This window comes from Oncorhynchus gorbuscha, linkage group LG11 (genome assembly GCF_021184085.1).
Source record: "Oncorhynchus gorbuscha isolate QuinsamMale2020 ecotype Even-year linkage group LG11, OgorEven_v1.0, whole genome shotgun sequence".
In the NCBI taxonomy this organism is placed as follows: domain Eukaryota; kingdom Metazoa; phylum Chordata; class Actinopteri; order Salmoniformes; family Salmonidae; genus Oncorhynchus; species Oncorhynchus gorbuscha.
Window position 1 is genome coordinate 50,850,739 of NC_060183.1, and position 72,089 is coordinate 50,922,827.

At 43.7% G+C, this 72,089-nt stretch overlaps 3 protein-coding genes across 3 annotated transcripts in view; 2 read left to right on the top strand and 1 right to left on the bottom strand.

The window, feature by feature from the left end:
- Window positions 1-8,534: 8,534 nt before the first annotated feature.
- Window positions 8,535-33,896, top strand: dpysl2b (dihydropyrimidinase like 2b). The gene is made up of 14 exons (XM_046370031.1): window positions 8,535-8,828; window positions 17,286-17,374; window positions 17,593-17,777; window positions 18,411-18,575; window positions 18,765-18,826; window positions 20,026-20,106; window positions 25,128-25,196; window positions 25,319-25,439; window positions 25,597-25,753; window positions 26,251-26,392; window positions 27,042-27,212; window positions 28,155-28,334; window positions 30,516-30,690; window positions 31,229-33,896. Exons 1-14 carry the CDS (start codon window positions 8,781-8,783, stop codon window positions 31,318-31,320), a joined length of 1,737 nt encoding a protein of 578 aa, XP_046225987.1. The 5' UTR covers window positions 8,535-8,780; the 3' UTR covers window positions 31,321-33,896.
- Window positions 33,897-40,614: 6,718 nt separating this feature from the next.
- On the bottom strand, window positions 40,615-53,115 carry LOC124047863 (alpha-1A adrenergic receptor-like). The gene is made up of 3 exons (XM_046368186.1): window positions 53,001-53,115; window positions 45,431-46,773; window positions 40,615-41,853 (listed from the first exon to the last, which is right to left on the bottom strand). Exons 2-3 carry the CDS (start codon window positions 46,341-46,343, stop codon window positions 41,309-41,311), a joined length of 1,458 nt encoding a protein of 485 aa, XP_046224142.1. The 5' UTR covers window positions 46,344-46,773; window positions 53,001-53,115; the 3' UTR covers window positions 40,615-41,308.
- A 17,903-nt stretch (window positions 53,116-71,018) lies between these two features.
- Window positions 71,019-72,089, top strand: part of LOC124048884 (transmembrane protein 230-like) — a 7,862-nt gene continuing 6,791 nt past the window's right edge. Inside the window, exon 1 of the mRNA XM_046370032.1 lies at window positions 71,019-71,190. Coding sequence (XP_046225988.1) covers window positions 71,155-71,190 — 36 coding nt within the window. The 5' untranslated portion in view covers window positions 71,019-71,154. The remainder of the gene's footprint in view (window positions 71,191-72,089) is intronic.

The window sequence follows — 72,089 nt, forward strand, 5'->3', positions numbered from 1 at the left end:
GGCATTCTACAAATAGAAGTTATCCTAGAATTCAGTTCCGCATGCTTTGTAATGATGCATGCATACACATCATTCGTCATTCAAAATATGCATGTACATCCTCCTCCATTTTTTTATTTAGATAATATCAGTAAAAACATGCATGAATGTATTTTAAGTGTGTTGTATGAAGTCTGGCCTGTTGAGATGGGGAGGGTTATGTTTTCACTGGAGAAGGACACACAGAGCCGGCCACCAACCTGTAACCCATGGTAACGCCACAAGCAGCAATGGGAGGAGCTGAGGAACTTGCCGCCTCTCGATTGGCTGGAAGCAGGTGTTCTGAGGTTCTGTATGGGGAAGGAGGAGATGGGATGGAAAAAGAGTGTGTGTGTGTGTGTGTGTGTGTGTGTGTGTGTGTGTGTGTGTGTGTGTGTGTGTGTGTGTGTGTGTGTGTGTGTGTGTGTGTGTGTGTGTGTGTGTGTGTGTGTGTGTGTGTGTGTGTGTGTGTGTGTGTGTGTGTTACCAAACGAAAGCAGCGATCATTGCTGTGCACTACCTATTAATCCAGACACAGAAAATACATTATCTAACCACTGGGGGATTGGATGCAAATGCATCAACTTCAGAGTTGTGTTTTCTGTGACAGTGTAAGTAGCAACAGTTCATAAAATGGATTTACAACTCTTTGAACCCCATCTGTTTCATAAGGCCAGGACCAGAAGGCAGACATGGGTCCCAGTGGCCATCTGTTTCATAAGGCCAGGACCAGAAGGCAGACATGGGTCCCAGTGGCCATCTGTTTCACAAGGCCAGGACCAGAAGGCAGACATGGGTCCCAGTGGCCATCTGTTTCATAAGGCCAGGACCAGAAGGCAGACATGGGTCCCAGTGGCCATCTGTTTCATAAGGCCAGGACCAGAAGGCAGACATGGGTCCCAGTGGCCATCTGTTTCATAAGGCCAGGACCAGAAGGCAGACATGGTTCCCAGTGGCCATCTGTTTCATAAGGCCAGGACCAGAAGGCAGACATGGATGGGTCCCAGTGGCCATCTGTTTCATAAGGCCAGGACCAGAAGGCAGACATGGGTCCCAGTGGCCATCTGTTTCATAAGGCCAGGACCAGAAGGCAGACATGGGTCCCAGTGGCCATCTGTTTCATAAGGCCAGGACCAGAAGGCAGACATGGGTCCCAGTGGCCATCTGTTTCATAAGGCCAGGACCAGAAGGCAGACATGGGTCCCAGTGGCCATCTGTTTCATAAGGCCAGGACCAGAAGGCAGACATGGGTCCCAGTGTCCATCTGTTTCGTAAGGCCAGGACCAGAAGGCAGACATGGGTCCCAGTGGCCATCTGTTTCGTAAGGCCAGGACCAGAAGGCAGACATGGGTCCCAGTGGCCATCTGTTTCATAAGGCCAGGACCAGAAGGCAGACATGGGTCCCAGTGGCCATCTGTTTCGTAAGGCCAGGACCAGAAGGCAGACATGGGTCCCAGTGGCCATCTGTTTCGTAATGCCAGGACCAGAAGGCAGACATGGGTCCCAGTGGCCATCTGTTTCATAAGGCCAGGACCAGAAGGCAGACATGGGTCCCAGTGGCCATCTGTTTCATAAGGCCAGGACCAGAAGGCAGACATGGGTCCCAGTGGCCATCTGTTTCATAAGGCCAGGACCAGAAGGCAGACATGGGTCCCAGTGGCCATCTGTTTCATAATGCCAGGACCAGAAGGCAGACATGGGTCCCAGTGGCCATCTGTTTCATAAGGCCAGGACCAGAAGGCAGACATGGGTCCCAGTGGCCATCTGTTTCATAAGGCCAGGACCAGAAGGCAGACATGGGTCCCAGTGGCCATCTGTTTCATAAGGCCAGGACCAGAAGGCAGACATGGGTCCCAGTGGCCATCTGTTTCATAAGGCCAGGACCAGAAGGCAGACATGGGTCCCAGTGGCCATCTGTTTCATAAGGCCAGGACCAGAAGGCAGACATGGGTCCCAGTGGCCATCTGTTTCATAAGGCCAGGACCAGAAGGCAGACATGGGTCCCAGTGGCCATCTGTTTCATAAGGCCAGGACCAGAAGGCAGACATGGGTCCCAGTGGCCATCTGTTTCGTAATGCCAGGACCAGTAGGCAGACATGGGTCCCAGTGGCCATCTGTTTCGTAATGCCAGGACCAGAAGGCAGACATGGGTCCCAGTGGCCATCTGTTTCATAAGGCCAGGACCAGAAGGCAGACATGGGTCCCAGTGTCCATCTGTTTCATAAGGCCAGGACCAGAAGGCAGACATGGGTCCCAGTGGCCATCTGTTTCGTAATGCCAGGACCAGAAGGCAGACATGGGTCCCAGTGGCCATCTGTTTCATAAGGCCAGGACCAGAAGGCAGACATGGGTCCCAGTGTCCATCTGTTTCATAAGGCCAGGACCAGAAGGCAGACATGGGTCCCAGTGGCCATCTGTTTCATAAGACCAGGACCAGAAGGCAGACATGGGTCCCAGTGGCCATCTGTTTCATAAGGCCAGGACCAGAAGGCAGACATGGGTCCCAGTGGCCATCTGTTTCATAAGGCCAGGACCAGAAGGCAGACATGGGTCCCAGTGGCCATCTGTTTCGTAATGCCAGGACCAGAAGGCAGACATGGGTCCCAGTGGCCATCTGTTTCGTAATGCCAGGACCAGAAGGCAGACATGGGTCCCAGTGGCCATCTGTTTCGTAATGCCAGGACCAGAAGGCAGACATGGGTCCCAGTGGCCATCTGTTTCGTAATGCCAGGACCAGTAGGCAGACATGGGTCCCAGTGGCCATCTGTTTCGTAATGCCAGGACCAGAAGGCAGACATGGGTCCCAGTGGCCATCTGTTTCATAAGGCCAGGACCAGAAGGCAGACATGGGTCCCAGTGTCCATCTGTTTCATAAGGCCAGGACCAGAAGGCAGACATGGGTCCCAGTGGCCATCTGTTTCATAAGACCAGGACCAGAAGGCAGACATGGGTCCCAGTGGCCATCTGTTTCATAAGGCCAGGACCAGAAGGCAGACATGGGTCCCAGTGGCCATCTGTTTCATAAGGCCAGGACCAGAAGGCAGACATGGGTCCCAGTGGCCATCTGTTTCATAAGGCCAGGACCAGAAGGCAGACATGGGTCCCAGTGGCCATCTGTTTTAATGCCAGGACCAGAAGGCAGACATGGGTCCCAGTGGCCAGTAATGCCAGGACCAGAAGGCAGACATGGGTCCCAGTGGCCATCTGTTTTAATGCCAGGACCAGAAGGCAGACATGGGTCCCAGTGGCCATCTGTTTCGTAATGCCAGGACCAGAAGGCAGCCATGGGTCCCAGTGGCCATCTGTTTCGTAATGCCAGGACCAGAAGGCAGACATGGGTCCCAGTGGCCATCTGTTTCGTAATGCCAGGACCAGAAGGCAGCCATGGGTCCCAGTGGCCATCTGTTTCATAAGGCCAGGACCAGAAGGCAGACATGGGTCCCAGTGGCCATCTGTTTCGTAATGCCAGGACCAGAAGGCAGACATGGGTCCCAGTGGCCATCTGTTTTTGGGCAACTTCGTTATAGACCTAAAAGTTCTAAATGTTATTATTCTTCCGAATCTAGTTGAGCAGTGTTTTTTTGACATGTGTGAGCAAGGGAGAAAGAATTCAGAACATGAGCAACTCCTGCCAGAGCTCTCAGCTCACCTGCCACTTGTGCGGCAGACTTGCCCAGTCACACAGAATGGGGTGGTGGAAAGCTCCCTGAAAGGAGCTGGAAGGAAAGCTCCCTTCATTGTTGAGCAGGTTGTGAGGTAGCAGTCTGTGAGATATGCTCTGACTGCCTTTTGACCCCATTCTGCAGACTTGTTCAGAATGAAAGTTTTCAGTTAGCCACAATTTAACCCAATACAATAGTTACATTTATTAAAGTTGTTTTCTCACCACTAACCTCTCAGGTACAACTCATAGTAGGACCAGTGTATGAGGCTTTTTGACTGACACCATAGTGGCCATACCCCTCTAAGTGGTCCTGTGTAGCTCAGTTGGTAGAGCATTGGTAGAGCATGGCGCTTGTAACGCCAGGGTAGTGGGTTCGATCCCCGGGACCACCCATACGTAGAATGTATGCACACATGACTGTAAGTCGCTTTGGATAAAAGCGTCTGCTAAATGGCATATATTATTATTATTATTAAGTAGTAGGCTACACTTCATCGATAGGGGCAACAGATGAGATTTGTTTGACAAAGCATTGTCGTATGCCAGTGAGTTCACTGTTCATTTTTGTGCATCACTTCAAGACATATGGTTTTACTCTGATGTCCTCCAGCCATATCTGAGCGCCAGTCACTGTGGAGGAGTTTGCTTGCAGCGTAAAGGTATACCTTCTCAGCATCTCTCAAACACATTGCCCATTGGGTTAGTGAGACATTAGGATATACTAGGTTGAGAATGTTATTGGATCATTGGTTCATGTTTTGCATTTAGGCTACATGGGTTATATTTTCTATCTACACGAGTGCAGGTAAGCAATTATCTGAGTGTAACAAGTTACACCTAGTCTCAAAATCGTATGGTGCCATGAAAAGGATAGAAGCTGGTGAATATTTTGTGCAGTCTGAATGTACTGCATCTCTGAGTCATTGCTTGAGATGAGCTAAGTAAATAATTGTACTTGAAGATTTTTCGTTTTTTTACAGATTAAATCATTTCTAATTTATGATGCATGTTTGTCTCCCATTCAACACTGCATACAGATACAGCATTTTCATTCAGCACTGATATCCTTCAAGGTGAGACCACCGCTATCAACCGGCAAGGCGGAGGCTGTCCAAGCTTGGAGATCGCAATTTGCAAGCCACGCTACAAGGGTTCAGAACTCAGCAACCGCACCGTGGAATCATGTCGACAACCGTCCCCGTCTTCTTCACGAACATGGGCTCAGGTGGCCCCAAGCCACGGCAGACATTCTGTGGCATGTTCTGTCCAGTTGAAGGCTCTGGCGACAGCAAGACGTTGGAATTCCAGTCACTGCCGGGGGGCAGTAGCAGGAGTGACGGACATCTCCCTGCCAAGGGTCAAGATACGGGGCAGAGGAAAAGCAGCCCTGCAAAACCTAAATGACAGGGTAAGAGAGCTGCAGATGTTTCTGCTTTGTCACCCTGGATGAAATTGTACATTTTTGTAATTTAGTAGATGCTCTTATATAGAGCAATTATACAGAGCAATTTACAGTAGTGAGTGCACACATTTTCATACAAATAAATCAACACAATCATGCAGAAATGAGTTCATTGGGATCTCTAGAAACTTGCCAATCAGTAATATAGTCAAGTCTCTTTCCAAACCATCCAGTTGCATAAAGTTAGTTGATTTTTTAACCATTGCCTACCAAGCCTAGAGGATCAGGTTCTATAGGCCAATGCATGTTATTGATGTATGGATCATTGACTTTAGAGAAAGCAAACCCAGAGCAGGGCTAGCACCTAGCTGATATCCTTCACATCACTCTTCAATGGACTGGACATTGTCAGGTCGAGTTTGCCTACATTTCCCATGAGGCTCTGTGAAGCAATGGGACGTTACTTCCTGTGCTGTGCTTGGTGGAGTATCCATCAGAGGGAGAAGTTCCTGTAGTGAGCTGGCCAATAGGACAATGTCAATGTTAGAGTGCATGGCTTTATGTAGTCTTTAGCAGGTTTTCCTGTGGTCAAACTGCATGAGCCCAGCTTTTTATCAATCAAATCCCCACCTCTGGTCATTATGCATGCACAGTTAGAGTGGCAGGAACCTCACAGGATGTGTGTGTGTTTCCCTCCCACATATGCCAGACCTATACACCTAGTGCAGAGGGACACTATACAGAACATCCATCTCAGTCAGCATCTTGGCCAATGCTCATATGACTTGCTCTATGCATAATGAAAACTGTGTACTGTCAGAAAAATACGCATTGTGTAATTTAGACTTTTATGGTTTATGCTCCTGTGTTTCTTCCTCACTAAAACAGAGTAGATCATGCTACTTCTCATTCTCTCTTCAGTGTCTTGGCCTCTTTTGACTCCCTGCTTAAATGCATGTTAAATGTGTGTTTTAAAAAAATATGAAAATAGGCCTGTTATCTAAGATCCTCTTCACTGCTTCATGTATATTGTAGTACCTCTGTGCTCTATCGCTTATTATCTTCATTAGAATCAATCATTCTTATTTTAAGGGTAAAAAATAAAGAACAGAGTAGCAGTAGGATATGATGAGTGTGAAAGTGTGTGCGTGTGTGTGTGTGTTATCTGTGTGGGTTTTGTGTGAGAGTGTCAGTGTCAGTGTCAGTGTAGTGTGAGTGTGTATATACAGTGCCCTCTGAAAGTATTCACACCCCTTGACTTTTTCCACATTTTGTTGTTACAGCCTGAATTTAAAATTGTTTAAATGTAGATGTATTTTGTCACTGGCCTACACACAATACCCCATAATGGCAAAGTGGAATTATGTTTTTAGACATTTTTACAAGTTAATTCAAATCTTAAATCTCTTAAGTGAATAATTATTTGACACCCTTTGTTATAGCAACCCCAAATAAGTTCAGGAGTAAAACTCTGCTTAGAAAGTCACATAATAAGTTGCATGGACTCACTCTGTGTGCAATAATAGTGTTTAGCAGACTTTGAATATCCAATTAAGCATGGTGAAGTTCTTCATTACCCTTTGGATGGTGTATCAATAAACTCAGTCGCTACAAAGATACAGGCGTCCTTCCTAACTCAGTTGCCAGAGAGGAAGGAAGCTGCTCAGTGATTTCGCCATGGGGACTTTGAAACTGTGACAGTGTTTAATAGCTGTGATAGGAGAAAGCTGAGGATGGATCAACAACATTGTAGTTGCTCCCCAATACTAACCTAATTGACAGAGTGAAGAGAATGAGGCCAATACAGAATAAAAATATTCCAAAACATGCATCCTGTTTGCAACAACGCACTAAAGTAATACTGCAAAGCAATGAACTTTTTGTCCTAAATACAAAGTGTTATTTTTGGGACAAATCCAATACCACTCTTCATATTTTCAAGCATAGTGGTGGCTGAATCATGTTATGGGTATGCTTGTAATCGTTTAGGACTGGGGAGTTTTTCAGTATAAAAAAACTGATTGGAGCTAAGCACAGGCAAAATCCTAGAGGAAAACCTGGTTCAGTCTGCTTTTCACCAGACACTGGGAGATGAATTCACCTTTCAGCAGGACAATAACTTAAAACACAGGCCAAACCCACACTGATATCGCTTATCAAGAAGACAGTGAATGTTCCTGAGTGGCCGAGTTACAGTCTTGAGTTAAATCTGCTTGAAAATCTATGGCAAGACTTGAAAATGACTTTCTAGCAATGATCAACAACCAATTTGACAGAGCTTGAAGAATCTAGAAACAAATAATGGGCAAATATTGAACAATCCAGTTGTGCAAAGCTTTTAAAGATTTACCCAGAAAGACACAGCTGTAATCCCTGCCAAAGTTGATTCTAACGTGAATTGACTCAGGGGTGGGAATAATTATGTAACTGAGATATTTCTGTATTTCATTTTCAATCAATATGCAAACATTTCTAAAAACATGTTTTCACTTTGTTTTTGTGTAAATAAGTCAGATTAAAAAAATAATTAACTGTGACACAGCAAAATGTAGAATAAGTCAAGGGGTATGAGTACTTTCTGAAGGTACTGTATAGTCTTGTGAGTGTGCATAAAGTCAATGCAAGATCGGGACAATGCAGATAGTCCATGTAACCATTTTATTAAATATTTAGAAGTATTATGGCTATTTAGCAGTATTATGGCTATTTAGCAGTATTATGGCTATTTAGCAGTATTATGGCTATTTTGCAGTCTAATGGCTTGGAGGTAGAATCTGTCTCGGAGCCTGTTGGACCAAGAGCCGATGCTCCAGTACCGTTTGCCGGATGGTAGCAGAGTGAACCGTCTATGGCTTGGGTGGCTGAAGTCTTTGGTAATTATTAGAGTGGATCCAGAGTGTCTGGGATGATCGTGTTCATATGTGTCATGAGCAGCCTTTAAAAGCACTTTATATTTACAGATGTGAGTGCTACAGGGTGATAGTCATTTAGACAAGTTACATTTGAGTTCTTGAGAACCCGGACAATGGTGATCAGCTTGAAACATGTTGAGATTGGTACAAATAGATATTGAAAATGTCTGTGTAGACACTTGCCAGCTGGTCTGCGCATGCTCTGAGAACATGCCTTGGTATTCTGTCTGGCCCTGCAGCCTTGCATTGACTGAGAGCAAGAGTCATCAGGAACAACAGGTGCTTTCATGTAGGACGGTTTTGTTTTCCTCAAAGCAAGGATTAGTCATTTAGCTCATTTGAAAGTTTTTCTGCATTGGGCATCTCACAGCTGGCTTTGCAGGGGTGTAGCTAAAGCTGTAGCCTACTGTATTCCCTAATTCAGGTTGAGAAATGCATAGCATAGTTCCTGATTTCTCAATGGATCCGAGCGGGGCTCTGCGCATGCACGTAGGGCTTCGTCAAGAGTGTCTGTCCCTCCCTCACTCGGTGTCTCCACACCGGCCTTGGCGCATCAGCGGAGAACAGGAGAGAGAGAGAGAGGACGTGATTTTGGAGCTGCGGTTCTTTCCCTAGATTCTGCGAGCGGTGGCCTCCCGCTTTAGGACGCACGACTCCTTTTGGAATTGTACGCTCTCTTTGCTGCTAACTTCCTTGCCTATTCCACACCGGCAAACCGCACTATTCTGAACGCCCATTCCATTGATAGCGGTCCATTAAGCGCAGCAAGAGCAGAAAAGAGAAGATGTCTGGGCAAGGCTATCAGGGCAAGAAGAACATTCCCCGCATTACAGTGAGTTAGGAAAACATGTATTCATTCCATTGAACATTGTGCATGTATTGCTACAACTATCCGTTCACCAAATCAGGCAAAGATGTGCATCGCTAAAATGAGGCTTGTGATCCGAATTAGTTGAAGCTCTCTCGGGTAGCTTTAGGCTACATCTCAAAGATGAACGACCTGTTTGCATAAACTGTGAAATGCATTCTGCACGAGCTCTTGGTGTAATTAACAGGGTCTTTAGGATTAACATGGAGAGGCCACATTTGAGACTATGTAAAGAAATGATCTTTCAAATGACAATGGGCTAACATGGACTATTACAGTTTTGCTTAACGGGTCAACACGCGTTATCGTTCAGAGCATAGGCTGTCTTTCAAGGACTTAATTTATCTCAATTGTCTTTATTTGACAAGATGAGAGCCTGAGGCTAGCTGTCCAACTTTGGATAGGCCAAATCACATTTGGCTCTTGTAAGACTCTCCTTGAAATCAATGTTGTCCTTGAATCATTTCCACATGTAACATTAATTCTGTCGCACGGTTGTGGTTTCGCGGACCCGCATTATAGGCGACATTTCCACGCCGATGTTCTTTGTCAGAGAACGGTATCTGGCCGGTTATCACCGTTCGCCAACGGGTGGAGCAAATGCATTAGCTTTCTTGCCTGTGCCCATCCGCTGCAATGTCAAGTTAGTTTTTTGGACAATTCCAACTCCGGTGAATTCGGTAAAATTGTCATTTATATATAGGCGGGTTTAGGACATATAACCCGATATTGTTTACGGTATTGTTATTGTTTACGATATTGTTTATTGTGTGACTCTGCGAGGCAGCAACCATGTCTCGCCCAAGATTTTAAATCATGGCGAGGAGAGAAAATCATAGAATAATGACAAGAGAAGAAGAATGAAAGGGGGCGGCAGAGGCTCCAGTTTCCTGCGGTGTCTCTCAGCCTCCACACTAATGAAGGGAAAGGGGCAAAAACGACTATAGACTCCCGCATATCTTTCCATATTTATATTGCTGAACTGCATCATTTATAGGTTTTAGTCTCCATTGGTCTATATGAACCCCTCCCCCCAACTATTAATCCAACATTCATGCTTCCCAACCACATTGCAATGAACCTATGCTTCAATACACAGTTGAAAAACACATTTTGGCATTTGTCTTAGACCATAGGCCTACTTCTCCATGTAATGGATGTCCTGAAGATCTATAACAGTCTAAGCGTTTATGGGAAAAGTGCCTCTCTCCTCTTTGCGTGTGCATGTGAGCTTTTTTGTGGACAAAGAAAGCAATTTGAAAGGGGCTTTGGCTGGCATCCCGGTTGGTTACTCCAGCAGGCTGTCAGGCTGGCTGGGTCTGACAAAACTGATGCAGGTTTGGCCTAAACCCTGTCACATCCCACAGCCTGCTCATATGGATACGGCAGCCGCCAGCCATGACCCGGTGAAGGGAGCAGGCTAGGGCTACCCCACCTAATCATCTATTCACATAGTCACACACACTATCATTCTGCGGTGCTCTGCCCCTTCTACTGAGCTGTCCTCATCCTTCTCTGAACTCCTGTTGCTAAACTCAGCCATTGTCCAATATGAGGATGACGGGAGAGACAGAGAAAGAATAGAGGTACGCCTAAAGTAGCCCATATTTCAGACTGCAAGAGATGAAAGAGCAAAATGGATAGATAGACAGACAGATAAACAGGGGTGACTGAGAGTGCAGTACCAAGGGTGACTGAGAGTGCAGTACCAAGGGTGACTGCGAGTGCAGTACCAAGGGTGACTGCGAGTGCAGTCCCAAGGGTGACTGCGAGTGCAGTCCCAAGGGTGACTGCGAGTGCAGTCCCAAGGGTGACTGCGAGTGCAGTCCCAAGGGTGACTGCGAGTGCAGTCCCAAGGGTGACTGCGAGTGCAGTCCCAAGGGTGATTGCGAGTGCAGTACCAAGGGTGACAGAATGCAGTACCAAGGGAGCAGCCGCAGTTGTGTGTACGTGTGCCACACCCCTGTGGCAGGGAGCAGTGAGCACACTGTGTTGTCTGCCTGTCATGTAGACAGCCTGTCACACACACATTTATGGAACCAAACAATCCCCTTTCCCGTACAGTCCAACAATCTTCTGCTTATCCAGGTCATATCCTTTGCTCTGTCTTCACCCAGTTCTGGAGTAGATTCCCTGAAGAGCGTAACAGTAAGTGTTAGATCAGAGGATCAGGAGCCATAGTAGCCCTAACAGCTGACTCAGATATAGAACATATACTCTGTGCCAGGGGAAAGAGAACATGAGGGCAGATGGAGAGAGATGAATGAAAGAGAAACTGAGAGAGTAAGAACAAAGTACAATCAATCTAACATACAAAAACAATTCACTGCATAACCAAACACACGATCACTATAGATGCACACAAAGAATGTGCTTGTATGCAACTTTACGTCTTTCATGTTAAGTCAATTGTGATTTTTTTTTGGTTGGGTGATTATGACAAACACCCCCCACAGAAACATGGGCACACACACACACACACACACACACACACACACACACACACACACACACACACACACACACACACACACACACACACACACACACACACACACACACACACACACACACACACACACACACACACACACACACACACACACACACACACACACACACACACACACACACACAGTTGTTGAGATTGGAAAGTCAAAAGGGCAGCAGGCAGGCTGCAGTACGAGGCTGTCGTCACCAGCTGGAGTGGTCAGCTGCAGACTAGGAAGCAGCACACCTCAGAGACGCCTCATCAAATATGAATGTCATCCTAAAATCACCACCTGGGGCTGCATTCAAAAGATGACTCATCCAACTCTCTCATGAATATGATTAGGTTAATTTACAGTCACACACTCACTCACTCAAAGTTACCATTGGATAGATTTTTTGATTTATTGTTATTTAAGGGGAGGACTCAAGGGTTCCTGTATAAAACTGATGGACTTAACTGCAGGACGGACATATCATGAATACTTTAATGAGAGAGGTCTTCCTGTTGTTCCCAGGCTCTGGGGTCAACAGTTCAGGAGTCAGTGGAATACCTGGGATAGGGCCACTGTGGATGCCATTTTAATCAGAAGCCTCTGGCCGTGTCCGAATGCCCCTAGCAGCATTCTAAATAGTATGCATTTTGGGTATGCGAAAATACAAGTTACAATATATAGAATGTGAAATTCAGTATGCCTTAAATGCCATGATTTCATACTCATTTTGGCTTTTAATTTAGTAGAGTTCGCTGCACATTATTGAGGAAGAGAATCGTCTTTCGAGACTCGCGTGTTTTTGTCTACCGCTGATAATCAGACAAGGGGACGCAATCTACCAAAATGAACAAATGGTGGGATTCAATGCAATTGCACATTATATGACACCTTCTCAGTATGGATGAGACTAGTATTGATATTTGTGTGTACTGCATTCATTTTTGACTAAACGGTATGTTCTAAATAGTATGTAGTTAGTACGATTAGTACACAGTATGCAATTGAAGTAAGCAGAAGGCAAGCCAGATTTCAGACACGGCCCCTGTATCTTCCTGTTAGATCAGTCTCTGTTACTAAAGACAGTCCAGCCTGGCCCTGCTCATCTCCAGCCCGCCATTCTCCCACAGTAATCCCATTATGCACTGTGGCCTGGGGAATTCCGTGTTCACACATTACACAAAGCACACTCTTAGTTCTAAGGGACACTGACTGCCTGCCAAGAACACTTTTTTCCCTTTACGCTGTGAGATATAATCCAGCATATCCCCATTCATAAACCCTCCAATGTGAGATCGTGTTTATTTATGTCCACTTCAGCAGCTGGGCACAGGAAGATAGGGGAAGGAATGGTGCCCCAGTGCAAACTGGGATTTCTCTCTGACAAGCAAGGTTTCCTTTTTCTGCTACACAGTACAGATGGGTGGCTCAACAAAATCCATGCTTCTAAATTGGAGCGTCTGTACAGTAGCAGTCATAGTCTGTGTGTCTTAAACCAGACAGCCACCCAGCAGCTCCTGTAGTCTTTGATCAGGGGGACTGTGGCTATTCCAGATCCAGGAGACATAGAGCTGACGGGGCCTGAGGGTGGTTTCCTGTTCACCCATCCACCCATTTGATGTCACGTCTTCAACTACACGTCAGTAGTCTTTAATTCGAGCCCTCTAAAACATGATACATTGGACTGATCTGCCACACAGCGTGGAGAGAGGATAGTTCAATGCAACATCAATCCATCAGTCTATCTCTGATTGACCTCTAACCTATCCAGGCTCTAGACTGGTGCTGGGCTTGGTTCAGTTTTGTTTTTGCAGTTTAGGGAATTTCTGAAAACGGCTTCTACACTTAAATCTCAATTGAATCATTTGTATTAGGTCTGTATTAGTTGGTCAGAGATGAATGGCCTGTTGTTGATATTAAACATTGACCAACACCCTAGGCATATTATTTGTCTTAAGAGTTCAAAACCCTGTTCAATTGAGTCGATATCCTGTTTGTGTGTGGATAGAACTGGTTCACTGTCATGTTTGGCTCAGGTCCAGAACAATCAAAAGATAGATGCTCTCCAGAAACATGATGCCCGTTGGACGATCACAGGCCAAGCAGATTGGGTACTGACTTTGACTTGCAAATGCTTCTTTAAAAACAAGAACCGCTAAGTAGGTTCAAATGAGAAGAAACATGAAATAGGCGTGCACGTTTATAAAACAAAACACAATAGATTGAGTTTAAAAGCTCTTGACTGTTGTTATCATTGGACCTTTACTAAGATTGACAGAGAATGACTTGTAATCCTGACACAGGACCACATTTTCCCGTAACCTTTCTTGCCGTTTTTGGTAATGTAAGAGTATCTAAAAATGTAATTCTAGTTTTTAGATCATGGCTGCCTCACACATAGTTGTATGAATGTTTATGAATAGATTTCGGTAAAGGACTCCAATTTATAGTGCATTTGGGATGCATTCATACCCCTGGACTTTTTCCACATTGTGTTACAGCCTTATTTTAAAATGGAATAAATTGACGAGGGGGAAAAGAACTATCTCCACACAATATACCCCATAATGACAAAACAAAAACAGGATTCTACACATTTTTGCTAATGTGTGTGTGTGTATATATGCACTATAAATGCACTATAAGTATTACATGTTACATTTACATAGGTATTCAGACTCTCCAAGCGAGCTGTCATGTGCCTTTTAATGAGAAGTGGCTTCCGTCTGGCCACTCTACCATATAGGCCTGATTGGTGGAGTGCTGCAGAGATGGTTGACCAAGGCCCTTCTCCCCCGATTGCTCAGTTTAGCCGGGCGGCCAGTTTTAGGACGAGTCTGGGTGTTTCCAAACGTTTTCCATTTAAGAATAATGGAGGCCACTTTGTTCTTGGGGACCTGCAAAGCTGCAGACATTTTTTGCTACCCTTCCCCAGGTCTATGCCTCGACACAACCATGTCTCGGAGCTCTACGAACATTTCCTTCGACCTCATGGCTTGCTTTTTGCTCTGACATGCACAGTCATCTGTGGGACCTTATATAGATGTGTGTACCTTTCCAAAACATGTCTAATCAATTGAATTTACCACAGATGGACTCCAGTCAAATTGTAGAAACATCTCAAGGATGATCAATGGAAACCGGATGCACCTGAACTCAGTTTCGAGTCTCATAGCAAAGGGTCTGAATACTCATGTAAATAAGTTATTTCATTTTTTTAAATGCAATTGCAAAAAAAACACATTTCAAAACCTGTTTTTGCTTTGGCGTTATGGGGTATTGTGTAGATTAATGAAGAAAAAATTATTTTCGATTAAGGCTGTAACGTAACAAAATGTGGAAAAGGGGAAGGGGTCTGAATACTTTCCGAATGCACTGTATATGTGAAATGGCATGACAAATAATGAAATAGTGATAGTCAACCACATGATTTTTGTTCAGTGAACAGTTGCTAAAACAGGATGGAATCATGTAGATGTGAGAATGGACTGGGTTCATCACTCCTGTCACACGAGTTATTCAAAATGTCCTGACATAGTCATCACTGATAATACATTTTGTTTGTTCGAAAAGAGGAGAGAAATGTGTGTGCGCGTGCCTTTCTGCGTGTGTCTTTGTTTTATAGAATGTTTGTCAGTTGACAGCGAACAAGTAACCACTTTTGTTGGGGGATAAATATACCAAAGCATGTCAATGTCATAGAGATGAGTTTTCTATTCTTTAGTCCAAATGCATTTCGGGCGGGGCATTGTGAACCCTGTTGGAAAGCATTTCTGCTTGAGGCCAGGGCTAGAGGCTGAAACTCAAACAGAGCAACCTTTGTTTGTGGAGGGGGCTAAATGCCTCGTGACCAGAATTGTGCCTCTCCACTTTTGGAGAGTAGGCCGTCGCCACTGGGGCAACACAGGGAGGTGCCAGGGGGCCCGGCTCTCCCCTCGCTCAGTCTCGCACAGAAACAAGTGGCCTGGTGACAGAGGAAGACTGATGCCCAGGAGGGGCGTGTCCTGTGGCGTGCTCTGCTGCTTGTCATTGATTCATCCGTGCATTCCTCACCCTCATTTTGAGCCATGCTGGTATCATCCTACCTAGTCAATTATCCATTCGAAGATGCATGTTCCATATTTTGTTCCTGGTCACGACATACTGTATTCAGCCATCTGTATTAAGCACACTGTACATCTGCGTTCCCTTTCTCCCTTCCTGTATTAGGATGTGCATGAAGCATTGATCACGCAGTCTCTCTTTAAGACTCATTCCAGGCTGCTGCTCAACTCCGATCCTCTGTGTCTTTGGTTCCGATTGAACTCCCGTTCCCTCTCTCCTATTGCTCTGCTTCTCTCTCTCTCTCTCTCCTTTATTCTTACAATCCCAAACACTTTCTGTCCCGTTCCCTCTCTCCTATTGCTCTGCTTCTCTCTCTCTCTCTCCTTTATTCTTACAATCCCAAACACTTTCTGTCCCGTTCCCTCTCTCCTATTGCTCTGCTTCTCTCTCTCTCTCTCCTTTATTCTTACAATCCCAAACACTTTCTGTCCCGTTCCCTCTCTCCTATTGCTCTGCTTCTCTCTCTCTCTCCTTTATTCTTACAATCCCAAACACTTTCTGTCCCGTTCCCTCTCTTCTATTGCTCTGCTTCTCGATCTCTCTCTCTCCTTTATTCTTACAATCCCAAACACTTTCTGTCCCGTTCCCTCTCTCCTATTGCTCTGCTTCTCGATCTCTCTCTCTCTCTCTCTCCTTTATTCTTACAATCCCAAACACTTTCTGTCCCGTTCCCTCTCTTCTATTGCTCTGCTTCTCGATCTCTCTCTCTCTCTCCTTTATTCTTACAATCCCAAATACTTTCTGTCCCGTTCCCTCTCTCCTATTGCTCTGCTTCTCGATCTCTCTCTCCTTTATTCTTACAATCCCAAACACTTTCTGTCCCGTTCCCTCTCTCCTATTGCTCTGCTTCTCGATCTCTCTCTCTCTCTCCTTTATTCTTACAATCTCAAACACTTTCTGTCCCGTTCCCTCTCTCCTATTGCTCTGCTTCTCGATTTCTCTCTCTCTCTCCTTTATTCTTACAATCCCAAACACTTTCTGTCCCGTTCCCTCTCTCCTATTGCTCTGCTTCTCGATTTCTCTCTCTCTCTCTCTCTCTCCTTTATTCTTACAATCCCAAACACTTTCTGTCCCGTTCCCTCTCTCCTATTGCTCTGCTTCTCGATTTCTCTCTCTCTCTCCTTTATTCTTACAATCCCAAACACTTTCTGTCCCGTTCTCTGTCTCACTCACATACTGTAATGGTTGAACAAGCTTCACCCAAGATCTGGTGCTGATCCAAACTATCCCTGTATGGAACTGCTTCTTCCTCTGTGGTGTGTTTTGTGTGTGTGTGTGTGTGTGTCTATGTGTGAAAGAGAGAGAGACTTACAACACAAGCCATCCATAGTCAAATAGATCATGCCAGCCCAACACAACCAGTTGAGGCAACCATAAACATTATGGGAGGATAACTTGTTCCTTATCATCACAGAACTCACTGGCTTGTCTTTAGTATTTTACGTGTCTGTATTTAGTCTATTAATAGCACAGTGTTAGCTGATGCTTCCTGTAAAGAAAGTGGCTGGTAATGCGGGTGGTGCCAAATACAATACTCACCATCACGAGCTCATTTTTATTAGGCCATATAAATACTCAGGACATTCTTTGTGCGTTACATTCTGGTGTCTGCTTTCCCACACTGACATAAAAGGCTTTTCCTAAAGGAACGCTTACTTCACTGTGTTGAACTCTGTGAGAATGAAGAGAACTGGACATGTGTATACTAACGAATGAATGATTGACAGTTGGCAACCCATCCCTCACAGGATGAATTGACACATAAGGAAACATTACCTTGATTCACAGTGAATTCTTCATCCAATAATATATATTTTTTTAAATGATCTTGTAGAGTGACCGTCTCCTGATCAAAGGGGCGATAATCGTTAACGATGACCAGTCCTTCTGTGCGGACATCTACATGGAGGATGGTCATATCAAGTGAGTTTCACAACGACGACTACATGCTCTTCTTCTCAGGTTAACTAACCTCTGCACCATCCTTACCGTTAGACCTTTATCACTGGTCGTTGTTTGCTTTTACAGACTAAATTGCAGTCGTAATGATAACTCTACAACAACTCTCTCTTTTTCTCTTTCTCACTCTCTCTCTCTTGCTTTCCCTTCTCTCTCTTTATCTCTCTTCCTCTGACTCCCAGACAAATTGGCGAGAACTTGATAGTGCCCGGTGGGGTGAAGACCATCGATGCCCACGGGCGCATGTTGATGCCAGGGGGCATTGATGTGCACACACGCTTCCAGATGCCCGACCGGGGCATGACCTCGGTGGACGACTTCTACCAGGGCACCCGCGCCGCTCTGGCAGGGGGCACTACCATGATCAGTATGTACACTACCACCGACCCACTTTCTGTCCTCCCCCTCTCAGGAGTAATGGGCAGGGCACAGTGCCAGCTCCATCTATGGCAGCACCAGGTCCTGAGTCCATAAAGTCTCATCTGCTACAGACTAGCGTGCCACCAAGTGCTGCTGAGTGCTGTGAAAAGTGGACTAGGGAGGACGTTCAAAACGTTTTTCTAGTAGTTTTCTAGTTGTTTATCCACTCTCCTCCTTATTGCTCAGTAATAGCATGGCCTGTCTGTAGCGTTCTACTGTCTGTCTGTAGCGTTCAGTAGAGTTCTACTGAATATCCTAGCTGCCTCAGTACAGGTCCATCTCCCTGCTCAGCAGTTACACAGACTCCTGAAGAGTAAGGTGGCTTTTCACATCGTGCAGAATGCTGACTCCTGCTGCTCTGGACTGCAAAGTCCACAGAGCCTCTCTGTAAATGGGTCACGTCACGAAACAGAGGCTTACTGGGTCACAGTGCAGTACAGTACAATCTGGTGGATGAAACATGATGCAAGATCCTGATCTAGGCTTTTAATCTGACCTGCTGCATATCATGGTTGAACGCGACCAGAACAATAAGAATGAACCAATTTAATAAACAATTGTATGTGTGTGTGTCCACTAGTTGACCACGTGGTTCCGGAACCCGGGGTCAGTTTGCTGTCTGCCTTTGAGCAGTGGCGTGAGTGGGCGGACAGCAAGTCGTGCTGTGACTACTCTCTACATGTGGACATCACTGAGTGGCACAAGGGAGTCCAGGAGGAGATGGAGGCCCTTGTCAAGGACCACGGTACAGACACATCCACATTAACATCTCATAATGTGATATAGTACATTTTGATTGGTTGTGTTCATGTTTTCTCTTTGTGTATGGTTGCTAGATTTCCTACATGTTCATATGTTACTGGTCTCTTCGCCTCTCTTTGTTTCTCATCCCAACTCTCTGTACCTTCCTTTGACACGTGCTCTCTCTCCTCAGGTGTCAACTCTTTCCTTGTCTATCTGGCCTATAAGGATGTTTTCCAGCTTGCTGACTCTCAGGTAGGACTTACCTTATCATATGGTAGCTTTTTTTGGCTCCCTGTTTCTCTTACAGGAAACACACATCGATCGCTACCGCCACAAAGGACATGAAAGGTTAAAATAACCTTTAAGAAAAAAGTATGAAAGGAATTCACCTCTTTTTGCGCCACATTAACTGTACCGTTGAAAGTTATGGGACAAAATCACACTGAATGCTCAATTACATGCACTGTAAGACTGTATATACTGTAGCTCTCCAGCCCTCCCCACCCAGCATATCCCATGGCCTGCTCTGGGCTGAGTTGAGTAGGGAGGGTGGGGGAGGTTGAGGCATTCATTGTGTGTGTCTCCAGTGGGAGTAAGGGACGATGAAAGAATGCACCAGTCCAAGTCTTTGTGTCTGACTCATGGTGAAACAGATTAATCTTGGACTGGAGGCTCCTTTGAAAACGGCCCGCGTTGGTCTTTGCACCTGTGTGAGGAATGCATTCAGGCTGCTTGGCCAGAGCATTTCATTCGATTTTGTGCCGGTCTCCCAAGGCAACCTATGGTAGCTCTTTAAGGAATACCTAGGATAGGATAAAGTAATCCTTCTCACCGCCCCCCCTTAAAATATTTAGATGCACTATTGTAAAGTGGTTGTTCCACTGGATGTCATAAGGTGAATGCACCAATAAGTGGACAAGGGAGTCCCAGGAGGAGATGGAGGCCCTTGTCACCAGTCCAATCTCTTTGTAAGTCGCTCTGGATAAGAGCGTCTGCTAAATGACTTAAATGTTAAATGTAATTATATTTCTGGCTTTTGGGAGATTACTCATACAAGACTCACACATCGCTCATACATCAGTAACAGGTTCTCCTCTACCACTGTTGTATTTGAGACCTTCAGAGTAAGTTTGCATGGTGTGAAATTGGCATTATTGTTCACTTTGAGCAGTGGCGTGAGTTGCTCAGTTGGTAGAGCATGGCGCTTGTAACGCCAGGGTAGTGGGTTCGATCCCCGGGACTACCCATACGTAGAATGTATGCACACATGACTGTAAGTCGCTTTGGATAAAAGCGTCTGCTAAATGGCATATATATAAATGGCATATATATATATATATATATATATATACTTTGATCAGCTATCAGAGTATCCTCATTTAACTTTACCCTGTCTGTTCTATGACCCACCTGTGGTTGTCTCAGGCTGCTGACATGGTTATGTCCTGTAGGTCTATGAGGTGTTCAGTGTGATCCGGGACCTGGGGGCCATCGCTCAGGTCCATGCTGAGAATGGAGACATTGTGGCTGAGGTAAGACCTGAGGCTAATGGGGTAAGGCGGTTTTCTCTCTCTAAAATGGCGCCGGAAGAAATGGCAGCAGTTTTACGGGCGCCCAACCAATTGTGCTGTTATGTTGTTGTTTTTTTGCGTTATTTGTAACTTATTTTGTACATAATGTTTCTGCAACCGTATCTGGATATTACGACAGCGATCACTCACCTCCGGTTAGTATTTCTTCCTCGACAAGCAGGACGCACAAGACATTCTCCGAACTCCCGACAAGGCCAACATCTCAGTTATTGTCAAGAGGAAGAGACGCAGGTATGGAGGACAGAGTGAGGTGCCCCCAGAGTGGGGTGATTCGCAAAAGGCGAGTTGGAAAGCTGCTGTTACCATCGATATTACTCGCGAACGTGCAATCATTGGACAATAAATTAGACGAGGTACGATCACGAATATCCTAACAACGGGACATCAAAAACTGTAATATCTTGTGTTTCACGGAATCGTGCCTGAATGATGACATGGATATTCAGCTAGCGGGATTTACACAGCACCGGCAAGATGGAACAGCACACTCCGGTAAGGCGAGGGGGGGGGGGGGGGGGGGTCTGTGCATATTCGTAAACAACAGCCAGTGCATGAAATCTAAGGAAGTCTCTAGATTTTGCTCGCCTGAAGTAGAGTATCTTGTGATAAAATTCAGACCACACTATCTGTGTGGCTGTTTATTTACTACCACAGGCAGATGCTGGCACTAAGACCGCACTCAGTCAACTGTATAAGGAAATAAGCAAACAGGAAACCGCTCATCCAGAGGCGGCGCTCCTAGTAGCCGGAGACATAAATCAGTTCTACCTAATTTCTATCAACATGTTTAATGTGCAACCAGAGGGGGGAAAAAAAGTGGTCAGATGAAGCAGATGCTAAACTACAGGACTGTTCTGCTATCACAGACTGGAACATGTTCTGGGATTCTTCCGATGACATTGAGGAATACACCACATCAGTCACTGGCTTTATCAATAAGTGCATCAAGGACCTTGTCCCCACAGTGACTGTACGTGCATACTACATACCCCAACCAGAAGCCATGGATTACAGGCAACATTCCCACTGAGCTAAAGGGTAGAGCTGCACCTTTCAAAGTGCGGGACTCTTAAGAAATCCTGCTATACCCTTCGACGAACCATCAAACAGGCAAAGCGTCAATACAATGCTAAGATTAAATCATACTACACCGGCTCTGACGCTTGTCTTATGTGGCAGGGCTTGCAAACTATTACAGACTACAAATGGAAGCACAGCTGTAAGCTGCCCAGTGACCCAAGCCTACCAGACGAGCTATGCTTGCTTCGAGGCAAGCAACACTGAGGCATGCATGCATCAGCAGTTCCGGACGACTGTGTGATCATGCTCTCCGTAGCTGACGTGAGTAAGACCTCTAAACAGGTCAAAATTCACAAAGCTGCTGGGCCAGACGGATTACCAGGACGTGTGCTCCAGGCATGTGCTGACCAATTTTCAACATGTCCCTGCCCAAGAACACGAAGGCAACCTGCCTAAATGACTACAGACCTGTAGCACTCACATCCGTAGCCATGAAGTGCTTTGAAAGGCTTGTAATCGCTCACATCAACACCATTATCCTAGACCCACTCTAATTTGCATACCGCCCCAACAGATCCACAGATGATGCAATCTCTATTGCACTCTGCTCTTTCCCACCTGGACAAAAGGAACTTCTATGTGAGAATAATATTAATTTACTACAGCTCAGGGTTCAACATCATAGTACCCTCAAAGCTCATCACTAAGCTAAGGATCCTGGGACTAAACACCTGCAACTGGATCCTGGACTTCCTGACGGGCCGCCCTCAGGTGGTGAGGGTAGGTAGAAAGACATCTGCCACGCTGATCTTCAACACTGGAGCCCCTCAGGGGTGTGTGCTCAGTCCCCTCCTGTACTCCCTGTTCACCCATGACTGCATGGCCAGGCACGACTCCAACACCATCATTAAGTGTGCAGACGACACAACAGTGGTAGGCCTGATCACCAACAACGACAAGACAGCCTATAGGGAGGAGGTCAGAGACCTGGCCGGGTGGTGCCAGAAGAACAACCTACCCCTCAACGTGACTAAGTCTAAGGAGATGATTGTGGACTACAGGAAAAGGTGGACCTCAGCATGCCCCCATTCTCATCAACAGGGCTGTAGTGGAGCAGGTTGAGAGCTTCACGTACCTTGGTATCCACATCACCAACAAACTAGAATGGTCCAAACACACCAAGACAGTCGTGAAAGAGGGCACGACAAAGCCTAATCCCCCTCAGGAAACCTAAAAGATTTGGCATGGGTCCTCTGATCCACAAAAGGTTCTACAGCTGCAACATCGAGAGCGTCCTGACTGGTTGTATCATTGCAATTGCTTGGCCTCCGACTGCAAGCCACTACAGAGGTTAGTGTGTACACCCCAGTACATCACTGGGGTTAAGATGTCTGCTAGCCAGGACCTCTATACCAGGTGGTGTCAGAGGAAGGCCCTAAAAATGGTCAAAGACCCCAGCTACCCCAGTCATAGACTGTTCTCTCTACTACCGCATGGCAAGCGGTACTGGAGTGCGAAGTCTAGGACAAAAAGGCTCAACAGTTTTTACCCCCAAGCCATAAGACTCCTGAACAGGCAATCGAATGGCTACCTCGACTATTTGCATTGTGTGCCTCCCCCAACCCCTCTTTTACGCTGCTGCTACTCTCTGTTTATCATATATGCATAGTCACTTTAACTATACATTCATGTACATACTACCTCAATTGGGCCGACCAACCAGTGCTCCCGCACATTGGCTAACTGGGCTATCTGCACTGTGTCCCACCACCCACCAACCCCTCTTTTACGCTACTGCTACTCTGTTTATCATATATGCATAGTCACTTTAACCATATCACATTGTTCATACTACCTCAATCAGCCCGAATAACCGGTGCCTGTATGTAGCCTCGCTACTGTTATTTTTCACTGTCTTTTTACTGTTGTTTTTATTTCTTTACCTGTTGTTCACCAAATAATTTTTTCTGCTGTTGGTTAGAGCCTGTAAGTAAGCATCTCACTGTAAGGTCTACTACACCTGTTGTATTCGGCGCACGTGACAAATAAACTTTGATTTGATATTGTCACACCGACCTTCTCAATATTGCTGACGTAGTACACAAGGGGGCGCCAAACAAACACAGACTGCTAACAAAATTAGCACAAGTAATAACGAATTTCCAAGGGGGTTGCTAGCTAAATATGCTAACGAGCGAAAACGAAAATAAGCGATTTGCAAAGACAGTCAATCCAGCTCGTGTGCATGTGTGTGTTTGTGTGTGTGTAATTTTTGGTGAGTTTGGACATTTACAAGTGAATGTGAACGAGAGATTGTGCAAATTGTGGCAGCCCAGGAGGCAATAAATAAGACACACAATAAATAAGACAGCGAGAGTCAGTTTTGCGGTGCTTAAACAAAAGTTGTTCTTTAATAAAGGTTGGGGGGAACGGGGAGGGGAGAAATACATCTGAAAGTCTTCTCATGTAACAGGTGGGTCACTGTGTTCAGTGTGGCTGTTCCTTGGACCGTCTGTGTTCATTTTATTTTTATTTTTTTCACCTTTATTTAACCAGGTAGGCCAGTTGAGAACAAGTTCTCATTTACAACTGCGACCTGGCCAAGATAAAGCAAAGCAGTTTGACACATACAACAATACACATGGAATAAACAAACATACACTCAATAATACAGTAGAAAAATCTATATACAGCATGTGCAAATGAGGTAGGATATGGGAGGTAAGGCATTAAATAGGCCATGGTGGTAAATGAATTACAATATAGCAATTAAACACTGGAATGGTAGGATGTGCAGAAGATGAATGTGCAAGTGGAGATACTGGGGTGCAAAGGAGCAAGATAAATAAATAAATACAGTATGGGGATGGGCTATTTACAGATGAGCTATGTATAGGTGCAGTGATCTGTGAGCTGCTCTGACAGCTGGTGCTTAAAGTGTCCATATGAACAAAAAAGAGAGTGAGAGTGATGAGTCTGGGGTTTCAATACTTGCGCTGGGAGTCGTTGTGTCTGGGAATGGATCTTCTTGCTTTGGGTCCAAAGAAAAGGAAGAGAGAAAGTTGAGTCAAACATTACCTAGTATCTTCTTTGTCGTCTGATCGAGGTGCTTATCATACTCACTGCTGTTTTTCTGGGGTCTAGGAGTACCCTCTGCCTGTCTACCCAAGCACCCGAGTGACTGCACCTCTACTTATACCCATTTGGGGTAATGAGGGAACGGTGGGACCAATTCCAGGTCCAATTGGTTGCAGCACCTGGACTGGGTGGTATGGGTGTTGAATCAACAGCCCCAGTCGGTGCCTGTAGAGCTGTCCATGGTGCTGACTCACCTTAGCCTCTGTAGCTCTCTGGAGCTGACTAAGGTCCTGCTCTTTCCTTGTAGCTCCCTGCTGGCCCCCGGGTTGCCACAAAAGGAACAAAGTTTGGACGCATGCTTGTCTAAACGTACCTTGTTTTTTTCATTGTAAGCTTAATTACTTGTGTGGCTGCCAGCCAAATAGCTTTGCACTTGTGTTGTCATCTGATGAAAATAAAGCTATTTTCTGCTGAATGTGTTGTATTTTTTTGTGTGAAGGAAACTATAGTTGCACGTCCCTGATCACTCTATTTCACTCTATCGCACGTCCCTGATCACTCTATAAAAAACGCTGTTGACTTTCAAAATAAAACGCAACCCCTGTCAATACACAGCCGGACAACACAGCTGGGCTCACCTGCACCCACTTTATCCCGTTGTGCTATTTACAAACAAACAGGTGACTGGCTTTCAACAGTATTGACAGTATGGAAAAACCATCCCTTGGCTATTCCCAAATACCCCGGTATATACAGTATACCGCCAAAGCCCAGCTAACAATACACCATTTACTGGACTATCAAAACCCAATCTAATATCAAACACTGGCCATTTTTAAAGCGTACCTTTTCTGTCCATTCAGGAGCAGCGTCGTATCCTGGAGCAGGGCATCACTGGACCTGAGGGACACGTCTTGAGCCGTCCTGAAGAGGTATAATGCATCAGCATTTCACCTCAGAGTTCTTACCTCTCTGTTTTTATCTTCCCTTTCTATTTTCAAAACGCGTCCTTGCATGGTCACCTTGAACTCTGAACCCTGGGTGTGTCTTTCAGGTGGAGGCAGAGGCTGTTAATCGTTCTGTGACAGTAGCCAATCAGACCAACTGTCCCCTCTACGTCACTAAGGTGATGAGCAAGAGTGCTGCTGATGTCATCGCTCAGGCCAGGAAGAAGGGTGAGAGACTGTTGGTAGGCTGTTGCTAGGGTACAAACATATAGAAGGATGAAGGGAAGATGCACATGTGTGAGCCAAAAAGAAGGCAGAGGCACCATAATAGGTCAATAACATAATTCATTTTGTAATCACATGATGTTTCTGATTGGCCTTGCAGGCACGGTGGTGTACGGGGAGCCAATCACTGCCAGCCTGGGCACAGACGGCTCACACTATTGGAGCAAGAACTGGGCCAAGGCCGCCGCCTTCATCACGTCCCCGCCCCTCAGCCCAGACCCGACCACGCCCGACTATCTCAGCTCCCTGCTCTCCTGGTGAGAGCACTATCTCAGCTCCCTGCTCTCCTGGTGAGAGCACTATCTCAGCTCCCTGCTCTCCTTGTGAGAGCACTATCTCAGCTCCCTGCTCTCCTGGTGAGAGCACTAACTCAGCTCCCTGCTCTCCTGGGGAGAGCACTATCTGAGCTCCCTGCTCTCCTGGTGAGAGCACTATCTCAGCTCCCTGCTCTCCTGGCGAGAGCACGAACTCAGCTCCCTGCTCTCCTGGTGAGAGCACTATCTCAGCTCCCTGCTCTCCTGGTGAGAGCACTATCTCAGCTCCCTGCTCTCCTGGTGAGAGCACTAACTCAGCTCCCTGCTCTCCTGGTGAGAGCACTATAACTCAGCACCATTACACTGGATTGGGCCATATGGACAAATATCCATATTCATACGGTGTAAACTGTTATGGTGACAAGGTCAAGTAGGACAATCATCCCACTCAGAGTCCAGGTGGCACAGTCTAATCTCTTGTCCTGTGCCTTCCTCCCCAGTGGAGACCTTCAGGTGACTGGCAGTGCCCACTGCACCTTCAACACTGCCCAGCGCGCCGTGGGCAAAGACGACTTCACCCTCATCCCCGAAGGTACCAACGGCACTGAGGAGAGAATGTCCCTCATCTGGGACAAGTGTGTGGTGAGAGACTACATATTTTTTATATATATATATATATATATATATATATATATATATATATATATATATATATATATATATATTTTATATATATATATATAACTATATATATAAATATAACTATATATATAAATATAACTATATATATATATAACTATAACTATATATATATATATATAACTATAACTATATATATAACTATAACTATATATATAACTATAACTATAACTATATATATATATAACTATAACTATATATATATATATATAACTATAACTATATATATATATATATAACTATAACTATATATATATATAACTATAACTATATATATATATATAAAACTATATATATATATAAAACTATATATATATAACTATATATATATATATATATAACTATATATATATATATATATAACTATATATATATATATAACTATATATATATATAACATACAGTATACTCATATACAGTACATAATATGTACAGTAGAACGTACAGTGTACATCATGTGTAGAATGTGTATGCATTGTGTGAATTTGCACATTCACACAACAATTGCGTACACACTCATCTATGTCCATATAAATGTGATTTTCTCCCAAAGTTAACTGCCCCTTTCTCTGTGTTCCCCTGGCTCATCCAGGTGACAGGCAAAATGGATGAGAACCAGTTTGTGGCAGTCACCAGCACCAACGCTGCTAAGATCTTCAACCTTTACCCCCGTAAGGGCCGCATCGCTGTGGGCTCTGACGCCGACCTGGTCCTCTGGGACCCAGACGTCACCAAGATCATCTCAGCCAAGAGCCACAACTCGGTCAGTCAGTCACACACTCACTACGCACAAATATTATATCTTCAGATAAGCACAGTCTACTGTATATCCAGCCATATGGTTTTACACCACAGATTCATCTTCGGGAAACTGCCCAAAATTAAATAGTTAAACTTTGAACATTCAAGTGAACTTGTGGTTGAATTGCAATGGTTCTATGAAATTACCATATTGGTATTTTTATGGTCATCTGACTCCTGACCACATATGATTGGTTGGATTCCCCAGCTCTAGGGCGTGGGCCTTATGGTAACTCAGAGGAGTGATGTCACCCCCAAACTCTGCCAGAGTACGGGAACATGTCATTTCTGATTGTTAGCAGCCAAATCACAGTGTGCGTGCGTGTGTATGTCCGTGTGTGTGCTTATGCAATCTAATTGCTCTACCTCTCTGTGTTCTATGGTTTCTTTCTTTCCATTTGGTCATGAAATTGACTAATGTACATGGGGAAAATTGGTAATTCAGAGAGACATAGTGTGTGTGTAATGGGTGGTCCAGCCTCTTGATGATCTCATGCTTTTTCTAAGCCCTGTGGAGCCCACTAAATGGCCATGACCTCAGTCCTAGTCAGCCAGTAGTTTTTACGAGGGTGGTCACACTCCACACTGCTCTCCACTGCCCACACCAGCCTGGTAACTCTGCTCCTCGCTGCCTGGCCAAATCAATGGTCTGTGGTGATCAATGATGCTATCTCAGGAGGGGTTTTCAATTGCCATTTATCTATCCCTTTCAAAACCCATAGGGGACACTTAATGATTTGAACATTGGCCCACTATAAAACAGCAGCGCACTGGCAAAGGATGGAGGAGGAGGGAGGTCCTCCACACGAGTACTAAAACCAATCAACTCACACAAATCATAAGAAAAATGATCTATTGTACTACATTTTGTCTCTCCTCCTCTCTCCCCCTGTCACTCTTCCAGAATGTGGAGTACAACATCTTTGAGGGTGTGGAGGTGCGTGGCGCCCCCATGGTAGTGATCAGCCAGGGTAAGATCGTCCTGGAGGAGGGGAACCTCCACACCACCGAGGGGTGCGGCCGCTTCGTGGGCCGGAAGCCCTTCTCGGACTACGTCTACAAGAGGATAAAGGCCCGCAGCAGGGTAAGGCACTGTTTTGGAACTGCGTCATCGTGGTGTGCTGTCTTTTGCATTGATGTGTTTTATTTCCAAGGGAGTGGGTTTCCTTTTCAAATACCCTGTATCATGTTAAGTTACTGACTCATGATAAGATGAGGGTATTTGCTGACAAGTTGCTGTCAGTAGCAGGGTAAAAGTACTGTCACTGCAACGGATTTCCATCAAATGGATTTTTTGGTTGTACAGTAGTTATTATATATTTTTTAAGGTATATACAGTGGGGCAAAAAGTATTTAGTCAGCCACCAATTGTGCAAGTTCTCCCACTTAAAAAGATGAGAGAGGCCTGTAATTTTCATCATAGGTACACTTCAACTATGACAGACAAAATGAGAAAAAAATACAGAAAATCACATTGTAGGATTTTTAATCAATTTATTTGCAAATTATGGTGGAAAATAAGTATTTGGTCAATAACAAAAGTTTGTCTCAATACTTTGTTATATACCCTTTGTTGGCAATGACAGAGGTTAAATGTTTTCTGTAAGTCTTAACAAGGTTTTCACACACTGTTGCTGGTATTTTGGCCCATTCGTCCATGCAGATCTCCTCTAGAGCAGTGATGTTTTGGGGCTGTTGCTGGGCAACACAGACTTTCAACTCCCTCCAAAGCTTTTCTATGGGGTTGTGATCTGGAGACTGGCTAGGCCACTCCAGGACCTTGAAATGCTTCTTACGAAGCCACTACTTCGTTGCCCGGGCGGTGTGTTTGGGATCATTGTCATGCTGAAAGACCCAGCCACGTTTCATCCTTAATGTCCTTGCTGATGGAAGGTAGTTTTCACTCAATCTCACGATACATGGCCCCATTCATTCTTTCCTTTACACGGATTAGTCGTCCTGGTCCCTTTGCAGAAAAACAGCCCAAAAGCATGATGTTTCCACCCCCATGCTTCACAGAAGGTATGGTGTTCTTTGGATGCAACTCAGCATTCTTTGTCCTCCAAACACGACGAGTTGAGTTTTTACCAAAAAGTTATATTTTGGTTTCATCTGACCATATGACATTCTCCCAATCTTCTTCTGGATCATACAAATATTCTCTAGCAAACTTCAGACGGGCCTGGACATGTACTGGCTTAAGCAGGGGGACACGTCTGGCACTGCAGGATTTGAGTCCCAGGCGGCGTAGTGTGTTACTGATGGTAGGCTTTGTTACTTTGGTCCCAGCTCTCTGCAGGTCATTCACTAGGTCCCCCCGTGTGGTTCTGGGATTTTTGCTCACCGTTCTTGTGATCATTTTGACCCCACGGGGTGAGATCTTGCGTGGAGCCCCAGATCGAGGGAGATTATCAGTGGTCTTGTATGTCTTCCATTTCCTAATAATTGCTCCCACAGTTGATTTCTTCAAACCAAGCTGCTTACCTATTGCAGATTCAGTCTTCCCAGCCTGGTGCAGGTCTACAATTTTGTTTCTGGTGTCCTTTGACAGCTCTTTGGTCTTGGCCATAGTGGAGTTTGGAGTGTGACTGTTTGAGGTTGTGGACAGGTGTCTTTTATACTGATAACAAGTTCAAACAGGTGCCATTAATACAGGTAACGAGTGGAGGACAGAGGAGCCTCTTAAAGAAGAAGTTACAGGTCTGTGAGAGCCAGAAATCTTGCTTGTTTGTAGGTGACCAAATACTTATTTTCCACCAAATACTTTCTGCCCCACTGTATATATATTGTTTAATCAAATTGAAAAGGACTGGAGCTGGTCAAACTCGCAGTTTAATGTACAAAATGATCATCTTTCCCAAAAAGCTTTTTACATGAAAGGGGAACTTAATTTACATGACAGGGGAGGTTAATTTACATGAAAGGGGAGGTTAATTTACATGAAAGGGGAGATAAATTTACATGAAAGGGGAGGTTAATTTACATGACAGGGGAGGTTAATTTACATGACATGGGAGGTTAATTTACATGAAAGGGGAGGTTAATACACATGACAGGGGAGGTTAATTTACATGAAAGGGGAGGTTAATTTACATGAAAGGGGAAGTTCATTTAGATGAAAGGGTAAGTTAATTTCACCCTGCAGACAATCGATCTGAGATAGACTTAAGTTTTATTCATGGAGTTTTGGGGGGGGTTTAACCCATGCAGTAGGTTCGGGTTGTTTGATCTTGACTCTTGATTCTGCCTCCTCCCTGTTCTCCAGCTGGCTGAGCTAAGGGGTGTTCCCTGGGGGCTGTATGACGGGCCTGTCTGTGAAGTGTCAGTCACACCCAAAACTATGACTCCTGCCTCCTCTGCCAAGAACTCTCCAGCCAAGCAGGCATTAGGCGGCGCCCAGCCTGTCCGCAACCTGCACCAGTCAGGGTTCAGCCTATCTGGTGAGGAGCACTGGGGTGGATCCATGAATCCATTCACTAGAGATATCTATCTGACATTATACCTATCTTTTTTTTAACCCCCATTTTCTCCCCAATTTCGTGGTATACAATTGTTAGTAGTTACTGTCTTGTCTCATCGCTTTAACCCCCGTAAGATCTCGGGAGAGACGAAGGTCGAGAGCCATGCGTCCCCCGAAACCCAACCCAACCAAGCCACACTGCTTCTTAACACAGCGCGCAGCCAGCCGCACCAATGTGTCGGAGGAAACACCGTACACCTAGCCCGCCACAGGAGTCGCTAGTGCGCAATGAGGCAAGGATATCCCTGCCGGCCAAACCCTCCCTAACCCGGCCAGTTGTGCACCGCCCCATGGGCCTCTCAGTCGCAGCCGGGCTCCGGCTCTGGGCTCGAACCCACTGCGCCACCCGGGAGGCCTATACATATTATAGTTTTGATGATAAACTATGATATGTTCATAACAATGAACATGTCATAATACAGTGATATTGACTTCCTCCTCCTCTTCTGTACTTGTAGGTGCTCAAGTTGATGACAACCTTCCTCGGCGTAACACCCAGCGCATTGTGGAGCCACCTGGTGGCAGGGCCAACATCACCAGCCTGGGTTAACCCCTGCCATTGGCCACCAGGGGAAACGAGGGCTTGAGGAGAGGGGCATCGGGGACTAGGGGCCATTCCACCAGGAGCCAAACCAATTCTCCCCTCCTCAATCTCTTTCCCCCGTCTCACGCTCCGTACATCTCTCCCCCACTCTCTCTCCCCCGACACCCCACTATAAAGGAGACGCCTATAAAAAAAAGATTTGCCTCATTGGAAGAAAAAAAAGAGACGAAAACAACAGCCCATATTTGAGCACTTTTGACTGTATTATTTAGTGTTCTCTACTGTACTTTCTTCCTGCCATGTATCATTCAGTTTATTTTTTGATGTTCATGTCATAGTAGAGGGGTCAAGTGAGACTAGACTGAGCAGTTTTAACACGGCCAAAAGGTCAAGACAGTGCATGTCGCATTTGCATGGAGGAAGTCCTATCTGTTTCCGTTCGTCTTTTTTCATTTTCAATGTAGGTTAAATGAAGTACGGAGACACATGGGTAACATGTTCTACATCAGATTAGTTGCGCTAACATTATGTAGTGAACAAACATGGAAGAGATAAGTCGCTTATGCTTTCCTCAATATTGATATTTTCACTGGTGTGTGTTTGTTCTCTACTGTTTATACAGCCTGCCCTCCACTGTGCTCGTCCTTTCCCACACGGTTCCCAAGATCAGTACAGCACTGTCTACCATCAACACAATTCATTGACTTGTCCATTGTTATTGTTTAAAGCTGGCAGTATGCCATCCTCGTCCTCCGGGTTACGGGATGAGGCATGAGATTAGTAGTAAGCCGAACTACTGTTGAAAACCTTAAAGGAGCTTCTGACTGGTGCTCATCTCATGTCATCCCACCAGTAGCTTTGTTTAAAGGAATAAATGGACTGAAAAAACATGGTCCATATTTGGAAGCTGCTGGTGAGCCAGGAAAGTCCAGTAGATTAGAGGAGAAGGGGTTTTGGCAGGCTGTGAATAGAGCGCTGTATGTGTGTCTCCCAGGGAGAGGCCATCATGGAACTTAACGGCCCATGAGAGGAGATGTGACTCAAATGTAGGATGTTGGGAGGAGTGTAACCGGGTCGGCAGCTAAGGAAGGGAGATTTGTCAGAATACTAGGGAATGCCCAATTTTTCATAGCCTCGTTCAACTCACCCTCTTTGCAAGATGGTGCCACACTCGTACTCAGCTACGCTATAGTACAGTATGTGCCCATATACCTCGCCTGAAGGGGATTGTGGTCTATCACTGTAATGGGATCTTTGAGATTCATACACCATTTAATTGACAGTGTTGCAGGCAGCATCCCTCCCTCCTGTTCTAGAATGTCCCAGTACCAACCAGTGCATTCAGAAGACGGAATGTCTTTCTGCTCCCGGCCTCCTCTTTTTAATTCATGCACTCCCCTTTTCCTTTTTAACTCTTTATGTGCCTGAACCCACAGAAGTTGGACTGATAGTTCCATTTTGTATTATTCTTATGATGGTAAGATAAAAATGTAAAATAGCTGATGTTAACCGATACAAAGGTGCCAGATTTTGTGATTTCGTATTCCACTGATAGTGCTCCTTTAAAAACAACCATGCTTACTTAATATGTTCTAATGTTTTAGTTTTTAACTGTTCCTATATTTGGTGTCATTCTGTAAGTAAGTGGCCTGAGGCCGAACACTATTCATCTGAGCTTGAAAGTAGACATGGAGTAATGTATATCTAACTAGTGTGCAGTGTTAATGTGTAAGGGATGGGACACACACTGGTCCCAGTGCACCACTCCTTGGGTCTCAGACCTGGAGTGCTGGTAATGGCCCTTCGTTTTGCACGGTCTGGTTTTCATTAAGGCAAAGCAGTCTGGCAGCTGTTTTTCTACCTTCACTCGCATGTCAGCGAGATCCTGGCCTAAAAGTCGCTGTTCTGCAGTGTTTCGCCTTTTTCTCTCCATGACTCAACACAGAGCAAAACACTCACACTGTGACAGACGCACTCACTCACACTGTGACAGACGCACTCACTCACACTGTGACAGACGCACTCACTCACACTGTGACAGACTCACTCACTCACACTGTGACAGACTCACTCACTCACACTGTGACAGACTCACTCACACTGTTAGACACACGCACTCGCACCCATGCACTCACAGAACAAGGGGTGTCTGTATGTCCTTCCAGCACTGTGCTGTGTCTTGGACCCTTGGTTTTCCTGGCTGTGTTAAGGTCTCATAGGAAGCCCTTAGAAGGTAGAGTCTCTTTCAGGGTAGTAATGGTATCTGTGTATAAGGAATCCATAGCAGGGAAATTAAAGTTTGACACTTCAGTGTGACCACCTACAGGGAATGAGATTAGACGGGGATGGGAGGGAGGTCGGCTTGTTTAGTGTTCAATCACTCAGGCGAAAGAGTCATTCCAGTCAGGGTTTGGATGATCTAATGTAGCCAGATGACTATATATCAGAATTGTGTATATGCATACAGTACCAGTCAAAAGTTTGGAGACACCTACTCATTCAAGGGTTTTCCTTTATTTGTACTATTTTCTACATTGTAGATTAATAGTGAAGACCTCCCAACTATAAATAACACATATGGAATCATGTAGTAACCAAAAAGTGTTTAAACGAATCAAAATATATTTTATATTTGAGATTCTTCAAAGTAGCCACCCTTTGCCTTCTTGAAAGTTTTGCACACACTTGGCATTCTCTCAACCAGCTTCACCTGGAATGCTTTTCCAACAGCCTTGAAGGAGTTCCCACATATGCTGAGCACTTGTTGGCTGATTTTCCCTTACTCTGCAGTTCAACTCATCCCAAACCATCTCAATTGGGTTGAGGTCGGGTGATTGTAGAGGCCAGGTCATCTGATGCAGCACTCCATCTCCTTATTGGTCAAATAGTCCTTACACAGCCTGGAGGTGGGTTGGGTCATTGTCCTGTTGAAAAACAAATGATAGTCCCACTATGTGCAAACCAGATGGGATGGCATATCACCGCAGAATGCTGTGGTACCAATGCTGGTTAAGTGTGCCTTGAATTCCAAATAAATCACAGTGTCACCAGCAAAGCACCATCACACCACCTCTTCCATACTTCACAGTGGGAACCACATATGCGGAGATCATCCGTTCACCTACTCTGCGTCTCACAAAGACATGGCAGTTGGAACCAAAAATGCAAATTTATACTCATCAGACCAAAGGACAGATATCCACCAGTCTAATGTTCATTGCTCGTGTTTCTTGGCCCAAGCAAGTCTCTCCTTATTATTGTTGTGCTTTAGCAGTGGTTTCTTTTCAGCAATTTGAAAATGAAGGCCTGATTCACACAGTATCCTCTGAACAGTTGATATTGAGATGTGTCTGTTACTTGAACTCTGTGAAGCATTTATTTGGGCTGCAATTTATGAGGCTGGTAACTCTAATGAACTTATCCTCTGCAGCAGAGGTAACACTGGGTCTTCATTTCATGTGGCCCCCATGAGTCAGTTTCATCATATCACTTGATGGTTTTTGCGACTGCACTCGAAGAAAAGTTCTTGAAATTTTCCAGATTTATTGACATTCATGTCTTAAAGTAATGATGGACTGTCGTTTCTCTTTGCTTATTTGAGCTGTTCTTGCCATAATATGAACTTGGTCTTTTACCAAATAGGGCTATCTTCTGTATACCCACCCCTACCTTGTCACAACACAACTGATTGGCTCAAAAGCATTAAGATGGAAATAAATTCCACAAATTAACTTTTAACAAGGCACGCCTGTTAATTGAAATGCATTCCAGGTGACTACTTCGTGAGGCTGGTTGAGAGAATGCCAAGAATGTGCAAAGCTGTCATCAAGGCAAATGGTGGCTACTTTGAAGAATCTCAAATATATCATATTTAGATTTGTTTAACACTTTTTTTGGTTACTACATGATTCCATATGTGTTATTTCATCATTTTGATGCCTTCACTAATATTCTACAGTGTAGGAAATTGTAAAAATGAAGAAAAACCCTTGAATGAGTAGGTGTGTCCAAACTGTACTGTCTGGCACATAAGATTAAGGCTGGGACAAGTCTCCGCCCTCACATGTGAAGAGTAGGCTACATGGCTGAGCAAAAACTCTCTTTATTTTCTCTTTGCCTCTTCACTTTTATATCATTCTCATTGAGATATTATGGTCATCATTATTCAGATTTTGGTTATTGTTGTGATTATTTTTGTCATTGTTATTTTACTTGTACTTCTCATCCCATGGAAAATCCTGGCCAATGTATTGGTATTTTTTCAGCGTGAGTCTCTTGCTTGCTTGGTGTTGGACTGCATTTCTCTCAAACGGAGGGGGACGCAGGGTTAACATGATTCATACCTCTATTCCCATAGACTGGAGGGTGGAGCAAGGGGCCTGCCAAAGCACAAATAAGATCTGTCAGCCAGGAGCGCATGAGTCCTCCTGAGACTCAAAGTATGTCTGCTCTTTTCTACCCCGATATTTCTCTCTCTCTCTCTCTCTTTCTCTCTCTCTCTCTCTCTCTCTCTCTCTCTCTCTCTCTCTCTCTCTCTCTCTCTCTCTCTCTCTCTCTCTCTCTCTCTCTCTCTGTGTCTTTCTCGCTCTCTCTCTCTTCCATTGTTGCCCTCTGTTGCCTTGACTACGAGGCCCTTGAGTCACCCTAGGCCCCGATTTTTGTTTGTCATGGCAACGCTTGTAAGATCGGAATTTCCCCATAGCAACCCCTCCGGACCTGGTGCTACTAGAAGAGAATGGTGTCTGTGGCAGACTAGCTAGCTGTATGGAAGCCATACACTCTGTAGAACTCTTTCCACACACACGTTTTCTTCCCAACCATGCTTTTCTAAAAATGAACTGCTGCTGCAGAATCACACTGTTTCAGTGTGTCACCGTCTGTATATAAGCTTTTGGTTAGTTGGGTGGGATCCACATACCTCTGCTGACCCAGGATTCGTTGACCCTTGAATTGCGTCTTTAAGAGGGCACAACAAGCTTCACTTCACAGCATTTACGCAGAGTTCCTCTACAAGGCCACATATATCACCCAGTCACCCAACGCTGTGGTGGAGCACCCATGCCTAAAGCATTGACTCAGATATTATTGTGTCCCCACAATATACTGTATACACACAAGCCCCGTATACACACAAGCCCCGTGTTATACCTGGTTCTAACTTTTGTCCTGATCATGTACACATTCAGATTGTGCTCACATTTTTTGACAGGTGTCTGGATATCTTACAAGTGTAGACAGATCTAGACAGAGAAACCATTTAAATAATTATTCTGCCCTCTAAAATCATTGACAGTTGGCAGCATTGACTGATTACATCAAGTAATCATGATTACATAAAGTAAGGGACCAGGAAATCTTGTCACAATGCAGACACAGTAGACAGATAACAAACACATTGTAATACCATGTGTAGACACATGTCTGGAAATGTGGGCACAATCAGAATGTAGACGAGATCAGGACAAAGCACCCATGTTAGCTCCAGGTATAAACAGGGCTATAGACACACACATGCAAGCATTCACACAGACACACACATTCCTTCTTCTTGCTCTGTCAGTTTGGATGTTTTTATATGCCACACTAATATGTGATGTAAGCGAAACACAGATTGAGAGTTTTAGGTTGGAGGTTGATAATGCTGTTCAAATCCCACCCCACACCCCTGTCCTCCCCCTCCACCTAACCCCCTCCGATAGTGAAAGTGAAACTGTGTGATGGTGTTTGTCTTGATGGCTGTGGGGTTTTGAGGATGCTTTGCTCTCTATGGAAAGTGTCAAATCCCATGGATGGTGATGTAAAAACAATAACCAAAAAAAAATAAAGATCAAAAACAAAACTCAGCCTCTGGCTTTTTTGGTGGTTGTTGTGTGCTCACCTTAGGGGGTAGAATGGGTTCCCTCTCTCCACTCCTCACCCTTGGTAATAGCGCATCACATGGCCACTGATCATGTTTGAGTTTATTGAGTTTATTTTATTTTTACAGGGACAGTGCACATTAATCAACATTTCAAGTGACAGAAACATTTTTAAAAAAATGTTATTTAACTAGGCAAGGCAGTTAAGAACAAATTCTTATTTACAATGATGGCCTAGGAACAGTGGGTTAAATGCCAGGGATCTGATCTAGCAACCTTTCGGTTACTTGCCCAAAGCTCTAACCACTAGGCTACCTGCCGCCCTGACATTTGATTTGTGTGTAGTGTTTATGTCTAGCCCTATAGTGCCCTGTGTATTAAGGTTACTGCGCCCCCCAATATTAACAACAATATTAAAACCTTTGTGTAGGAAAGGCCATATGAATATGAATAGTAAAGCTAAACCTCCAAATCGGTCAAACAATTCCAAACAACTATACTGTGAATTACAGAGCATACAGAAACATTACTGAATGTTCAATACTCTCCAATGGGCCTCTTGCAAAGATACAGACGTCAATGTTGCCTCGACTTATTCAGCTAATGTAGGACGGCATTGTAAGTAATAATTTGTTCTTAAACTGACTTGTCAAGTTAAATAAAGATTCAATAAAATAAATAAATGTAATGTCGGCCAGGTTTTCCCAAAGTCAGACCTGCCCCCGTGCACGTTTTAGTTTTTGCTGTAGCACTACTCAGCTGATTCAAATAATCTAATCTTGATGATGAGTTGACTTGAATCAGCTGTGTAGTGCTAGGGCAAAAACAAAAACGGCCCCGGACCGACTTTGGGAAATTGCTGTAGGCTCACCAAATCCCCACCGGACAAATGGTCTGCTCAGTCCTATGAGCGCAAGTACACTCTCATGACACAAGATGTCAGTATGTCCCCTTGTCTGTTCAAAGAAGTAAAATACCTATCCAGGCGTTGTCATCTTATTGTGTTGTTTTGTTTGGTATCATTTCATCTATTTTTATTGGATAATTGTGTCCTTTTTGAGTTTACCTTTTCCATATCACTTTAGAATCTGTTATCTGAATTAAAATCTCTCCTTCATTAACCAACCCTGGAACTGTGTGACTAACAACTGGACTGTGTGACTAACAACTGGACTGTGTGACTAACAACCAGACTGTGTGACAAACAACCGGACTGTGTGACTAACAACCAGACTGTGTGACTAACAACTGGACTGTGTGACTAACAACCAGACTGTGTGACTAACAACTGGACTGTGTGACTAACAACTGGACTGTGTGACAAACAACCAGACTGTGTGACAAACAACCAGACTGTGTGACAAACAACCGGACTGTGTGACTAACAACCAGACTGTGTGACAAACAACCAGACTGTGTGACTAACAACCAGACTGTGTGACAAACAAACGGACTGTGTGACTAACAACCAGACTGTGTGACAAACAACAGGAATGTGTGAGAAACAACCAGACTGTGTGAGAAACAACCAGACTGTGTGACTAACAACCACACTGTGTGACTAACAACCGGACTGTGTGACTAACAACCGGACTGTGTGACAAACAACCGGACTGTGTGACAAACAACCGGACTGTGTGACAAAAAAACGGACTGTGTGACTAACAACCAGACTGTGTGACTAACAACCAGACTGTGTGACTAACAACCAGACTGTGTGACAAACAACCGGACTGTGTGACAAACAACCGGACTGTGTGACAAACAACCGGACTGTGTGACAAACAACCGGACTGTGTGACTAACAACCGGACTGTGTGACTAACAACCGGACTGTGTGACAAACAACCGGACTGTGTGACAAACAACCGGACTGTGTGACTAACAACCGGACTGTGTGACTAACAACCGGACTGTGTGACTAACAACCGGACTGTGTGACTAACAACCGGACTGTGTGACTAACAACCAGACTGTGTGACTAACAACCGGACTGTGTGACTAACAACCGGACTGTGTGACTAACAACCGGACTGTGTGACTAACAACCGGACTGTGTGACTAACAACCAGACTGTGTGACTAACAACCAGACTGTGTGTGACTATTAACGAATGCTATGACCATTACAATCAATAAATATCTCAAGTTGTTTATTATTGGACCGATTGGATTAATGGGAATAAGTTGGAACCTCCCTGTATTTTGGTTTCTAACAAGTGGCTATATGGATATTTGAAGTCATAACATACAAAATAAACTGAGTGTACAAAACATTACAGACACTTGCTCTTTCCATGACAAACTGACAAGGTGAATCCAGGTGAAAGCTATGATCCCTTATTGATGTCACTTGTTAAGTCCACTTCCATCAGTGTAGGTGAAAGGGAGGAGACAGGTTAAAAATATATTCTTTAGCCTTGAGACAATTGAGACATGGATTGTGTATATGTGGCATTCAGAGGGTGAATTGGCAAGATTAAATAATAACATCCTGCAATGCATAGCAGGTATTTGGCTCATTCTCTGGGTCTCGTGTGTTGGAGTATCTAGCTGTGCATGTTCTTCTGCTATTTGAGTAGGTAAAGAAAGAGACCACTGTCACAAGACACAAACATACACACCAGCAGCACAGTAGCTACTTTACATAGTAAGAGCCAAGCACGCATTACATTTTTCAGTACAAAGCACCGTGAAAACTGCACATGATGGTAAGCTTGTCATAAATATTGTCAAAAAAAGGTAACAGTATGGATGGTAAATTGAACCTATGTATGGACATCATCCTCAAATAATCATCTTCGGTGACCTGAAAGCAAATTTTCATTCAGTCTCTGTCAAGTTTAGGTAGGTTACTTTCTAAATGGAATCTGTTACAGTTACTAGTTACCTGTCCAAAATTGTAATCAGTAACGTAACTTTGCGATTACCCAAACTCGTAATCTGATTACTTTCAGGTACTTTTGGATTACTTTCCCCTTAAGAGACATCAGAACAAGACCAAAAGGATCCATCAAACACATTTAGTGGTCTCTAACTTGTGGTCAGACTCAGTTGGAATGATCTTAAACTTGTTCCTTTTTATCAATGCTGAATTGAATGTCAGAGGAAGGCCCTAAAAATGGCCAAATACTCCAGCCACACTAGTCATAGACTGTTCCCTCTGCTACCGCACGGCAAGCAGGACTGGAGTGCCAAGTCTCGGTCCAAAAGGCTTCTTAACAGCTTCTACCGTCAAGCTGCTGAACAGCTAATCAAATGGCTACCCGGACTATTTGCATTGACCCCGCTACTCGCTGTTTATAGTCTATGCATAGTCACTTTACCCCTACCTACACGTACATATTACCTGAATTACTTCGACTAACCTGTACCCCCGCACATTGACTTGGTACTGGTAGCCCCTGTATATAGCCTCGTTATTGTTACTCTTGTATTTTTTAAAACTTTTGTTTATTTAGTCAATATTTTCTTAATTATTATTTTTCTTAAAACGGCATTGTTGGTTAATTAAGGGCTTGTAAGTAAGCATTTCACTGTTAGGTCTACACCTGTTGTATTTGGCGTATGTGACAAATTCAATTGGATTTGATTATTTTGATTTGAGAAAACAGAAAGGTGTCATAATGTATTTTTTCGCAAACAGCCTTTCTGAATTTAAAAGTAATCCAAGAAGTAATCTAGTTTTTCTAAAGTATCTGTAATCAGATTACAATATTTTAGTTGGTAACATAATTGATTGCAGTTACAGTTTTTTATAATCAGATTGCGTGTAATTGATTACATGTAATCAGCTACTCCCCAACCCTGGTCTCTTTACTGACTCAGTACTCTTTATTCAGTTTCTGTACTGACACTGTGTATCCTTTTGATTCATACTGTACATCAATCTACAGTGAAGCACATACAGTACAGTACATCTCTACCTCCAGGTGCGTTACAGTATCTTCTTCAGTGGGTGTACTCTCTCCCATTTCCCAAAACATGAAGACACATTAGTTTTATGGCAATAGCTGTACTGACTGATTCCAGCAGTTCTCGAGAGAGAGATGTCTTAACTTCATGCCAATAAGTGCCACATCTTTTCCCAGAACTTGGGGGAAATTTTAATTACCCAGAATCCTTTAGTGTTCCCAGTCAGACAGCCTCCCCTCTTGCTCCCAGGCAGTGGCAGTGGACTTTCGTTTGACATGTAGCACCAGGGGCTGAGGGGCTCAGGCAAGCAGCACCCTGTTGGGACGTGTTCTCCCCCGCTGCAAAACACCACACCTTCAGCAGGCTTTTACTGTGGACCCGGGTACTTTGGGTATGGCCTGGCACCCCCACCGAGGACGAGGAGCCAGAGAAGGTCCTCCAGCAGCCTGAGGAGGAGGCGTGAGAGGCTGGGGAGGCGGCTCGGCGTGGCTGGGTAGGGGGGGTGGAGGAGGAGGAGGCGTGAGGCTGGGATCTAAAAAGAGACGATGGACCAGGACTGGGACTATAGGAAGGAGCAAACCCCAGAGACTTGGAGCTCCTGCCACCCTGTCTGAGGCAGCGTCCATGCAGAACGTTGAGGAAGGCCCTCTGGAACTCCTGGCTGAAGCAGGGATAGATAATGGGGTTGATACAGCTGTTGAGGTAGCCCAGCCAGAAGGTGATCTTAAAGATGGTGTCAGATGGCCTGTACGATGGGAATATGGAGCCTGTGGAGAGAACACAGACAGAAATCACACACAAACGGATCTGTCAATATAGCAAGTACAGTAGTTCACAACGTCTATATGAATCAGGAATCATTTGCATTTCCTATTGACCCTTATCTGTATTGAATACAGCAAGAGGATGAGCAGAGGCAGCTCAGACATTCTGGTGTTCACTGTGTACTTACTTCAAGGTTATCTGATAAGATGTATGTAAGGCCAACATACACTACCAGTCAAAAGTTTTAGAATACTTACTCATTCAAGGGTTTTTCTTTATTTGACTATTTTCTACATTGTAGAATAATAGTGAAGACATCAAAACTATGAAATAACACATACGCAATCATGTAGTAACCCAAAAAGTGTGAAACAAATCAAAATATATTTTATATTTGTGATTCTTCAAATAGCCACCCTTTGCATTGATGACAGCTTTGCACATTCTTGGCATTATCTCAAACAGCTTCACCTGGAATGCTTTTCAGCAATTTGACAACGAAGGCCTGATTCACGCAGTCTCCTCTGAATAGTTGATGTTGAGATGTGTCTGTTACTTGAACTCTGTGAAGCATTTATTTGGGCTGGAATTTATGAGGCTGGTAACTCTAATGAACTTATCCTCTGCAGCAGATGTAACTCTGGGACTTCCATTCCTGTGGTGGTCCTCATGAGAGCCAGTTTCATCATATCGCCTGATGGTATTTGTGACTGCATTTGAAGAAACTTTCAAAGTTCTTGAAATGTTCCGTATTGACTGACCTTCATGTCTCAAAGTAATGATGGATCGTCGTTTCTCCATGCTTATTTGAGCTGTTCTTGCCATAATATGGACTTGGTCTTTTACCAAATAGGGCTTTCTTCTGTATACCCCCCTACCTTGTCACAACACAACTGACTGGCTCAAACACATTAAGGAAAGAAATTCCACAAATTAACTTTTAAGAAGGCAGACCTGTTAATTGAAATGCATTCCAGGTGACTACCTCATGATGCTGGTTAAGACAATGCCAAGAGCTGAAGAGCTTTGTCTGAAGAGCTTTGTCTCTAAAGGTCTAAAACATTCAACTCTTTCATTCCTTTAGTCTGAGAATCTCAGGGGCATTAGCTTTGACATAGAATATTGTGCTCGCAGGTCTGAAGTTCTGTTTCTATTGAAATGCATGACTCCAGTAATGCTTTGCTGCCTTGGAAAGATGAAGGGTGATTGTGGGGCGCCGGCTTACTGCACACAACATCATGCCCTTTATGGTTGTTGTTTATAATGGCTTTGGAATAAAAGATTGAATAATGTTTTTGTTCATTTCATTTCTTCCCTGAAGTATAACCCTATTCGGTTTAGCACTGGTATTTCATTTGCTCTGCTTCTCCATGGCAGTAATTGAATTCCTGATGTACAACTAAAGAAAACAGACAAGTATACGGAGCATTCAAGAGGGGAGACCAGGGTCGTAGACTCTGTTGTTATGTATACAATGAAACACAAATAAATCAAAAAGCTATTCCAACATCGGACTCATTGAATTTCCATCAAGTAATTGTGTATAAATGAATTCTAAAGTAGGATTAGAAGTGCACAGAATCTGAATAGATTCAGCTACACTTCCCAAGACCAAAGAAGGTGTATTTGGGACAAGACCATCAGCAGGCCTTTTGATAATCTGTTCATTTACAGTAAATTAGTTCAACCCTAATCTCCATATAATCTTGAATTACAGATCTGTCGGATACTCAATCAAGGATATTAAAGTCCGCGTAGCCATTATACGGCATTTCATTAATCACATTCTCACAGGCTTGAGGGTGTATTAACGATGTTGATGACAGCTGTGAGGCAACGTTGGATTTGACTGTACATCTATCATCACATGATCATATGTACTGAGTGGACAAAAACATGTTGTTTTTTTACCCTCAGAACAGCCTCAATTCGTCAGGGCATGGACTCTACAAGGTGTCGAAAGCGTTCCACAGGGATGCATGTTGACTCCAATGCTTCTCACAGTTGTGTCAAGTTGGCTGGGTGTCCTTTGGGTGGCGGACCATTCTGTGGAAACTGTTGAGCGTGAAAAATCCAGCAGCATTATACAGTTCTTGACACAAACTGTTGCACCTGGCACCTACTACCATACCCTGTTCAAAGGCACTTAAATATTTTGTCTTGCCCATTCACCCTCTGAATGGCACACAATCCACGTCTCAATTGTCTTGAGGCTTAAAAATCCTTCTTTAACCTGTCTCCTGCCCTTCATCTACACTGATTGGAGTGGATTTAACAAGTAACATCAATAAGGGATCATTGCTTTCACCTGGATTCACCTGGTCAGTCTACGTCATGGGAAAGAGCAGGTGTTCTTAATGCTTTGTACACTCAGTGTATAGCTCTTATCTTTCAAATCACTGAACAATTGTTATACATGGCTCATCCCATGGCTAAGCTAACACCAGTGATTTTGGAACTGAATTTCTATAATAGAGGGTTGCATTTGTTTACGGCTCCTAACATTGTTTTTGGTGCACTGTGGCAGGAAATATGCAGAAAATAGGACCTGTGGCTTATTCCCTCTTTCAGTCTCAAAAACATTCATTTCCATTCAATTTCGTGCTTTTCCATTGAGAGGTTAAGATTTACATTTCACAGTTCAATAGAGTTGAGTGGTGGGGTTTATTTTTAAGAGATTTGGAAGGGAAGCTTCCCTGACTAGAAAATGACACATTGTGAGTCAGGCATTGGCAATCACACTCTATCCAGTAAGGGGGGCTTTATAGGCTGCTATGGGAAATCAGTTCTGGGGATTATTTTCTTGAGAAAAATGCAAATTCATTCAGTGATGTTATTCTAGTGATGGGGGGGGGGATCTATACAGTAGAGTATCGCAAGATTATTTTTGCCGATATTATAATATATTCTATGACTCCAAGTATCTACAAAAAAAAGAGGTAGGTAGTTAACATTAGCTAGCGCTAGTCGGCTGTACAGATGTATGATCATAATTTGATCTCCCTGTTGCAGAAGAACTTTCCTGCAATGCAGGACACGTATTTGAAGTTAAAATGGCTTATGAAGTTTGCGATTTTCATTTTGACATTTCAGACTTGATTTTCCCTTATGTATCAATTTCAAATCTCAGGCATTTCTTCTCTGGCTTCATTCATCTTCTTTTTAAATGGTGAGCCAACGTGTTTTTGGCGCTTTTATTTCCATGACTGATCAAAACTTGTTTTCTCATGACTCTCTCTTGTCCCGCTGCAGCAGACATGGTGAGCAATATGTTTGGAATATCAAATTGCATAAAATCGTAGTATCGGATCGCAATACATATAGAATTGTGAGAATCGTATCGGCACCTTAGTATTGTGATAATATTGTATCGTGAGGTCCCTGGCAATTCCCAGCTCTATGTTACTCCCTATGATACTGCTATTCAACATTTGATTAGACTTGTGTTTTTCATATTAAACGTCTCTGTATATGCTTTCATTTTCATATCGCATTCACTTTTTCATTTCCATGCAATTCAAAACAAAGGCAGGTAGCAGCACATAGGGAGAGCAAGGAAAGGAATTGTTGGATACCCACCAATGGGCATAACCAGGAAGAAGGGCAGCCAGCAGAGAACGAAGCAGCCAACCACAATGCCCAGAGTCTTGGCTGCCCTCTTCTCTCGGGAGAATTTCAGCAGGTGCATGAGGGCGAAGGTGGTGCGTCTCCGCCTCATGATGCATTTCTCCTCCTCTTGCCCCTCTGGCTTAGCAGGGGCATTTCCCCGATGAATCCTCAGTGTCACTCCCTCTCCCTCCGTATGCATCCCCCCCTCCCTCAGGTCTCGAGTCTTCCGCTTGGCCACCACATACACCTTGCAATACATGGCCAGGATGACAGCTAGTGGCACATAGAACGACCCCAGGGCAGAGAAAATAGCATAACCCGGTTCCTCTGTGATCCGGCACTCAGTCTCGTCCTCTGGGTCGGGCTCCTTCCAGCCGAAGAGTGGACCTACGGATATGGCTGCCGAGAGGCCCCAGAGAGCTGCCACTGCGACCAGGCCGCGCCGCCCAGTGGCCATGGCAGGGTAGTGCAGCGGGTAGCTGACTGCTAGGTAACGGTCAACAGAGATGACGCACAGGCTGAGGATAGAGGCAGTGCAGCAGAGAACATCCAGGGCGGCCCAGGCACTGCAGAAAGACCGGCCAAACACCCAGCGTCCTAGGACCTCTGAGGTGGCAGAGAACGGCAGCACGGTGGAGCTCAGGAGCAGGTCTGCCGCCGCAAGGTTGGCGATGAAGTAGTGTGTGACGGAGCGTAGGTGGTGGTGGCACACCACAGACAGGATAACCAGGATGTTACCGAGAACCCCGAAGATGACAAACACCCCCATCACCAGGCCCAGGGTCACCGCCTTAGTGATATCCACCTCAGCGAAGGAGGAGGAACTGCAGTTGGGACAGTTTTCTGACACAGGGAACGTGATGTTCTCATCTGAGGGAACCATTTTGGGTTTATTTACGGTTCATTCACTAGTTGAATGTCTTTGGGATTGACTGTCATGTTTGGTTAAATGCAAACTTCCGCACCGGCATTGAGAGTCCACCATTTTGCATTTCCCCTTCTTGTGACTCAAGACTGGAGAAGTTTGTACCTTTTCAATCACAGATCTTTCATGCTAGGAGGCATGAGCCCTTGCCAATGCCTGCACAAATCACATGTCTTTGGCAGTAACATTAAAAACACTGACAGGTCAGGATAGTGAATCTTCAGCACTGTCACTGCTTGTTGCACCATCTGTCTTTGGAGTTTGGCTGCAGGGCCTTCTGGGTCATAAAGTCAAGATCCGATATGTTTACGGTGTCTCTTTCACGATGGGACTGAAATGGCATGATAGAAACTTGCTGGAGGGATGTTTTCATTGAACAGAAGTCCCACTAAAAACACAGTAGAAAGAGAGCAGTTAATAAACAAGCCATCCCCCAGGCTCCATCCCTGTTTTACAGAATGGCAAAAGCTAAATGTAGTCACTGTTGCAAATAAGACTGAATAAGCCTGAGACTGAGTAAGCATTCGTCATAGTACAACCATATGCCAGGCATCCATTACATTAAAGGATATTCAACATTTTGATAATAATCCTAGATAAAACCACAACACAGCAATATATATATATATATATATATAAGATGATGGGCTTGCTGTAAATATGCATTAGACTACCAAATATATTCTTCCTCAAGAGTGAGGTTCTCTGTAAAGATTTCCTCACTTCACACATCATTACAATGCCGCCAGAGTAAACAAGAGGTCCCGCTTCAAGAAACATAGCATTTTCTATTTACTTTTCATCCTAACAACATTACTGAAATTGATCTGTCGATTCGCCTCCTGATACATAAAACCATTGACTTCAAACACCAGCTCCACTGACACAGAATCATTGGTAGTCAAGACATAAGTTATGAGGGAAACCAACAAAGCATAGAGGTTATGAAAATAAATAGATATATAAAACAAAAGCACATTTTCATAAATCAGGCAACAACATGTGCTGCTCTCTCTAACGGGCTGTGTCTGAGTACTGAGACAGGCTAATTTTCACACACAGCTCCCTATAGTTACTCAGCAGCTAGATGACAGGCCAGGGATTGAACTGTACAGAGGGCAGTGCATTAAAGTTCTGAAGGGCAACGGACTGATAATTCCACTCAATACCACTCTGGGTGTACGTGTTGGAGATTTCGCATGTCATTGGATGAGATAAATGTTGGTGTAGCAGGAAAGGGGATAGTGATAGAGCCATCGCAATGCAATGCCGGTCAAATGGTCCAGCAGGATCAAAGACAAGCAAAGAGATGGGTTGTTATGCCAGGTTCAGTAATATGGAATGAGTATTGTCATTTTTCTTTGAGCTGTTGGACTTAATAAGTGTCCGGTTCTGACAGTTCGGGGAGTTGGTACAGTATGCCTGCCTGCTCCTTAGTTTGGCACCCGATTTGGGGGGTCGGCAATAGAAGCCTGAGAGGTGGGCCAAAAAGAGGTAGTTTTGATGCCCAGAAGGTTTGATATGAGATTTTTTTTAAAGAACTGAATGGGGATCTAAAGCTGGCTGTGCCTTAGATGGATGATTACATGACCATACATATGGGAGACCTAACCTACCTCTAGGTGTGTGTATGACTCAGAATGACTCAACACGAGGATGACTGTCATGGTCATGAAGCAGTCTGTAGAGCAATACATAATATTGGTGTATCCACAATGTACCCTTACATATACACTACAGTATATTTAAAGGACTGGAGTTAAAACAGCTAAAGGACAGCTAAACATTCAAAGACAGTTGATGTAGAGTAAAGATGATTGATTAACCCGAGACCCACAAAACACTAAAGACCATTCAATGTGATCTGTACTCACTAGAGAAATGCAACCTTATTTCTTCAGGGACTTCAGGACACCACTTCAACCAAAGACCCCTGAAACGTCTAGCTGTGTCCTGTTCATTGCTCACAGTCGCAACATTTCTTCAGTTATCGTATTACTTGTGAACTTCCAATACATTTCATAAGGCTGTCACATATTGCTGAAGTCTCTTGTGCTATAGTAAGATTTGAAGATAGCATTGAGCTGGTCTCAGAGCATCTCACATTATTCTTTACATAAATCCAGGTTAGCTAGCTGGCTAATGTTTGCTGGGTTAGTGTTAAGGTTAGGGTTGAGTTTAGGAGTTAGGTTAAATGTTTAAGGTTAGAGTTAAGATTAGGGGAAGGGTTAGCTAAACAGGTTACATTTAGGGTTTGCTAACATGCTAAGAAGTTGCAAAGTAGCTTAAAAAGTAGTAGGTAGCTGGAAAGTGGCTAATTAGCTAAAATGCTAAAGTTGTCTGTGATGAGATTCGAACTCGCAATAGGTCTCATGGGTAGTAGCCTACAACTGCAAAGTTTGTTTTAGGACATTCAATTTACTGTTGGATGAATACATGGCTATCAGCAGCAGATTAGCGATCTAGTTATGTGTTTTAAGTTTCCACTTCCTCATGTGTTAAACCCCAATATAAAGGTGCATAAAGATGCAATTCATCTCGATTGAAGACAAAAAATGTGGAAATTATGAAGTCCTAAAACATAGCAACTATAGTCTAACAGTTAAACCACTGTTCCCAGGCCGTCATTGAAAATAAGAATTTGTTCTTAACTGACTTGCCTGGTTAAATAAAGGTAAAATAAAAATAAAAATAAACAATTGCTAAACCAACATTCCTGATAATCACTGGATCAGGTTGCATAGCAAAATATTTTGTCCCATGCATTCCTGCTTGGAAGTGTTCGATTAAAAAAATGTATTTCTTGAATACCTCAGCAGTTGAAATATTAGACTTCTTCATAAAGCACTTTGAATGACTTTATAAGATGATTAGTCATGATTTGGGTCCAACCAAATCATGGGCTGGTGCCACCAGCTGTAAAAGTAAGTGGCACCAGTGACACCAGGGAAAAATGTTAGTCTGGAGCCCTGTGAAATTAATAATGCATAAGGGAGGTGTTGATTCAGGGGAACACATATGACAGGCACTACTTTGCAATATAGCAATATAGCCCAAGTCGCTTGGCTTTTATAACGTATAAGGCTTAAGCGGACAGGCAGATAGACAGAAGATCAAGAAGAAGCACAGAGTGACAGCAGAGAAGATGCTGAGACAGAAGACAGCGCAATAGGAGGCAAACAAAATGGCTAGAGCAGAGTTGTATCTCCAGTGGTGTTTTTACATGTTGTATTTGTTTTAGTTGAAGGCGCACTGTGACGTGGGCTGGTGTGGATAAAATGCCAGGGCCAAATTCCTGTCCCAGTCCGCCCCTGCTAGTATGTCAGCAATCTATATCTTGAAGTCCTAATCAGTATGACTCTTTGTGAAGCAGGATATCAAACTCTGCTAGACAGCTAATGCTGACCTCAGCTGGGGCAACCTCAATCTCGAAATAATTATCCTTAGACACTACCAGAAAATACATCATATATCATTTGTACCATTTTGAGTGCCAGTCTGTTCGATCGTGTTAACTCTTTGTCACTCATAGTCATGTCAAATGTGTGACATGAGAACAGAAACAGACTGGCACTGCACCCAAGCGTCATAGAATTTAAAGTTATGATCATGGAAGTTATTATTATAGGCCTACATTTCATTTTCCTGTGGCCATATGTTGTTTTGTCAGCTTCCTTTGTCCAGGCCAGCCTAATGATAAATGATCCCCATGCAATAAGTGCATATTCAGCAATCTTCATTTATACTAAGCGTCTAAGTGCACGCACCTGGCACTTACGAAACACTTGGCAAGTCACTTTTTTGGTGCTCTTTAAACTGTTTGGAGACCCATATTTCCTTTGTTCTGTAGCCTACTACTTTGTCCTTGATGCAAGGTGAAATACACTGCTCAAAACAATAAAGGGAACACTTAAACATCACAATGTAACTCCAAGTCAATCACACTTCTGTGATATCAAACTGTCCACTTAGGAAGCAACACTGATTGACAATAAATTTCACATGCTGTTGTGCAAATGGAATAGACAACAGGTGGAAATTATAGGCAATTAGCAAGACACGTTCCTATGCTTCCTGGCTGATGTTTTGGTCACTTTTGAATGCTGGCGGTGCTTTCACTCTAGTGGTAGCATGAGACGGAGTCTACAACCTCAGGTAGTACAGCTCATCCAGGATGGCATATCAATGCGAGCTGTGGCAAGAAGGTTTGCTGTGTCTGTCAGCGTAGTGTCCAGAGCATGGAGGCGCTACCAGGAGACAGGCCAGTACATCAGGAGACGTGGAGGAGGCCGTAGGAGGGCAACAACCCAGCAGCAGGACCGCTACCTCCGCCTTTGTGCAAGGAGGAGCAGGAGGAGCACTGCCAGAGCACTGCAAAATGACCTCCAGCAGGCAACAAATGTGCATGTGTCTGCTCAAACGGTCAGAAACAGACTCCATGAGGGTGGTATGAGGGCCCGACGTCCATAGGTGGGGGTTGTGCTTACAGCCCAACACCGTGCAGGACGTTTGGCATTTGCCAGAGAACACCAAGATTGGCAAATTCGCCACGGGCGCCCTGTGCTCTTCACAGATGAAAGCAGGTTTACAATGTGTGACAGACGTGACAGTCTGGAGACGCCGTGGAGAACGTTCTGCTACCTGCAACATCCTCCAGCATGACCGGTTTGGCGGTGGGTCAGTCATGGTGTGGGGTGGCATTTCTTTGGGGGGCCACACAGTCCTCCATGTGCTCGCCAGAGGTAGCCTGACTGCCATTAGGTACCGAGATGAGATCCTCAGACCCCTTGTGAGACCATATGCTGGTGCGGTTGGCCCTGGGTTCCTTCTAATGCAAGACAATACTAGACATCATGTGGCTGGAGTGTGTCAGCAGTTCCTGCAAGAGGAAGGCATTGATGCTATGGACTGGCCCGCCTGTTCCCCAGACCTGAATCTAATTGAGCACATCTGGGACATCATGTCTCGCTCTATCCACCAACGCCACGTTGCACCACAGACTGTCCAGGAGTTGGCGGATGCTTTAGTCCAGGTCTGGGAGGAGATCCCTCAGGAGACCATCCGCCACCTCATCAGGAGCATGCCCAGGCATTGTAGGGAGGTCATACAGGCACGCCACACACACTACTGAGCCTCATTTAGACTTGTTTTAAGGACATTACATCAAAGTTGGATCAGCCTGTAGTGTGGTTTTCCACTTTAATTTTGAGTGTGACTCCAAATCCAGACCTTTATGGGTTGATAAATTTTTGTGTGATTTTGTTGTCAGCACATTCAACTATGTAAAAAAGTATTTAACAAGAATATTTCATTCATTCAGATCTAGGCTGTGTTATTTTTGTGTTCCCTTTATTTTTTTGAGCAGTGTATTAATCAGAGCCTGATCATCGATTGAGCCTTCCCACTGGGCACAGAAGTCAATACAACGTCTATTTCACGTTGGTTCAACGTAATATCATTGAAATACATTTTATTGGCATGTATTTCATTGGATTTACATGGAAACAACATTGATTCAATCAGTGTGTGCCTAGTGGGTTTGAACTTTCATTGATTGGGATTGTTATCATTGATTTGACAGATTTTCCCACTTTAGTTTCCATAAAGAAAAATATTAGCATGTCAAACAAGCATCAGGTGTTTTGCTATTCTGCACATGCCTATCAGTGAATATTGCAGCCTTCAAATACTGCATTTTTACAGGCAGACTAATTCTGATATTTTGCCTAAATATTGGCAAAAGAGCGGATCTTACTGGTCAAAACAACAATTAGTGGAAAAAGATCAGAATTAGGCTGCCTGTGTAAATATAGCCTGAGACTATTGTGTGCACAAAGAATGGTTTGAGCTATTCAGTGCTATTGAAAAATAACTGTTTTGGTGATGCCACCAAAGCTTTCTCGTAGCACAGGAAGTCCTCATAGTTGCCTGATTGTCTTGTAGAAATATTACATATTGCATTTTTTTATGGTACATTATAAATGATTGATTTATTGCATGTTTTGAGGAGCAATTGTGAAACAAATTCCACATATAGGAGGAGTAAGCAAAGTGATGTGATTCTTAGGCAGTGTTTTGATTGTTTATAGTCTACTACTTTTATAGTCTATTGATTGGCTATTTGTAAAAGTCTCACATTTTTTAAAATTTTAATTGAAAGCAAGTAGATGTGAAATGATGCAGGACATTTGAAAATGCAAATGACTGAGGGCAGACCATGCATTCCAATTATAGTCAACAGTTCTCATTACATTTCCTCTCAAACTGTTAAAAGAAAACAATGAAAGTTATAACTTCTTTCAATAATAATTTACATGTTACAATATAATAGACAAAAAGTAGACACATTTAGTAGACAAAAAGGACAGCATAATTATTAAACATGAATAAGTAGGCTATAGACATAATTAAAGCAAATGATAGGTACATTACTTTTAATTTATTTATCTGAGACTAGTCTCTGCACTAGTCTCAAATATCCAATAGGTACAGGCAAATGTTGAATTTAGTTAGAAATAACAGAGTTGACTCACATTCCCACCAGCTCGTTTTGAATAAGAATTCAACAACAATATTTCATCAAATTCATTTCATGCAAAAATGGGAATGGCTTACCTTGTCATCCCTAAATGCCTCCCAAACGAGTACCGTTCTTTGACAGTACAAGTGTGATCAAAGCAAATGTATTTTTCGTATGGACTGGACAAACTATTCAGACGGTAGGCTATTTATGGCTGTTATGTCGAGACGCACACACCCGGTGTAGCTCCCTGAGGAATCTGTCTGCTGCTGCTACCCTCAGAGAAATGCACCAGCTAGAGACGCGCTTCACCTGATATTCAACACTGTGTGAGACAACACCCTCCTGTCTTTCCCACCCCTACTCTCCACCACCCAACATCTCCTTTTCACATTTCATAGTCCACAGTCAGTAGCATAGGCTATTTAACCTTTATTTGATCAGGGGAGTCATACTGAGACCAAGGTGTCTTTTACAGATGTGCCTTGGATTACATAAATGACAGAAAATACACACATCCATATAAATACTAAATGGTCATACAAAGCAAACACATTCATCATAGGCGACAGGTAGGCTAGTTAGAGCGTTGGGCCAGTAACCGAAAGGTTGGTGGATCGAATCCCCGAGCTGACAAGGTCAAAATCTGACGTTCTGCCCCTGACCAAGGCAGTTGACCGACTGTTCCTTAGCCGTCATTGTAAATAAGGATTTGTTCTTCACTGACTTGCCTAGTTAAATAAAGGCTAAATAAAATCAGTAATAAGGTCCTTAATCAGCTTTGAATTGAATTGCCCAAGAGGCATGAAATTAAAGAAGATTTTGAAGATTGTTCCACAAATAAGGTGCAAGAACTCATTATAGACCAAAATCATTTCCAGAGTTAACCATTCCTGAGACCGGGGGGTGGTAACTCCTATGTCTAAAGTAATGATGTTACATACAGTGGGACTTTTTGTAAAAAGGACTTTATAAATGAAAATATAACAATGTTTCTACCTACGTGATATCAAAGAGGGCCAACCAACTTTCTGGTTAGAAAATGCAGTGATGAGTACAAAAATTGTTGCCTAAAATAAAGAGCAGTGCGATCTGATAAACTGCATCTAATCACTTTAATGAAATGGCAGCTGTGTTCATATAGATGATGTCAACAAAGTCTAGGACCAATAGGAATGTCGACTGAATAATCTGCTTTCTACTATTTAGTGAGAGGCAGGACCTATTTCTATATATGAAGTACATATTTATTATCAGCTTCTTAATAGCTTCTTAACTAACTCATCCATATGCTTTTTTATAAAAGACAGCTTTTCATGTATCCAGATGCCCAGATATTTGTAAGCAGAGATACGATCAATATGGACACCATCCAAAGTACATTGTTATACGCGCTAGAGAACAACATATACTTAGTTTTACCTGCATTCAATACTAATTTCAGGTCAATAAAGTAGTTCAGATAGAGCCTGGTCAACCGGTGGGGCAATAGCATACACAACAGTATCATCGGCATACAAGTGTAGGTTACAGTTTGTTTTACAGACATGTCGATATTGTTAATATAAACAGTAAAAAGTACAGGACCCTGAATCGACCCCTGCGGGACACCTTTCGTAATATCCAGGAAAGTTGATTTAACACCATCAGTAGACTCAAATTGAGTTCTATCTGTCAAGTAATTTGTAAACTGTTAAATGCAACCTGGTCTAGACAAATTGAGGAAAGCCTTTGAATTAGCAGTGAGTGATCAACAGTATTGAAGCCTTTGACAGGTCAATGAAGAGGGCCGCACAATGTTACCTTTAATCCATATAGTTAACCACATAATTTATAACTAGGGATCCAGCAGAGATAGTGATATGACCTGGTCTAAAACCCGACCAATATAGAGTATCGGTCAAAAGTTTGGACACCTACTCATTCAAGGGTTGTTCTTTATTTGTACTATTTTCTACATTATAATGGTGAAGACATCAAAATGATGAAATACCACATATGGAATCATGTAGTAACCCAAAAAGTTTGATTACAAATCAGATTTGTCAAAGTAGCCAACCTTTGCCTTGATGACAGCTGTGCACACTCTTGGCATTCTCTCAACCAGCTTCATGAGGGAGTCACCTGGAATGTGTTTCAATGAACAGGTGTACCTCGTTAAAAGTACATTTGTGGAATTTATTTCCTTCTTAATGCGTTTGAGCCAATCAGTTGTGTTGTGACAAGGTAGGGGTGGTATTCTGGATGTTCCACAGCGCTACTGGCAGAATATCCAGATGAAACTAGTTGAGTTGTTTGGAAGGAACACACAACACTATGTGTGGAGAAAAAAAGGCACAGCACACCAACATCAAAACCCCATCACAACAGTAAAGTATGGCGGAGAGAGCATCATGGTTTGGAGTTGCTGTGCTGCCTCGGGGCCTGGACACGCTTGCTATCAGTGCCGGAAAAATGTATTTCCAAGTTTATCAAGACATTTTGTAGGAGAAAGTTAGGCTATCTGTCCGCCAATTGAAGCTCAACAGAAGTTGGGTGATGCAACAGGACAATGACCCAAATCACAGAAGTAAATCAACAATAGAATGGCAATAAAGAAAAAAATACACCTTCTGGAGTGGCCCAGTCAGAGTCCTGACCTCAACCTGATTGAGATGCTGTGGCATGACCTTAAGAGAGCAGTTCACACTAGACATCCCAAGAATATTGCTGAACTGAAACATTTTTGTAAAGAGGAATGGTCCAAAATTCCTCCTGACCGTTGCGCAGGTCTGATCTGCAAAGCAGAAATGTTTGGTTGAGGCTATTGCTGCCAAAGGAGGGTCAACCAGTTATTACTTCCAGGGTTCACATTCTTTTTTCCACCCTGCACTGAATGTTTACACGGTGTGTTCAATAAAGACATGAAAACTTGTTTGTGTTTTATTAGTTTAAGCAGACTGTGTTTGTCTATTGTTGTGACCTTGATGAAGATTAGATCAAATTTTATGACCGATTTATGCAGAAATCCAGGTATTTCCAAAGGGTTCAAATACTTTTTCTTGCCACTGTAGTTCACAAGGGTCACCAACTTTGTGAAGGGGGAGTGCATGGGCTGCCTTCCAAACCTTGCAGATAGGATCAGATATAATTGTCAGGCTACAACTTTGGGTTAATGATTCAGAAATCAGGGGGGCAGAGTGCTGTAGCAAGAATGGATCAAGCAGATCAGCTCCAGTGGATTTTGATTTTACATCAATCTTAAGCAAGGCATCTATCACATAATAGACAGTAAATTGTTTAAATGAAAACAAAGATTCACTGGAATTTGACGGGTTAAATGTTGAGTCAGCGAGAGGCTGGCAGAGAGAAGAACAGTCTATTGACTGACTAGGGTCAATTAAACCACCAGTTCCCTCAAATAAAAATATCTATCCTTGACTATCCTTGACTGAATCTATCCTTGACTGAATTCTTTAAAAGGGGAGTTAGAGGAACAAATATGGAGGAGAAATGTCCTAAAACCAACTCAGAGTCAAGAATATAGGAGCTAATGGCTAAATCAGAGTAGAACATGTAATGTAAAAAACACTTTTAAAATGTATCTTCTTAATTAAACGAGGATTAGTATTCTTCTGTTTCGTATCTCTAATACATATTATGCAAATATGCCACCAGACAAATATTTTTGTGGTTATTTGTAAGAATTAAATCAATCAAATGAGGTGTCAACAGGGTTTGTCTACATTTAGCCGTGTGGGTTTTGGGAAGAATTGAGTCAGATTAAAATCAATGCATAAACTCTTAAATTGATCTGAGGCCGTGGATAGCCAATCCAGATTCAAATCCCCTTAAAATGACCGACTCTGGGGATAAAAAAAAGGTGTGAAACACTCAGATATTGCACCAATAGCATCCACCGTGGCAGCTGTGGGGCGGTGAATCCTAGCAACAAATGAATGTGCATGCTAGTTTATGGACACATCTATAACCAGGACCTCAAATTTCTTGGGAACAGCAATATTTAAAGATTGAGACGGCATAAAATTACATTTTACATACAGTATATGGCCACTCCTCCCCCTTTCTGTAATCTGTCACATCTAAACACATTCCAATCATCGACTTCAATTTCTTTATCAGATACACAACCAGTTAACCATGTTTCAGAGAGAACCAGAATGTCAGGACACGAGTCCTGCACCCAAATGTAAATTGTGTTCATTGAATTCATACTTGGCATATATAGGTGCATTAGCCCAAGCCTCCTATGAGATTTAAAGTCAGAGAGGGTATTCAGCTCAGTCCCATAAGAGCTAACAGGCATAGGGTCATCAGACCTCCCTCAACTGGGACAGCAGTGTTGGCAGAGTTCAGTCCGCCCTGATGAAGCTCCCGCCAAAGGAATGGAGCTGCTGGAGGGGATCGAAGTGGCTGCCAGTGCTCCATTCGGGATGTGCACAGGAGGTCTTGGTGTGGCTCCTGTAGTAGGGTTGGAGCTGCCATGGTGGGCAGCAGTGTCCCAGGCCTGTCCTGGGGATGGGAGTAGGAAGGGTACCCAAAACTAGCCTGGGATGAAGGTTGTGGGGGTATTGAGGAGGGTGGTGTGGAGGGCAGTGTGGCTGACAAAGCTCCAAACTCTCAGCATATGAGGGCTGATGATGAAAAATATGTGGTGCACTACCCTCAACAGTATTTTGCCAGACTCTAGGGTAGTGGTCGGTGCTGTGTAGAGATGGGCTGTACTGTGTAGGGGGGGTCTGGTTGAGCTGTGCTGTGATGGGTCGGGTCTGGTTGAGCTGTGCTGTGATGGGCCGGGTCTAGTAGAGCTGTGCTGTGATGGGTCGGGTCTGGTAGAGCTGTGCTGTGATGGGTCGGGTCTGGTGGAGCTGTGCTGTGATGGGTCGGGTCTGGTAGAACTGTGCTGTGATGGGTCGGGTCTGGTAGAGCTGTGCTGAGGCGGGCCTGGTCTGGTAGAGCTGTGCTGTGATGGGCCGGGTCTGTTAGAGCTGTGCTGTGATTGGTCGGGTCTGGTAGAGCTGTGCTGTGATGGGTAGGGTCTGGTTGAGCTGTGCTGTGATGGGTAGGGTCTGGTTGAGCTGTGCTGTGATGGGTAGGGTCTGGTTGAGCTGTGATGTGATGGGCCAGGTCTGGTAGAGCTGTGCTGTGATGGGTCTGGTCTGGTAGAGCTGTGCTGAGGCGGGCCTGGTCTGGAAGCATGGAAGGGAGGTTGTAGGGGGAATTGAAGAGGGTGGTGTGGAGGGCAGTGTGGCCGGCGATGCTCTAAACTCTGCACTCTTTGACTGCGTACGGCTTGGGGATAACTCAGTGTATCTGCATGCAGATCCTGGTAGAGAAGTGGTGGAGGGTGGTGTGGGGGGCAGTGTTGCTGGCTGTTCTCCAGTCTCTGTGAGGCGCCACCAGATGCAGGTCTAAGGGAGCGTCTGATTTGTCTCAGGGTTCTGTTGCTACTGTGGGGTGAGGTGGATTGGCCACCCAGAGCAACATACTTTAATGTCCTGGCAAAAGTGGGGACTGCCTCTTTGTACAGCTGTACATTGTCGTAAAAACAGTCCAGGCTGAGGATGGGATGGTGGGCCAGGTATACTTTAGGCCAGGTATACGTTAGGCCATACTCCAGGTGTCACGTGTGAGAGAGGCATGCTCAGGGCTGTGTCTGCTGCAGGTGAGGGAGTGGAGATTACATATTGGGGTACAGAGGGAGTGGAGACTGTTGTCGCTCTGGATAAGAGCGTCTGCTAAATGACTTAAATGTAAATGTATGTAGTGACAGTGGAGAGGTTTTAAGTTCAGCAACAAATTGTTCCAGACTCGCCTCCGAACATTGAACCACCGCAGTGTTATTATAAATATGAAACAAACATTTTCTGACATTTTAAATTCATTGTTGGTCTTGTGGAGAGCTGTGTGCTAAGCATTAGGATCATCCGTGTGGAACAGATAGTCTCCTTTTATTTCCTTGTTTGCTTTTAGGATGAAGTCAGCCCTCAGAGTCTCTGGGGGAATCTCTTTGCAATAGATTTTTTAATAGATTTTTTCCTGAATCAATTGTAACATTTTCAGGATACGTGACGGCAAGGTCTCTGAAACAATGCTTAGAGAATGCATCCATCTTCATCTCCATGGTGACCTGTAAACAATGCACTCCGCTCTCGAATGATGTTCATGTGTCTCTTGATGAAAGCACTTACTAAAATAAAGCACCTAATAGATACATGCACGTTTTAAACAATGCACTTTTATAAATACAAATAAAAGTTATTAAATATGTTAATGAAACAATACATTACCATATATTAAGATACTCTCAATGTTAAGAATGTTTCTACCTCCTTTCCACGTGCTCTTCCGCTTGTTTGTTCATCTAAGTACTTGTTTCACTAGCAAGGCCTAAACTATCCTCCATAAATCCTTCCTCTTTCTCCCTATGTTGGTTTATCTATGTCCTAATTCTTATTGTTGTCCTTGTTGGGTTTATAGTGTCCCTATCCCATTTCTTCCTTGTGTTGCCTGATGATTTAGCAGATGAGTCTTGCAAGAATGTAACGGTGGGTGCTGAGAGTGAGGAAAAAGGGAGGTAGTGTTTTAATAAAATAAACAGAACATAATACAAAACAAGAAACACTAACAGCACACAGACAAGAAACTGATGATGCGCAGGTGCGCGTAACGATGGTGACAGGCGTGCGCCATAATGAGCAGCCTGGTGACCTAGAGGCCGGAGAGCACACGTGATAGTACTATCTTGGGGATCAGGAGCGGACCGGTCACCTCTGTTGTGGCACAGGAAACCTGTCAGTCCGGCTGAGATGCGGGAGCAAGAAGACCTAGAGCACCGGAGAGAGCATACATGATGGTACCCCCTCCCAGGCGCGTTCGGCTCCAGCTGTAGGACACCAACCAAAGGGACGATCCCAGGAATCTGGAGTGGACCGGTCACCCCTGCTGATGCGTGGGAACCTGTCCCCGGCTGGGGCACGGGAACCTGACAGACCAGCTGACGGGCATGAGAGCCTGACCAGCCGGTGGAAGCAGGGGAGCCTGGCGAACCGGCGGAGGCTGGGGAGCCTGGCAATCTGTCTGAGGCATGAGAGCCTGTAGTGGTTCCCGGATCCACGTCATTACCACCAAAAAATAATAACAATAAAAAGTTTTTTTTAAATTAAACACTCCCTGATGCTTCCCTCCGGTGAGGCATCATTCTGTAACGATGTGCGCTGAGAGTCAGGAAGCAAGTTTCTCAAATGATTGCCTCACCTGGTTCACCAACTACTTATCTGATAGAGTTCAGTGTGTCAAATCGGAGGGTCTGCTGTCCGGACCTCTGGCAGTCTCTATGGGGGTGCCACAGGGTTCAATTCTTGGACCGACTCTCTTCTCTGTATACATCAATGATGTCGCTCTTGCTGCTGGTAAGTCTCTGATCCAGATCCATCTCTGTGTTAACAACCCTCCAGGCAAGCCTCAATGCCATACAACTCTCCTTCCGTGGCCTCCAATTGCTCTTAAATACAAGTAAAACTAAATGCATGCTCTTCAACAGATCGCTGCCTGCAGCTGCCCGCCTGTCCAACATCACTACTCTGGACGGCTCTGACTTAGAATATGTGGACAACTACAAATACCTAGGTGTCTGGTTAGACTGTACTAGGTGTCTGGTTAGACTGTGGAACTCTCCTTCCAGAACCACATCAAACATCTCCAATTCAAAGTTAAATCTAGAATTGGCTTACTATTTCGCAACAAAGTATCCTTCACTCATGCAGCCAAACATACCCTTGTAAAATTGACCATCCTACCAATCCTCGACTTCGGTGATGTCATTTACAAAATAGCCTCCAATACCCTACTCAACAAATTGGATGCAGTCTATCACAGTGCCATCCGTTTTGTCACCAAAGCCACATATACTACCCACCATTGCGACCTGTACGCTCTCGTTGGCTGGCCCTCGCTTCATACTCGTCGCCAAACCCACTGGCTCCATGTAATCTACAAGACCCTGCTAGGTAAAGTCCCCCCTTATCTCAGCTCGCTGGTCACCATAGCATCACCCACCTGTAGCACGTGCTCCAGCAGGTATATCTCTCTGGTCACCCCCAAAACCAATTCTTTCTTTGGCCGCCTCTCCTTCCAGATCTTTGCTGCCAATGACTGGAACAAACTACAAAAATCTCTGAAACTGGAAACACTTATCTCCTTCACTAGCTTAAGGCACCAGCTGTCAGAGCAGCTCACAGATTACTGCACCTGTACATAGCCCACCTATAATTTAGCCCAAACAACTACCTCTTTCCCTACTCTATTTATTTATTTATTTTGCTCCTTTGCACCCCATTATTTTTATTTCCACTTTGCACATTCTTCCACTGCAAATCTACCATTCCAGTGTTTTACTTGCTATATTGTATTTACTTTGCCACCATGGCCTTTTTTTGCCTTTACCTCCCTTATCTCACCTCATTTGCTCACATCGTATATAGACTTGTTTATACTGTATTATTGACTGTATGTTTGTTTTACTCCATGTGTAACTCTGTATTGTTGTATGTCTAACTGCTTTGCTTTATCTTGGCCAGGTCGCAATTGTAAATGAGAACTTGTTCTCAACTTGCCTACCTGCTTAAATAAAGGTGAAATAAAAATAAAAAAAATAAAAAAATTCAGGGAGTAAGTGTTTTAATAAAATACATATTACAAAACAAAAACCACTAACAGCACACAGACATGAAACTGAAACAATGACGCCTGGGGAAGAAACCAAAGGGAATGAAATATATAGAGAAGGTAATCAGGGAAGTCCAGGTGAGTCTGACGACACGCAGGTGTGCGGAACGATGGTGACAGGTGTGCGCCATAATGAGTAGCCTGGTGACCTTGAGGCAGGAGAGGGAGCAGACGTGACAAAGAACCAAGTCGATCAATCTCTCCAAACTATTTCCACAAAAGAAAAGTATCTTTCAATTCCTCTAGACGTGCAGAACACAGCAATGCACTGAACTGACAAAACTGTTCACAAAAATGGCAATTTATGGAGGAGCTCTTCTTAATTGCTGCTGATCGTGGAATTGGTAACTAGGGACTGTGGTGTTGCCACTATTTGTTTCCATAAATAATTAAATTATTGGTAGAAAAATAGAAAATTATATTTTTTCTTATTAAGTTCATTCTAATTTATGACAACCTGCTGTACTGTCAACAAAATGTGACAAATGTAATTTTAACGACCGACTCTTTTGTTTGCCTATATTTTACTAGGCAAATCCAGTTAAGAACAAATTCTTATTTACAATGACGGCCTACCCCAGCCAAACCCGGACAATAGTACGCAGCCCTATGGGACTGCCAATCACGGCCGGATGTGATTCAGCCTGGATTTGAACCAGGGACTGAAGTGACGCCTCTTACACTGAGATGCAGTGGCTTAGACTGCTGTGCCACTCGAGGTGTTAAGTTAAAAATACATTTAGGATTTCCCAGGGTAGATATTCTATTCTGATATTCTGATCCTGTTAGCAACTTTCACTTAGGGCATATTCTACTGAAACCAAGCCATAATAAATGACTTCATCCACAGAATGAATTGACTGAATAACCCAACCACAGACTCTGTGGCTCCACCAATCCTGAGACAACCCTCCTTCGGAAATATACATCTTTTTTCACATTTACAAATGTCTGTGCTGGCAAACGAAGTGTTTTCTCATTTAATGTCATGTCCGCCCTGAAGGTAGGTGTGTGTGCTTTGGTGTGTTATGTGACAGAGAGAATGTTCACGTGAACACATGAATAGCGTTATGTAGATGACACATGATCTGACAAATGGCACTGACTGGTGAAAATAAAGATGGAATTCGAATTGGAAGGTCATAATGTCCATTTGTCATTTCTAAATGTAATTTCTCAATGCAGGAGGAGCAACATGGCATTGTCCTCTACCAATTGTGTCATTTTCAGGTTAAGTTTGAATCAAGTTGTAAAGTTTGAGACCTGGTCATGACCCCAATCGGTTACATAACCCCATGTAGATTTAGGAGAAAAGTCATGTATAGCTCTGATCATTATACAGAAGGAGTCTCTCGTTCTTAATCTCTCTCTCTCCTGGACTGAGAGGTCATGCTGAGGTTCAAGACTTGGTGTCTACCTCCTCTACCTCCTATGATTGTCTCCACTGAAGGCATTGTGAAGGCAAAACTATGTCCCTTGTTAAGCCTCCACTATACATTTGTATCTCATATGGTGGTCCTTTGACATTCATTTCTGCCCGTGGTTAAAAGGATACAATGCTAAGGCATTGCTGAATGGGTATGTCATTTATGCAGGCTTGAATACAGTCCAGAGTGATTTTGTAAGGATAACAGAGCTAATTGTATGTTTTAATTGGCAAGGCATTTATTTAATGCCCATGTACTTAGCTGAGCAGAATAAATGCAAACATGTTCAACCTGTTAGTTCTGTCTCACCCCGTCCGTAATTATTCTGCCTCTGTATGCCTACTGATAACATTGTATTTCCTGATTTTTATTTTCTATTTATTTATTTTGTTTTGGGAGAGAGAGAGAGAGAGAGAGAGAGAGAGAGAGAGAGAGAGAGAGAGAGAGAGAGAGAGAGAGAGAGAGAGAGAGAGAGAGTGCGTAATGAAAATGAATACCACAAGAGTAATTGGCCCACCACTGTGCTGTTTCTCTTATGGGTGCTGAGACAGAATGCTGTGCAGGGAATATTAAAAGCACGGCAGTGCTGTTTCTCTTATGGGTGCTGAGACAGAATGCTGTGCAGGGAATATTAAAAGCACGGCAGTGCTGTTTCTCTTATGGGTGCTGAGACAGAATATTGTGCAGGGAAATACTAAAAGCATGGCAGTGCTGTTTCTCTTATGGGTGCTGAGACAGAATGCTGTGCAGGGAATATTAAAAGCACAGCAGTGCTGTTTCTCTTATGGGTGCTGAGACAGAATGCTGTGCAGGGAATATTAAAAGCACGGCAGTGCTGTTTCTCTTATGGGTGCTGAGACAGAATGCTGTGCAGGGAATATTAAAAGCACAGCAGTGCTGTTTCTCTTATGGGTGCTGAGACAGAATGCTGTGCAGGGAATATTAAAAGCACAGCAGTGCTGTTTCTCTTATGGGTGCTGAGACAGAATGCTGTGCAGGGAATATTAAAAGCACGGCAGTGCTGTTTCTCTTATGGGTGCTGAGACAGAATGCTGTGCAGGGAATATTAAAAGCACATGGGTGCTGAGCAGTGCTGTTTCTCTTATGGGTGCTGAGACAGAATGCTGTGCAGGGAATATTAAAAGCACGGCAGTGCTGTTTCTCTTATGGGTGCTGAGACAGAATGCTGTGCAGGGAATATTAAAAGCACGGCAGTGCTGTTTCTCTTATGGGTGCTGAGACAGAATGCTGTGCAGGGAATATTAAAAGCACGGCAGTGCTGTTTCTCTTATGGGTGCTGAGACAGAATATTGTGCAGGGAATACTAAAAGCATGGCAGTGCTGTTTCTCTTATGGGTGCTGAGACAGAATGCTGTGCAGGGAATACTAAAAGCACGGCAGTGCTGTTTCTCTTATGGGTGCTGAGACAGAATGCTGTGCAGGGAATATTAAAAGCACAGCAGTGCTGTTTCTCTTATGGGTGCTGAGACAGAATGCTGTGCAGGGAATATTAAAAGCACGGCAGTGCTGTTTCTCTTATGGGTGCTGAGACAGAATGCTGTGCAGGGAATATTAAAAGCACGGCAGTGCTGTTTCTCTTATGGGTGCTGAGACAGAATGCTGTGCAGGGAATATTAAAAGCACAGCAGTGCTGTTTCTCTTATGGGTGCTGAGACAGAATGCTGTGCAGGGAATATTAAAAGCACGGCAGAATCGTTTTCCCACAAGTTAATGTAATTACAATTAGTCTTGGATGAACTCAAACTGAGCCCAAGTGCCTACAGTAACAATTAGACAAATATTGAAGGACAACAATTGCTTGCCAATCCATCTAGAAATGTTATATCATAGACGAAACTGTGTGACTCATTGGAGAAGGCCTTGGCAATGTCTACACAGATTAGTAGCCTTTCTCAAGTCAAAAGGCCACGACAATGTGCGCATCTACTTGGTTACTTGTTGAATTTGATTCCAGTTAACCCCCTCTTCCCATTCAGTTTTTAGCAAGTCTGTTGATTCAAACACTGTTGTGTTCAAACAAACAACAGTAAAAGAAAGGTTGAAATACAGCAACACATATCTATACAGATAAATACAGGTGGGTAGGTCAGAATCAAAGCCCCAGGAGAAGCCTCTGGTGGTAGTCATCTCAGCAGGCAGGGATTACCCTTTGCTACTGCTAAACTGGAGGCAGCCTCTCACAACTGAACTTTCCTAACATAGCACGTAAAACTTCAGACATTATAAACGGATTACATTTGGGTAGAATTCAATCTCCATTGCTAGGCAAATGCAGTCATCCTCTTCTCCTACCGCCACTCAGTGGTGGGAAATACAATTTCCTCTTATCAGCTCCAGGTGGATAATTAATCAATGATTCATAGTGGGGAGAAGGCTGGGTGCTAAGAGATTACTGTGTCTAATTGTTCTGCGGGTTACTGTTAAAATGCAGGAAGAAGTTTGAGTGTGCAGAGCAGTGGAGGCTTCCGAGGGGAGAACGGCTCATAGTAATGGCTGGAACGGACCAAATGGAATGACATCAAACACATGGAAAGCGTGTGTTTGAAATTGTTGATACCTTTCCACCTTTTCTGCTCCAGTCATTACCATATGCCCATCCTCTCCCATATTAAGGTACCGCCAACCTCCTGTGGTGCACAAATACCCAGAATGGAACTAACAGGAAACAGAGACATGATGATGTTCATAAAACAAATAAAAGAAAATCTCATAAAACCATTCTCAATCTTCTATCTCAAAGTATACAATATGGTGACTCATCAAGACCTGAGGGCTGTGGTATTTTGAGATGCCAGGAAATAAAAATGTAATAAGAGGAGGAAAATGGAATACATCACTTCTGTTGTTGCTCTCCTGAGGATCTTGGAAGCAATTTGTAATTTCATTTTCATTCACCTCGTTCATTCCACTGTCAGCATCTAGTCTTGTCACAGACATTGTATCTCCCATGACATTGGCCCACATCATGGTTGCTGTCACATCACGGTCCCTCCTCACTAATTGACGTACTCACTTTCTTTCAACCACTCACAATCTCACACAAATACACACGCTCAGTTATACTTGCCGAAGCACTTAATGCCACATCAAGTCATTTAATTAACCACTCTGCAGCATTATTTACTTTCTGCAACAATGAGGGTAAACTAAAACTGAAACTACAATGAAAACTAATCATGGAAAAATAATTTATTAAACTGAAATAAAATAATTAACACAACTATACTGAAAATGTGATCTTTGACTCCCAAACTAAAATAAAATAAAAACGAATGAATTATGTTCAGTTTGAGGTTTTCAAGCTTCTGAATCTGGCAGGTCACATTCAGATTGACATCATAATTTAAAGGTAGACTCAGCAAGAAGACGTTGCCACGAGCAGTGCCGCAGATGTTGGGTGCGTTTGAGTGGCTAAAGCTAAAGGCTAAAGCAACTGACTGTGGACGAAAGTCGAAGTAGTGAAGTCGGGGGAGGTGCATCTGTGACAGCCAAGTCACACACTAATGTGGTTTTCCAACAGCAAAGCTCAGATCAACAGGGCAGTGTTGCAATGGTTTATTAAATGTTTTCTTTCTGATGTTGAAATAAGCATGTAACTAACCCCCGTATCAAACAAAAACTGGAATCATAATTTAATATTATGTGTCCACATTGAACAATCATTAGTGAGATAGACCCTCAAATATCACATTTGTATGTATATATCCATTTGTATGTATATATTATCATTTATTTTCATATCTGATCCATAGTCTTCTGATTAATGAGTTATTTACTTTACCTCATGTTAGTCTCATTCCAAATGTCGTAAATTGTTGGTTATCTGCACGATTTATTACTAACTAAGTAATTCACAGAAATGCATAAACAAACACAGTAAATATGGTTACAAGAAATGATAAGGGAATGTGCCCTAGTGGGCTAAACCGGCATCGCGGCTTGGTGGACAAAACGGGGAGTGGGGATCAGCTGAGAAGTCACTACAGAGTTGATAATTATAACAATTGAAATGCTAATCCTTTACACATGAACGCTCACTCCTTCGGGAACAATTGCAATCAATATATATATATATTTACGCTCAGTGTGTCGTCTTGATCGCTGGTGAAAAGTTTGTTTCTTTTGTAGAATTGTCCATCTCTCTCCCTCTCTCGCGGTTGTGGTTATAGTGGGTAGTTCAGAGTGACATTCCTTCATTCGTTATAGAATGGATGTTTCGGCAGTTGTCGTTCTTCGCGTTCAATGATACCGAATTCCTAGCTGCAAACTAGTAATTAATATCAAAGACTTGTTCTTATTCTGTCGGTATCGATAGTCTAAGACCATACCACGTGTTATGGTTAAAAGATTCAGCAATGGTCTGCAACCTTTGTACTCCCGTGATTGAGAGAAACATGGTCTGGTGATAGTTTGATAGTTTTATTCGGAATTGCAGAAAAGGGGCTGTCCCAGGATGCCTGACCCTAACTGGGCTCAGGGGCGGTTCTCTGATTTAGTTCAAATCCAAAGGGAATTGGATTTTCCTTCATTAAACAGTCCAAAATCATATTACACAATTTTACAAACAGTATCATTACTCACTCATTCATCTTATACAACAATTAGGTGTAAACCTCATATCTGAGGCTATTATATAAACAGCGTTATGATAATGTGGCCACACGTCTCCCATGAGCTTCCCCAAGTTGCAATAAACGGACCAGTTCGTAGCTGGATTCTTCACCGATCTTTTATACTTTCTCCGGAACATGAAATTTGTTCGTACCTCAAGTTCTGTGAGGTGGAAGAAATTCCTTTGTTCCCTAGGAAAATGTACTCTGCCTCTTATACTGTGTGGCCAGGTGGCAGGGTCTTCTCCTCAGGAATTTACGACCTCTCTCTGACCACATCAGCCTAGTTGAAGGAGGCAGGGAGAGGGGGATGGGGCTTGCTATACCCAAAGAGGGCAACGTCATGACAACTGTATAGAAATGGGTTTCTGTTTCTTTGGTCACGTTCACATGGGTCAAACAAAAACACCCTAATGATTGGTTGACAATAAAGCACCCTACAATACAGGCGATGGCTGCAGGATGAATTTGGTAAAGGCCAACTGCAAAAACTTGCAGTCGACTGCAGTCAAAACTTCATGACCTTCGATCACATCAGTTTTTGAGAGGAGCACAATGCAAGACTTTGCTCTCACACAGTGACACAGAGTATCTGTGCATGTGCACTTCACACTCCCACAACGTAGTAGCTACGGGACCAAAACAGCTGAGAAGTTTAGCCTCGCACTTCAACTCTCCTGGTTGTTTGTGCATCTACATCATCTTGCGGAGTCTACCTTTAAACTTAACCTAACCGATTACCTGACCCATCACCATATGCATTACTGCCCCACAGTGGCAAGAAGTGAATTCTCCAAAAACTATACAACACATACAGTGCATTCAGACAGTATTCAGATCCCTTGACTTTTTCCACATTTTATTACGTTACAGCCTTATTGTAAAATTGATTAAATAGTATTTTTTCCTCATCAAATCTACACATAATGCCCTGTAATGACGAAGCAAAAACTAGTTTTACAGACAGCGATTACAGTCTCGAGTCTTCTTGGACATGACGCTACAAGCTTGGCACACCTGTATTTGGGGAGTTTCTCCCATTGTTCTTTGCAGATCCTCTCAATATCTGTCAGATTGGATGGGGAGCATCACTTTGGGTTCAAGTCTAGGCTCTGGCTGGGCCACTCAAGGACATTCAGAGACTTGTCCCGAAGCCACTCCTGCGTTGTCTTGGCTGTGTGCTTAGGGTCGTTGTCCTGTTGGAAGGTGAACCTTCGCCCCAGTCTGAGGTCCTGAGTGCAGGTTTTAATTAAGGTTCTCACTGTACTTTGCTCCGTTCATCTTTCCCTCGATCCTGGCTAGTCTCCCAGACCCTGCCGCTGAAAAACATCCCCACAGCATGATGCTGCCACCACCATCCTTCACCGTATTGGTTGTGCCAGGTTTCCTCCAGGCGTGACGCTTGGCATTCAGGTCAAATAATTTAATCTTGGTTTCATCAGACCAGATAATCTTGTTTCTCATCGTCTGAGAGTCTTTAGGTGCCTTTTGGCAATCTCCAACTGGGCTGTCATATGCCTTTTACTTAAGAGTTTCATCCGTCTGGCCACTCTACCATAAAGGCCTGATTGTTGGAGTGCCTCAAAGACGTTTGTCCTCCAGGAAGGTTCTCCCGTCTCCACAGAGGAACTCTGGAGCTCAGTCTGAGTGACCATCAGGTTCTTTGTCATCTCCCTGACCATGACCCTTCTCAAGCTCAGTTTGGCTGGGCAGCCAGCTGTAGGAAGAGTCTTGGTGGTTCCAAACTTCTTCCATTTAAGAATGATGGAGGCCCCTGTGTTCTTGGTGACCAATGCTGCAGAAAATGTTTGGTACCCTTCCCCAGATCTGTGCCTTGACACAATCCTGTCTCAGAGCTCTACGGACAATTGCTATGGCTTGGTTTTTACGCTGAAATGCACTGTCAGCTTTTTGGACCTTATATAGACATGTGTGTTCCTTTCCAAATCATGTCTAATCAATTAAATAAAGGGGTTTGACAACTTTCCGAATACATTGTACATGGCTCCTAGCCTCCCACGCATAGGCTACTTTCTGTCCCTAACAATAAAACTGAAACTAAAGCTAAGTAATATTTTTAAACCGATTATATAAATGTTATAAAATTGTAGCAAATAAAAACGAGTCAAGTTCATCTGAAAACTAACAAACTAAACTGAATTTCAAATAAAAAACAAATATATAAACACAATACTATAATAACCATGATCTGCAACACACATCAACATGAGAAAAAAAACTTCAATCAACCATCATTCCATGCAGCCAGCTTAGTACTGAACCAGCCTTACGGTATACCCACACACTATGCAGGACAGCAACATGACGGCATCTAATAGCTTAGCTGTGAAATCGATTGTACCCCTCTTCTAACATTCACCAGAGACTAAAACTAATTCCATCAGAAAAACAAGAATATTATAAAGGGAGTAAATTATATGAACTAGCAAGACACAAACACATGTAAATCCATCAACTGAATGGCATTGTTTTTTTCTTTCTTTTAACTACAATAGCCAGGTTAGTGTTTCAAAGAAATTGTGTCGATTCTAATTTAATTCTGCACCTCATTAGAGTGGACTTGCAGATTAGTGGCCACTCATATGGCTTCTTGTGTCTCTACGTGTGAGCTGACTGCTAATGTTATTGAATTGAAGCATCTACTGTACTATAGCATCAGGCAAAGCTAGGAGCCTGGGACTGAACCCCTCCCTCTGCAACTGGATCCTGGGCTGTTTGTATTATTATTTTTGCATCGTTTGGAAAGGTTTGTAAGCAAGCATTTCACTGTATAGTCTAAGCCAGTTGTATTTGCTGCATGTGATAAATAACATTTGATTTGATTTAGTTTAGGTTTGCTATTATCAGAGATGGTTCATAACCATATAGTAATACAACCAAATATAACTATTTATGCTATTATATTTGATTTCTCTCCTAATCAATCAAAATATCCAACTGTAAGTCATTTTCTGTGTTGTATGTTTTTGTAGGTGCAAAAATGATTTATTTCCATTTCTCAGGCAGGAAAGTTAAGGTGTCTGTATAGCATTTCAAACCAATTAATTACTTATTTTGTTATATTCATATAACATACTACATAGAGTTAGGAAAACAACATGTAGGGTTAGTCACCCAAGTTATTACAAAAGTCATTCAGTTTTGTTTGCCATATTGCTTATTATACCACTAATTGTATAAAGAGGAGCCAGGGGTAGCATGCCTACCAGTCTATTTACTCTGCCCTTACCAATATGGCCGCTCGAGACGGTCTGTGAACCGTAGAAGGCTGTATGTTGGGTGACCAATTATTGCGCGCGCAGCCACGAATACTTGGAAAACAAGGAAGCAGACAGGGGGCTTGTTCTGTAGATAGAAAACAAGTGAACAAAACACTGTAGCTATTTGAAAAGTCTATCACTACTGCGAAATGAGCATTTATTGGGGAAAATAGTATTACGTTGATGTCACTTATTATTTTGCGTCCAGCAGTAATACAGGTGAGAGGTAATGTTTATTTAGCTAAACAAACTATGCCAGCTCATCAGGGGTGTATACCGCCGATTCGGTTATTAAACGTTTATTAAACAGAAGCAAACGAAACTGGGAGGGGCCTACCTGAATTTTGTCGAATAGAAACAACCGTTTTGCTCTGTTTGCTTCCGTTTGGTTATTAATTGATAAACGGTTTCCGTGATGAATACACCCCCAGTTGATTGTAGCTAGCTAACGTAACTGTCAATAACACGGCCCAGTTTCCCAAAAACATTTTAAAGGCTAAATGAATCGAAAGCATCTTAGTAGTAGCATCGTTAAATCTCCGAGCTGTTTCACAAAACCATCGTTATTAACGTTGTACTACAAAATGCTCGTAATCTAGCGCCTGTCTCAGGCCATTCGTAGAACAACCAAATGCGTTAGATGTTATGTTTCACTATATTGGCTAACCCTACACCTGTGTCAGATCCCATGGCCGCGACACACGTTCTCTTTAATTTTCTCGGCGGACGTCCGTATGTTTTGAGGTAGAAACTTTCAGAATTTCGCTTGGTAAAGCACTGATCAGTGTAATATCTAGCGTGGAAGTATACTCACTGGCTGTTTGCAGCTGGCCACATGGCCAGCCCCTAATGAGTGCTCGACTCACTGCACGCGGTTGATCTGTATCTTCCGCCGGTGGTTTGTCCTGCTTTTGTTTCTTTGGCGTTTTACTACGACTCCGTGTGCATTAATATATTGGTGGAACTTGCTGCCACAAACTTTAAATTACCTTACACAACTTGCAGACTGGCTTGTTCTATGTGTGTGTTGTGAATTGATGTAATGCTGCGCGGGTTCTCTGCTAATTATCCTGCAGGGTTTTTACTTGTTCTTTCCCTTGCAGCGTGTGATTGTCGTG

Bases quoted from the DNA above. Each gene is read 5' to 3' on its own strand.
- LOC124047863 (XM_046368186.1), bottom strand. From the start codon at position 46,343: ATGGTTCCCTCAGATGAGAACATCACGTTCCCTGTGTCAGAAAACTGT. The intron at 41,854-45,430 runs GTGGGTATCCAA...TTCTCTCCACAG, and splicing joins CTTCCTGGTTATGCCCATTG to GCTCCATATTCCCATCGTAC.
- dpysl2b (XM_046370031.1), top strand. From the start codon at position 8,781: ATGTCTGGGCAAGGCTATCAGGGCAAGAAGAACATTCCCCGCATTACA. The intron at 17,778-18,410 runs GTATGTACACTA...TGTGTCCACTAG, and splicing joins AGGGGGCACTACCATGATCA to TTGACCACGTGGTTCCGGAA. The intron at 25,197-25,318 runs GTATAATGCATC...TGTGTCTTTCAG, and splicing joins TCTTGAGCCGTCCTGAAGAG to GTGGAGGCAGAGGCTGTTAA.